This window comes from Brassica napus, chromosome C9, assembly GCF_020379485.1.
Source record: "Brassica napus cultivar Da-Ae chromosome C9, Da-Ae, whole genome shotgun sequence".
Classification (NCBI taxonomy): Eukaryota; Viridiplantae; Streptophyta; class Magnoliopsida; order Brassicales; family Brassicaceae; genus Brassica; species Brassica napus.
The window spans coordinates 63,961,310-64,029,310 of record NC_063452.1 but is presented as its reverse complement, the minus strand read 5'-3'; the positions used below and the strand labels follow the sequence as shown (position 1 = coordinate 64,029,310).

The following is a 68,001-nucleotide window of genomic DNA, read 5'->3' as shown; positions in this document are numbered from 1 at the left end:
ATCACCCATTACACAACAAACAAAAAAACCTAGACAAAAATAAAATTAATTTTTATAATTTGTGTTTTGTTTCTTCCTAGCTCCTACCTACAAGCTCCTACCCTTTGCCTCGATCTTCTTAACCATCTGCATTTTTTGAATCACCATCACAATCTCTCTATCTCTAGCAGAGTTCAAACACAACACTTTCTCTTTAGTTACAAACTGAAAGACTTGAAACATTTGTCTTGTCTTCTTCTTACTTTGTTGTTGTCTGAATACTTGATAGAATGGCGTCTCAGAGACACTTAAAAGATCTTCTTGAAGAAGACCAAGAACCGTTTCAACTTCAGAGTTACATCTCCGACCGACGTTGCCAAATCAATCCTCCAGCAACGCATTTACAGGTCAAGAAACGAAGAGCCATCTCTCAAAACGCTGGACTTCCTTCGCGTTTCTGTCGCAATGCCTGTTTCTTCTCCCTGCGTGAATCGCCTGACCAAAAGAAATCTCCACTCTTCGAACCTAAGTCGCCGAACCGGAGCAAAAACGCAGTTTTCGTCAACATACCGGCGAGAACCGCGTCGATGCTGCTAGAAGCTGCGGTTAGGATACAGAAACAGTCGTCGTCAGAGGGGTCAAAAACAAGAACACGTAACGCAGGAAACGCGTTTGGAATATTTGGTTCGGTGTTAAAGAAGCTAACGCACCGTAAGAAACGCGAGATCAGCGGTGGTAATGACGGTGACCGAGTTTCTTCGGTGAAAGATATGTTGAGATGGGAATCTCCTGTTGTACGTAAAATAGTCACAAGAAAATCCAAACGCGAAACGCAGAACCACGCGTCTGAGTCGCAGTTCTCACGGAGGTCTAGTAGTAGTGGTGTTTGGTCAGAGAGTGTTATCAACGAACAGAGATCTTATGACTGCGATTTTGAAACGTCTATTAGCTCGAGAAGCGGATCAGACGGTTTAGATGAGTTTGCGAGTGAGATAATGGACGGTGCAGATTTCTCGGAGGATAAACGCTTTTGTGAAAGCCCGTTTCATTTTGTTCTTGAAACAATGCCTTCCAACAGCGGTTTCAGAACGCCGAATTTCTCGTCGCCTGCGGCTTCTCCACGCCTCGATTGTCAAGAGGTTTGTCTCTTTCTCTATCAAACAATTAAATATGATTAAATTATTAAATATTCGCTAGTTAGAAAAATGACTGAAAATAATTGATGTACATACATAAATAATTTACTAATCATTAATGGAAAATGTGTTTTTATTTGAACCTGAAATAATAATAAAAGCTTATAAAGGTTTAATTAATGAGTAGTTTGACTCGTTTTTGACCCATTTGAATTAGCGGCAAAGTAAGAATAATTACATTAAATGACAAAACTACCCCGAAAACTCATCAGTTTGGTCTTTTCGAAGATGTAACAACAGTTGAAGCCAAAAGCAAGTTTCGTCTTTTCGAAAATCAACTCAGCCTTTTGTGATGTTGAAAACAAAGACGATCTTTGTCTCTGACATGCAAATCTCTCTCTCGTGTTTTTGTCTCCAAAACTAATCAGTCAAATTAGCATCTTCTAATCTGATTTGATTATAAATTAAACAGATGAAGAAAGAGAGTTATGAAGTAGAGGAGGAAGAGGAAGAAGATAAGGAACAGAGCAGTCCAGTTTCAGTTTTGGACCCTCCATTTCAGGACGATGACGAAGACATTCACATGGATGACAATAACATCACTTCAAGCTTCAGATCTATACAAAGTACGTTTTTTCTCTAACCAATCTTTTGTCTTAAATTTTCATGTTTCTTATCATTTAATTCGATATTTTCGTATCTTATAGTTTACCCTACTCATTTATTGTTTCTTATTACATGGTTTCTAAAACTGTTGGATATGTTGTCCTGAGGTTATGTTTTCGAAACAGAACAGTTGCATGTTCGTGAACGAATAGTTGTTTGTTGCACTGAACACTTATAGTGTACGAATAGTGTTTGTTAATACTGTATCTTTAAGTTACTTTTACATGTTAGCGCATGCATAGTGTTTGTTTGGAGTGTCTCATTGACATTTTTTGGTTATAAAGTCGTGTGACCTTTTCTTTTAAATTTTGGAAAATCAACATTTGTGTATATATTTCCGTATTGTTAAATAGGTAGATTTCTTTTTACATCTGGGAAAGTTAATATTTGTGTATATATTCCATATCGTTAAATAGGTAGATTTCTTAGTATATTTTGGACAGTCGATATTTGTGTAGGGATATATACTCATATTTTGCAAAGAATTTGTAGGTTAAGTTAGCATTTTGCATGTATAAAACAATTATAAGACCGATCATTTAGACTGATGGTTTTAGTGTCTGAATCTCGATTTGCAGAAGCAAAGCATCTACTCTTACAGAAGCTTTGTAGATTTGAGCAACTCGCGGGTTTGGATCCCTTGGAACTCGAGAAAAGAATGTCAGACCAAGAGAACGAGGAAGAAGAAGAGGTGAAAAATCATTATCAGTGTGAGATTATAACGCAGAGAGTTGTTAAAACGTACTTTGAAGATATGAAAGAAGTTCCCGAAGGCATAGAAGCGTTGATCTCAGACCTTGTAGCAGAGGAATTACATAAGGACAGCTTTATGCAAGGCGGTGAAGCCCAAGTAGCCAAAAGGGTGTGCGAGAGATTGAGATCTTGGAGAGATGTGGAGTCAAACACTATCGATATGATGGTCGAACATGATTTCAGAATAGAGAGTTTGGGGACATGGAGATCAAAGAACGACTCTGAAGTCGCAGAGGTTGTTTTGGATATCGAGTTTGAGATTTTTGAGGATTTGGTTGAAGAACTAGAACTATCACAAGACATTGGCGGGGGTCGGTGATAGGTTATTTATATTCGGGTAGCTTCCGTCACAAGTAGTGACAACTAACCATGTGTATTATTAAATGATGTATGTAAAAGTTTTGGTAAGAGTATTAAGGTTTGTTTAATTCCTTATCAGAACTGAGAAATTCATAGGGCCGGTGAAGTTATCAAATCTCTCGGGTCGGGTTTTGACCCTGATGGGTACCCGAGTTGGGTCGAGTTCTGAACTTGGTAGCTGTAAATGTAAAACTCAAACAGATGTAAAATGCAAGTCAAAGTCAACATCTAATGCAACTTCCCCTGCTGCGTTTCAAAGCGCCATCCATACCGCATCTCATGGCTCATCTCCTGCTTTGGTAACTTCCTCTTCTACTTCTTCAGATTTAGTGACTGAGAATGTTGAAGGAGGTGTCTTTGGTAGCCATTTTGCTGCATTACAGTCGGAGTTTTCAGGGTTTGAAATGGAAGATCCTTCTCAAAAACTCGAGCAATTAAACCAACACAAAAAGTTCAAGAAATGCAGTGGATTTTAGTAGGAGGAATTCTTATCTTAATCAACTACTAAGTTACTTTGTAACTTCCGCGCAACTGCGCAGATTTTTGTTTTCATTTATTTTTATATAATTTTTTTTCTCAATTCTAAATTGGTATATATTATAATATATATGTGTATATTAATTTTTAAAACATAATAATTTTACTGTATATTTTTTTCATTGAATAGATTGTTTCGAACTTTCACATGTATTTGTATCTTCTTCTATATATATATTTTTGGATTATTATTTCATTATAAAGATTAGTAAAATATTGTTTTATTGTCATATTCAAAGATATTGTAAGTTTTAAAAAATTAAACTTTTCGCTTCATAGATTTATATTATCGAGTAAATAATTAAACATTTAGTTTTTGTTTAATTTTTAAAATAAACTATATAGTTTAGAATTTGTTTTCATTGGTTTAAGGTAATAAAGATTAATCATTGTTAGATAATATGATTTTTTTATTTAAAAAAATCTTTATAATTTTAAAGTTAACGATCGACAAATATTTAAATATTTAGTATATAGAGGTATAGTATTATAACATTAAATTATACTTATTTAATTTATACTATGTATAAATCCAATGGATCATCTATTGTTTAAATTCAATTATTAATAGCCCAATAAAAATTTCTGGTAGGCCCAAAATTTAAATGATAAGATTAAATATTAAATGTAACATGATTTTTTACGAATAGGTCCATTAGATCTATTTTTTTTTAAATCACACATGAATCAAGGTTGTGGCTTTTGTTTTAATATATAAAATATCTGTTTCAGATATATGTTTTCTCAATTATAAGATTTTATTATCCAACAATTGTAAATTTTGGTTACTTTTATTTTAATGCATCAAATTTAGTCAAAAAAAAAAATCGTCAGTGTTCGAGAGTAATATATACTTGTGGGCCAAGAAATTATATTGTTTTGTACAGTTCACAAGGCCCAATAAAACGAAAAGAACAAACACTTAATTTGTAGATTGCCGTATTGTGTGCACAAAAAACAAAGATTGCCGTATATGCTGCTTCTTTTTTCTATCATTATTTTTATCACTAATCATCAAATGTTATAATAGAGAAAGTTGGAATTATAAAAAAGCTGGTTAAAAATCCTCAACGAGTAGTGCTTTTATAATAATATTTGATACAGTACGTGTATATTCTATTGACAAATCTTGGCAAGATCTATAAAAGAAAAATGTTTCGAAAAAGAGAGGTATGCTTTTATAAATAATCAAATACATACTATTAACGTTTTACCTTTTGAAAATAGCACAATCTTTTTCCTGTGGGATCGGTTTTCTTGTCACATAGATCTTCACCTAATAATTGAGGTCGATGTTAATGGCATACCACGCTTAGTTTGTTTGTTTCTTATACATTAGAAGATTATTTGAAAGAAGGAGAACTTTACGCTCAAATCACTTGTACGATTTTTTTTGTCATCCACATGTACGTTTAAAAACAAATACAATGGTGAAACAGACTGTAAATCAACATATCAAAATGTTCCAAAATACGAAAATCCGATTTACAATCGAAACTGAAAGAGAACCAAAAATTTAGATTGAACTCTCTTTGTTGAAGAATTAAGTCGTTGTTTCTAAACATTATTTTATTTGTTAACTTCTCTTCTTTTAGCAAATTATCAGTTGTGTCGCTTTTGATGCAATCAAGATTTTCATTACGTTTTTTTTACCATTTAGAAAGAATTGTAACCAAACAAAGTCATAAAATATTTTTTTTGCTAAGAATATACAAATTCGAAATTTTACAAATGCAGATAAACAGAATGTAAAACCTCTTAGCATATAAATCATCATTTCCAGCATATATATATTTGTAGACTACATCGGTTGGTATAACAATAGCATTCCAGAAATTATGTACTCGCTCAATGCGAAAATATCACTTAAGTTGGGTACCAGTCTAAGTTTTGTGTGAATGATATATACTTTCAGGGTTCCTTAATGCATGCATCCGTCGTTTCAAACCCACCATCAACATGGGCCTTCGCACTATATTACCTTTTCTTTGTTAGAAAAAGAGTTATATATAAAAGGAAAAGGTAAAGCCAAATCAAGAGAAAGCCTAATAAATCAAATTCCAGCTGGTGGGTGTAACCCCACATTCTTATCGACATCCATCAATGTTCTCCTCTTATCAAACATCAACTATATAAGCCAGTAGAGTTTTTTTTTTTGATCAAAAGCCAGTAGAGTTTTATTTCCATTTTTTTTAACCAAAAACTACGTTCTCATCGGTTTGTTAGATGATTGTGTGTTGTATATAAAGAATAAGTAGATTTCCAACAGGCCTTTAATTTCTTAAATTTTGAGGTTTTTAACTTTCTAAAAAGTTTTAAAACCATCAAATTTTGAGTGCATGAATAATAAAATTTCACTATTCATAGACTCAAAACACTATTTTTTTTTTTTTTTTTTTTTGATATTCGTGGGGGATCCCATGCGGTAAGCCCAGACTAATCCCCATAAGACCTTCCATCCGGGCACGCACGGTTATAGGCGGGAAGGTGGCCAAGGCGACTCGAACCCAAGGCGGGCACTCCAGCTGGAGTTCCATTACCACTAGACCAAGAGCTCTTGGTTAACACTATTTATTTTTCATTTTTGTCATTCTAGTTTTGTAATTTACATATAACTATACTAATATTATTGTTTATCATTTTAATCTTATAAATATATTTTGACCAATATTGAAATATATTTTTCATATATGTTATTATTGATACATAAATATGTTAAAATTAAATTAAATTATCTAAAAGAAATGTTATGCATATGTATAGCCTACATATGTAGCTAACCATTTTGTAACTTTTTTTCTCTCTAATTGATGCAGTTTTAAGAAATCTTTTTAAAAAGAAAATTGGTGAAACCAAAGTATCTATATATCATGAGTTATAAATATTATGTTTTGCATTTTTATTGTGTATTTATTATTTATTTATAAAATTTTAATGCTTATAATTAATTATCATGAAGACTGAGGATTAAAATGTAATATAGTGAAAAGTTTAAAGATATATTTGAGGTTCTTTGCTGGAGCAACTCATCCTCAAACCCTCATTTTGAAGATCGCCTTCAAATATAATATAATGCCAACATAAAGTGATAAAACTATTATTTGGTTATTGTTGTGCAATTTTAAAAATGATGTATGATTTTAAAAGTTATATTTAATAATTTTATAACTTAATCCATTAGGCCAGTAGATTGTTGCAACATCTTATATAATCTTTATATAATCTGATATGCAATTTTTATGGCGTCACTTCTGAAATATATGTTTTGCAAATTGTTTATTGGTTACATGGAAAAGGAAAATGAAATTATTTAACTTCATATACCTAAATTATTTTTTCTGTACTAGAAAACAATCTAAATAAATAGAAAAACTGTTAGAGAGCAATAATGGTGGATTTTACGAAACACTTTGTCTGCACATATGAATATACGTATATATATGTACATTGCATGGATCGAACGTCTACCTACGTGAAAAGTAAGTCATCAGGTCTGATCACTCTGAGATTCAGACTTTCATTAATATTTTCCTTTTTACCATAAATCTATAATATAATAGTATAATTTCATTGGTTCTTAGGAATTATAATACATTGAATTATATTTCTTCTACGGTGAACAAAAAAAAATTCTTCTATTAATTGATCTTAAAAAATGTTTTATTTGTCGGGCTTAAACCAAAGACTGAGTGGGTAAAACTGAGATTCTTCTGTTCAGCATGTTTCCCTCATTAGGAACTCTCTTCTAGCATCTTCTCTTACAGTTACTATACACTGTCCATGATTGCATCACTGTCTATACGTTCCCTGCTTTATTTCTCGTTTTTTTTTAATGTATCTCTGCAATATTAAGAATTGATTGCGCATCTCTCTTTCCACACCAGTAAACACCTCGTTATATATAATCTTTCGGCATTAAAACAAAAAGATATTAGGGCCCAAGATATTATAACTGTATATATATGCTGCTTTTTGGTTGTCCTTACTCCTTCACTCCTTTCTAAGAAATAGTTACATCTTCACCTATTATTTCTTTAATAATAAATCCAAAGTGATCATTAAGAATTTGTCGGCATCAAGCTCTCTCATGTCATATACTTTTTTTTTTTTTTGAACAACCGCTCTCATGTCATATCTATGTTATTAAAAGAAAAGTACCCATTTAAAAATGTTCTTACTTCATTAATTAAATTCCCTATTTTTTTGCTTGTTTTTTTCAGTTGCATTTATGAAATATCTTAAAACGAATAAAACTACCTAATTTATTACTTATACTTTCAGTTAAATTAATGAAATATGCTTAAATGAATTTAAACTTCCTATTTTATTGTTTGTCTTTTTCAGTTACCTTAATGAAATATCCTTAAATAAATTTGGACATAATGTCATTTAATCAACCAAGAAAACTCATGAGTTATCTTTACGTGTATAATTTTAATAATAGAGATTTTTAAAAACGTGCATCATTAAAATGTTACCTAAAACATGCAGCACTAATATATAACGTGCATCAATAAAAGTAGAATTTGACTCATACAATTGTACGTATATTATTTTCAGTTAATTAAATTTAAAAATAATTATTTATTCAAAAAATATTTAAGAATGGCTATGCTTTTAAAAATTATATGTATTATTTTCTCATAACTCATTTGTCATTTGCTAAATTGTTAGAAAGAAAATTTTAGCATAATATAACTCAATTGTTATTTGCTAAATTTATGGTTTTTATTTATATTTTTTATTAATTAATTATAATATTTTCATTTTATATTTGAAAGATAAATGATTTTTTTTCAAACAATATTTTTGTAAATGTATTTTCTTAAAAATAATAAATTTAAATTATTATTATCATTGAATATAATTATTTTTGACATAATTTGAGTTTTCGTTTACATCAAAACTTAACATATTTTAGGATAACTTTAATTTAAAATGTAATTTTCGTATTTTTCAAACAAATTCTAAAAATATTTTTTAAATATTTTGTTATAATTTTTAAAAAAATATTGAGTTTCATTTCAAATAAAAAGGTAAAGATATTAAAAATATTCTAATTAAAATATGTAAAATTTAATATAGTTTTAAGGAAATGGTCAAAATAAAAAAAAATTACACATAAAAAAATCATGATTTTTGTTAACTGGGCGGATTATTATTTATATGATATCGCATATGAAATTTTTTTTCTGTTTTTACAATTATCTAATTAACTCTATATACTCATTTTTTATATTTTTATATGATATCACGCATTCGTAAAAAAATAGATTGTTTAAGATGCAAAAAAAAATATTTACTTAATGAATATAATATTAACGAATATTACAAATATATCATTTAATAAAATAAATAATTAAAAACTGAAAATTCATAATCGCGCTGGCGCGCGGATCAGGGTCTAGTACTAATTAAGTAAACTTAACTATTAGATTATTTGGAAATAAAACCCCCTGTATATTCATGATGTTGGGTACCCTGGTCCACAACTTTGTGAGGAAGAATGTCTTTCAGTTTTAATATTTAAACGATATGATTGCTAAGGAATATTATATATTGATTCATACACAACAATGGAAAGATAGATCTTGTTAACAAACTAAAGGGATGGATGATAGATCTTTGATGATAGAACAATATATTACTAGGTACTAACCCGCGTCTTGCGCGAAATGTGATTATTAGTTTTGTTATTTTTTAATAAGGAGACATTAATCTGTTTAATTTGGATATCGGTTCGGTTTTAGGTTGTTTTTTGGTTTTTAATCTCATAAAATATAACTATCATTTTAAATCAATGTTTATTTGGTTTGTTCGGTTAAAATGTTTGATTTTTTTTTCCTGTGATAATCAAAAATTACTATTATTTGTTTGTTTTCATGTTATGTTATGAATCTTAGATAGTCGTGATGTCGAACCAATGATTTCATATTATAGTTTCTAACAGATAATAGTTAAAAAAGAAAAGAAAATTATTAACACAAATCATTTTACTACAATTTGGTCGATAGTGAAAGAAGCATTAAGAAAAATAATATTTTAACTTCCAAAAAAATTTAGATATTTCAGTTGTGGTAAATACTTAGTTATAAGGTGTTCACATCAATGTGCACATGTATGTGTATGTAAAAGTATATAAAGATGGTTGATAAATATGTAAAGATATTGTTAATTAATATTAAATGACATTTTTTCAAAATAATATATGAAAAATAAAATTCTTAAAATGAAATTATTTAAAAACAAAAAATATTATAAAATTTATATAAACTATAATATATAACTTATATATAATTTTTTTAATAAATGTGTATATATATATGCATATAACAGATCAAATTGGATATCCGTTTCTATAAATATTGATATTTGTGATTTGTTTTTTTTTACGGATATTGCACTTTAGTATTTGATTTGCTTCGTAGAGTAACGGATATCCGGATTTTTCGGTTCGAATCAAAACGGATAACGAATCGAATCAAAATTTATGAATAATTTGTCCAACTTTATTCGTAAACAGTAAAAATAACGTAAAGAAGAACCATGCATGTGAGTTTTATATTAAAAAATAAAGTACATAGTGTGAACATATTTATGTAGAGTTTGGCTGAGAAGCTCTCTACATGTGACATGTGTCTATTTTAGTGTGAACGCATTTATTACAATGATTCTACCCGTTACATGTGTCCAGTTTAGTGATAACGTATTTATTACGATGTTTATCATTTAATATATAAGGTATATAAACAAATCATGGTTGAGGCAACTTTCCGTTTTTAAATAAAACAAAGTTTGCTTTAACGAGAATCATAACATTTTTTAAAAGGATCATAGAATACAATAATAAACCCCCGATGCTAATGTTGTCAATCTGGGAAATGGTATCTCAGTATATAAGTGAATTAAAGTTGATCGTAAGTAACCCACATTTTGGTTATGTAATTTATCAATGAAACTTGTATTCAGTAGTTTTTAAGTGAAAAGTTGTACCTATGAATTCTATACATTTTGTTCATCATAAAGTACGAATTTATAATCAATGTAGGAATACTATGGTGGTGTACGAATGAATAAAGGCCCTACCGCATATTATTGAAAATACTATTGTCACATATTTGAAAATTATGGCATGTGTACATAACATCGACCCATCTTAGTAGCAGTAGTAGATCTCAGATTTTAAATTCACTTTCGCGCAAAAGTATATGCTACTTCGACTCTAGCCGTTGTGGAAACTATAGGCCACCTATTAGCAATGGTTAATTACATCTCTTCAATTTTTCATGGCCAATAGAAGTTTTTTTTTTTTTTAACCATTTATTTATTTAACTTTGTGTTACAACTCAGGACCTAACACAAGTTTATCCCCTCCTAACAAAGGTCCAAAACAAAGCAAAAAACTCCTAAGGCAGTTAAAAAATCGAGAGCCAAACCGCAAGAACTGAACTCTCTCCTAGTCCCAGAACTTGTGCACGAGCTAAGGGATCCAACCTCAACCGAATCGTTTGCTTTATCTCTGAAATGATGGCCAACAGAATTTTATTTGAGTCCATACTACGTATTAGCAATATGTTGAAAAACTATTAGCAAATATATATATATATTATGGACGACAATAATTAATTCGAGTAATGCCATAATGTGAGTTTTTTTCTTGTTATATTATTATAAAAATATTATTTTTATTTTGTCAATGATCTGATTATATACCAATAGAACCTAACTAACTATAATATAGGCAACATACGTACGATAAATGATTTCATAGATATTCCATAATAACTTATATATATTTAGCCAACATAAGGATTCAAGAGGGGAGGGATGATTTTAATTACACCTTATCTACAACATATATATCTATATTTTTTGAGCAAACATATCTATATTTATCAACGTTTCAAAAAAAAAAAAACATATCTATATTTTAAAAAAAAAAAAAAAAAACATATCTATATTTAATATATAATTTTATCATCACTGAAAAATATCTGTGTAGTTAGAAAAAAAAAAAAAAAATATCTGTGTTTATCGAATCACATATACCTGATGTGAAAGCATCAAGCCATTGATCGATCACTAGACATGTCCTTTGATTAATCAATATACAAAGACTTACACATGTCCTAGTGTTTAGTAACTGGCTTTCCATATTAATACAGAAACAAAATTTATAATATTTAAAAAATCAAATATGTTATTATAACCTTGACAGAAATAACTCTTGTTATGTCAAATTTATACATATACAGTAATAAAAATATTTTTACACCAGATTTAACAGTATTGTAAACATATTTGTGAAATTATAATCACAACCCGAACATATACTGAGTTTTTTAATGTGATAATTTTATAGTATTGTCTTGGGACAATAATATAAATCCAATACAGCTTAAATTTTATTAATGATATTGAGTTGTTGGTAACTAAGAAAATAGAAGAAATACCTAAGAACATTTTATACTTATTTGATTTTTGTTGTATAGTGTATACTGATTTTAGGTACATTATTCCATATAGATAAACTTATTTTGTTATTAAAAGAATAGGTTAATGAATTCTAACTCGAAGATTTAGATTCTTAAAGTAAAATCAAAATCGTAAGAAGAAGATAAGGGATCAATCGATTGGGGGTGGTGAAACAATAAAGAGGTATGTGACAAATGCAAACCCTAGCTACTTGTTTATTTGCCATCAAGCCATGGAAGAAGGAAGCAATTATTTGCATATTTCCTATCTGAATAATATAAAAGCAGTAGAATAAGAAACGGCATCGTTTTAACGTAAGGTTCTGAGGAACTGTTGAAGTCTCCCAATCAAGTCAAAAGGAAAATTTTCTAGGGGTCCTATAATAATAGACGGCTTCAAATCTGACACGTGTTTTCAGCTCATCATTAAATATAATAAAGTTTTTGTTCCTTTTCCAACTATTTTTGTTTTCCTCATAATCTTGTTTCTTTCTTCATGTGTCCACTAATGTTTTTTAATTATGAAAATATATAAGGGAGAATTTGTGAAATAGCCATTTGACATAATAATTACAGTGAAATTTAGCAAAGAAATTCAATAGCAGGATTTGACATAAAATCAATAATTATTTTATAATGAAACTCAAATTAATAATTGAATGTAATAACTACTGAACAACAAACTCATATGATGAGCAAAATTTTAAGCAAAAAAAGAAGAAGAAAAAACTCATATGATGAGCAACAATAGCTAAAGCGAGTTGAATTTGATTACAATAAACCAAGCCAACCAAACCATGCCCGAATTGTTTTCTTCACCTATAAAACTTTATGGCTTCGGTTCCTGGTTAAGTATTTTATTTTTATTTTTTGAAAAAGTTAACTATATATACAGCATGGATCAAAAAATTAGAGAAGATGTTAAAAACATATTATAGTACTTAAATCATATATATTTAGGAATCATATATTTACTATATATATATATATATGAATTTGAATGTTCTAGTTTCATGAAATGAATTAAGGAACTAAAAACTCGGTGAACATTAGGATTGAAGCAATAAAAGTGTCAGCAAAGGAACAACAAAGCCAAATGGTTAGGGATTAGACAGGTTGAAATGTTGGGGAGCATAAAAGCCAATAATTTGGTAATTTTTCAGAGGACCCCCTCTTATTGCGGCCAATTGGTTTTGTTTAATATCTAATAAACTCACACGCACATGTCTAGCGAATTTTATCTTAAAGAGTTACATGCACTATGCTATGCAGAATACTTCTATTTTTAATGAAATACGAAGCTTTAAAAGCTGAATCACGGATCTAAAGTAAAACAAAGGTACAAGAATTTATCAGCAACAAAAAAAGAAGGTACAAGAATTTATTAACATGCAATGGAATCGTCGTAAATCTAATGTTAAGAAGAAAACTATATTATTTTTAGGATATAACATATAGATTTTATTTACATATATTTTTGTTTAAAAGTAGGAATATAGAAACACAAAAAGTATAGAAACACAAAAAGTATATCATACTTTGATATATTAAAAAAAAATCCTAGAAAAACAAGAGATGAAACCAAATAATGATGCTACCTAACAAATCAAGGGAATGATTTAATAGGGAACCCTTTATTTTCAAATAAGAAATTGTGCCAAATATGAAGCCACATGTGCAAATTGCAGTAAAATTATCATCATACAAAATCCAAATAACTAGTGGATCCAAAATATCAAGTTTGTTCAGGTAATAATTTAAAACCAAAACTAGAGCCAAGATCTAAAGAAGAATGCCTCGATATATTATTGTCTCTAAGTGAGACAAAACCTTACATTGTTATGAGTAGATACACATCAATGCACACATGTATTCAAATTATTTGATAGAAATAATGGAAACTGAGACACGCATATGGTATATTTTTTTTTTATTAGAAAAAAACAGATACATACAAAAATCTGTATGTGTATCTGTATCCATACCATCTCTCTCTCGCCCACACACATTCAAGAAGAAAAATAATAAGGTTATCAAGTCATGGGACCATATCGTCTCTATAGCTTACATTCGACCTTTTTCGTGGACTACACGATCTGTCTCTCTCTGTCAAAAAAAACTTTCAATCTTTTCTCTCCTTTTAATTAAAGGATTTAACCTTTACTCTTTTCTTCTTCCCTCACTGTCGATCGATCTTCTCTTTCAGCTGAATATATACTAAAAATGGAAGATCATCCTTCTCAGTACGGTATACCAGAGCTCCGGCAGCTCATGAAAGGTGGAGGGAGGACGACATCACCGTCGACTTCTTCTCATTTCCCCTCTGATTTCTTTGGCTTCAACCTCACTGCGCCGCCGCAGCAACACCGTGTACAGCAGTTCACTACTGATCATCAGGAGATGGGTTTCTTGCCACATGGCATACATGGATTGGGTGGGAGTTCTTCGACGACCGCTGGAAACAACAGTAACTTAAACGCGAGTACTTGTGGGGGAGGAGTTGGGTTTGGTGGGTTTCTCGACGGTGGAGGTTTCAGCGGCGGAGATGGCGGAGCAACGGGGAGATGGCCGAGACAAGAAACCCTAACTCTGCTGGAGATTAGATCTCGTCTTGATCATAAGTTCAAAGAAGCTAATCAAAAGGGACCTCTCTGGGATGAAGTTTCTAGGTTTGCTTCACATACCCTAATCTCTCTCTCTCCTCATTTTTAGTTTTTTTTTGTTATAAATAAATTTTATGCATATTTCTCAAACATATTCATACCACAAGAACTTTTTATTCATAGACAATGTCTCATATTTTAATGTTATAGTCAATTTGAAGAAAACTAGTTTCCAACTGAGGAAATTAATAACATTTGTTGACAAACAGCACTCAACTTCTTCAGGTTCTCTTTTTCTGCAAAAAAAAAACTTCTTCAGTTTTTTTTTTCTCAAAAAAAAAATCAGGCTTTTTTAAATGGAGTATTTTAAATCTTGAGTATTTTGTTTTATGGGTTTTCTTTCAGATTTGATAAGATTTGACCTTTCATACGCTTTCTTGTTAAAATTTATATCTTCCATCAAGTGAAAATCCCGAAGACAAGTTAAATCTTAATTTATTTATTTATGCATTAATAACTAGAAAGAATGTGACCTCAACATTTTCCTTTCTCCTCAATTTCGAAATACTTATTCAGCTGATCAGTATTACATTCCCACGTATATAAACACATATTGATGATGTGTATAGACAGAGTAGTCAGTTCCAAAACAATTTCTTTAGTATAGATCGTTTTGTTTCGGTCAAGAGAATGACCAGACCTTGGCAGTTTCAGTTAAGACGTTATCAGGTGCTTTAAAAACCCAAAAGGGTAAAACATAAACAAGAGTAAAACAAAAAGATTTATTATATCTTCTTTGACTTCGATTTTAGTTTTCTCCCCTTCTACTGATAACTTCTGATTCAGCTTTCTTAGCTTCTGAAGACATGTACCCTCTTTTTTTGTGTAACTATGCATAGAAACATGTTCTTGTGTTAAACTATTAGTCTCGAAAACAGTCTTGGCCCGAAAGTTATAACCAGTGTTTGTTAGGAAAAAGAAAACAAACTTTTATGTGGGTCACTATCTAATCTTAAGCATATACACCATGCAATATTATTATACATGCCTATATATATTTTCTACGCATGAAACTAATGTAAATATGAATATCTTGTGAACATTCAATAATTCAGAAGCTAGTTGCAAGATTAGGGCACTGTTTTAAATTTCAATCAACCATTGTAGTCTTCCTCATTCATTTTCTTTTATTATTTAGGATTATGTCTGAGGAACATGGATACCAAAGGAGTGGGAAGAAATGCAGAGAGAAGTTTGAGAATCTTTACAAATACTATAAAAAGACTAAAGAAGGCAAAGCCGGAAGACAAGACGGTAAACACTACAGATTTTTCCGGCAGCTAGAGGCGCTCTACGGAGATTCCAACAACTTGGTTTCTATTCCCAACCATAATACACAGTTCATGAGCAATGCTCTTCATGGTTTCCACTCTCAAAACGTTACTACAACAACGCCTAACATTCATAGCGTTGATGGTCTTCATGGTTTTCATCATCAGCAAAGCCTAAGTCTCTCTAACAACTACAACTCCTCAGAGATGGAGCTGATGACTTCGTCTTCTGAAGGGAATGATTCTAGTAGTAGAAGGAAGAAGAGGAGTAGTTGGAAAGCTAAGATCAAGGAGTTCATTGATGTGAGCATGAAAAGGTTGATAGAGAGGCAAGATGCTTGGCTTGAGAAGTTGACAAAGGTTATCGAAGACAAAGAGGAACAAAGGATGATGAAAGAAGAGGAATGGAGAAAGAGGGAAGCTGCAAGGGTTGATAAAGAGCATTTTTTTTGGGCAAAGGAGAGGGAAAGGATGGAAGCCAGGGATGTAGCTGTGATTGAGGCATTGCAGTATTTGACCGGAAAGCAGTTGATAAAGCCATTATGCTCGTCCCCAGAAGAAAGAAATAATGAGAATGGAAGCGATCAAACAATGACTACTAATAATGTTTCTGTTAAAGGAAGTGGTAGATGCTGGGATGAGCAAGAGATCATAAAGCTTCGGGAGATAAGAAGTAGCATGGACTCAGCGTTTCAAGAGGTATTGGAGGGATCCTCGGATGAGTTTCTATGGGAGGAAGTCGCTGCGAAGTTGACTCAATTAGGGTTTGATCAGAGAAGCGCCTTGATATGCAAGGAAAAGTGGGAACAGATAAGCAATGGAAAGATGAATGAAAAGAAGCAAATCAACAAGAAAAGGAAGGAGAATTCGTCAAGCTGCGGCGTGTACTATCCAAGAACCGAAGAAAATCAGATCTACAACAATCAAGAAAGTGGATATAATGATAATGATCAGCATCATCAGAAGATGAATATTGAACAAGGCAATAATATTGGTTCTTCAACTTCAAACGCAAACGCTAGGAATCCAAGCGGCACAATGGAAGCTAGTACAAACTGCTTCCCGTTCTTCATGGGAGATGGAGATCAGAACTTGTGGGAGAGTTATGGTTTGAGGCTAAGTAAAGGAGAGAATCAGTGACTATAATTTCTCCCAACGAAGCAGCAGCAGCAGCAGAAGGAGGTGATCATGAGGTTAACTAATTCTTTTGAGTTAGCTATATATATGAGATAAACCTTGACTTAACTATTATATGTCACATGATTCTTAGAGTGATGTTGGGGCTTACCGAATGTTATCAGCATATATAAGATGAAACTCAAATTAAAGTAGGCTTTAACCAATGATTATTATGTTTTCATGTATTTATGTTGTAAGACATTTTTATATCAAACTTTTTTCCTAGTGTTTAACCTTGACTCTAGTAGCATACGCATCTATACATATACCTGACTTATGCTTAATACAAATATCGCATCTCATAATAACATAATTAAAGAGAGTATATCTTTCAAGTCGAAAGGCATAAACGCGCAAAAGCAGACAAGACATATCATAGGAATAGGTAACTAAAAAGAAAACAAATCATGCATGTCTTTAAACCACTCCACATTTTACCGTTAATGTGGTATAATAAATACTCATAGTTTCTAAATACTCATAGTTTCTATGTCAACAAGACATTTCCCCCAAATTAAACCTAAATTTTGATGACTCGTAAAAGAGCATGCTATTGAAGACGTGAAGGAATTGACTGGTCCCATACTTCAATGTTTTCTAGTTTTCTTAGGACGATTATGAGCACATTCGAGAGCAATAACACATACCAAACGGTTCTTGACCATTGATTTCACAATATAACATGTTAATTTTGATTGAATGAGACCAATAATTGTTGACAAAAAAAAAAAAGAATGAGACCAATAATTGTTTTCTATTGACAGAATTTCCGATACTTATTAGGAAGATGGAATTTATGATGCATTTTTCAATCTTGTTTGGTGTACGGTATCTTCAATACTATGTAGAAAACAGAAAAAGACAATCAAACCTGTTTTCCCCTTTTCTATTTCCAATTTACCAAGCTTTCTACCATGGTCCGTTTCATATAACCACTTTTTAAATGGATCAAACACTTATACTGAGTTTTTATTTGATTGTTGTAAATCGTAAAATTTAGTAAAACTTTGGTCTAGAAAAGTCAAACTAATTAATGTATGTACATAAATGGAGATACAAAGAAAACATACATAGAAGGCTAGAGAAGTAAATTTGGGGTAATCCTAGAGAGAGAGAGACAAAGAGTTATGAAGATGGGGACAGGGAAGAAGAGTGGTGAAGTAAGCTCTGGTCGATTCAGTGTGTTGATGGTCAGAGAGAAAGTAACCATTTGCCTTTATCTATCTCCATGATCTCACTCTTCTCCTTTTGTCCCTATTCCCTATAGATACAGTGAGACACGAGCACGAGTCAATACAATCTTTTGTGCGTACACATTATTGACAATGTTGATTAATTCTGAATTGTCTCTATTCTCATTTAAATGCTTGTTTTATTTTATGGGTTCCACGCAAGACCAGTCCTACGTCTAGAGTTTGATGATTCTTCTTGTCAAACTTTATATTTACTGTTCAAATTAATTTAGATATTGATGCTGATATTTGCACATGTCGACATATATCTTGTGGAAATATAGAGAACACGTCACACAATAATTTTCAGAAGCTCAATGTTTACTTACTCATCAAAACATACCATTACAGACCACTGATAAATCTAGCTAAAGATAGATCCTAAAAGTTCTATAATTCTTCTTAAAAAAATTATAGGTTATAGCATAAAATGGAAAAAAAGAAGTTTGAATGTTTGTATTCTTTTAAGAGTTTCGGTCTAAAATACGAAAAAGTAAGAAAAAAAGATTGTTGACTTGTTGTAGTAGCTAGTGAATAAGGACTGAAGTTAGAGTGGTAGACTCTCGTCCATCACTAAACAATTAAAACTGTTTTTACGACGCTATTTTATGTTCAGTCACTGCCATTGTCCCTCTATACTGTCCGCCCTGAGACTAGACATATCATCACCTCATTATATGAGTTTCTTATTTTGATATCCCTCTCATAAATTTAACAACAACAAAAATTAATATATTCTTCTCAATAAAATAATATTTTTCTCTTTAATCTGTATTATGCAGACATTTACGTCTATATAACTAGGATCTATGGGAAGATATATTAGCTAGAGGTAAACAATGTAGAGAAACAATGCGAGGGTAAAGGACGCAAAAACAGAACAGTAAAAGGATTAAAACGAATACAATACAACCAAACAGCATAATCATAGTTATGGAACAACCCCAAAGGCAGCGCAAATATGAAGCAGTGAGAGGGAAAAACAAAAATTATCGATCAATCACAGGGCAAAACAATATTTAGGAATAGGATGAGGACAAGTACTTAAATAAGAGCATGCGCAAAGGTGAGATTCATTGGAGTTCTTAGCGACAAGAACATTTCGGATTAATTCTGGATATTTTGGATTAAAAAAATAAAAAATAAATGATCATTCACGAGCCGCCAGGTAGTCATGGGGACCCGCAAATAGTGCAAGGATTCACTAAGAAAGAATTCTTATTTAGAAATTTTAAAGATTGAATCCTTAGTTTTTAGTGGGATCCACTGATTATTTAATTATTTTTTTTCTAAGGACTCGCACTTAAGGATTCTCATCGCGGATGTCCTGAAAATTTTACTGATGAAAAGAAACGGTGGCCGACGAATTAACAACGATGATATTTCGTTGACTTTCCAACGTGGCAGTTAAAATAATCTTCAATCATGTAAATATAATTGGTTTTTGTTATTGACATATCTCTTTTATTTTCGTTACAAGTTTGATAACTAGGAAAAAAACAAGTAGCAGAACATAACCAGACATGTTATTTTATTAAGATGTTAATATGTAAGTTACATATTTTCAATAAATTAAGTTTACAAAGCATATATACAACAAAATTTCCCCTGGATAAGGATTTCATCAATCATAAATAGTGATAAGGCAAAAAAAAAAAATTATGTACACCAGGATAATATATATACCCACCCACCCCCCCCCCCCCCCCCTCCCCTCCCAAAAAAACAAATAATTACATACGGTTAGGTTATGATTATATAATATTACATAATTGCCAAAATTTTCAACAAATTAATTAAATCCCCAAAAGACTTTTTTTAGTATTTGTAGTCTTTAACATGAAGGCTCTCAGAAGCACCTTCACCGAGCTGAGCATCACCTTTGTAGGCACCAGTGGTTGCCTCCGAGTTAGCCTTGGCTCGAGCCAAGAACGCCTTTTGAGCGTTCTCAACATTCTCCTCTTTACCTCCCCAAGCCTTGAGTGTACTCTGCTGAAGCGCACGTCCATACGAAAACGTCAAGCTCCATGGTTTCTTACCTTTGAGCTGATTAATGGCGTTTAAATTCACAGTTGCTTGTTCCTCACTCTGTCCTCCAGACAAGAACACAACGGCTGGAATCGCTGCGGGGACAGTACGCTGTAATGCACGGACCGTGTGCTCTGCGATCACTTTAGGTTCCGCCCTAGACTTACTGTCGGAGCCTGGAGTAACCATGTTTGGTTTCAAGAGCGTTCCTTCTAAGATCGCATGGTGATCATTAAGAGCCTTATAACAAGCTGCGAGGACACGCTCCGTGACGTAAGCACATTTCTCAATATCGTGGGATCCGTCCACGAGGATCTCTGGTTCCACGATGGGGACGAGACCGTTCTCCTGGCAGATGACGGCATATCTCGCTAGACCGTAAGCGTTCTCGTGGATGGCTAACTCGGAAGGCTCGTTGGCCCCGATTTTGAGAACGGCACGCCATTTGGCAAAACGTGCACCGGCTTCATAGTATTTCTTGCAACGGTCTCCGAGCCCGTCGAGGCCAATGGTTGTGGTTTCTCCGTTTGTACCAGCGAGCTCAACAGTTCCTTTATCGACTTTGATACCAGGAAGGACTTTAGCTTCCTTCATTACATCAACAAATGGTTTACCTGTAGCACACGTCAAGTTATTTCAATGTAATAAAGATATTTTAATTTTTTTTGTTTTTAAAACATAATAAAGTCAGGGCGTCTCCATGCATGTGCAGATGTGCTAGAGGTGCATTTGCACATGGTCCAAGTTTAATCTTGCGTTTTTCTTTATATTTTTAGTTGAGGTCCAAAATATTTTTATACTCTTGTGAGGGTTTGAGTCTTTACCTGAAGCTGTTTTCTGGTAGAGAGTTTCCTCAAATAGGATAATACCACTGATGTATTGGAGAGCTCCAGGAGTGGTGAACAAGAGCTCACGTAAAGCACGTCTGTTTAATTCAACATTCTCGACGTTAATGCTTGCGAAACGTTTCCCGATGGTCCCTGTGGATTCATCAGCGGCGAGAATACCTTTCCCTGGAGAACCGATGTAAGCAGCATTGGCGATGAGCTCATCTGTCGAGATAAAAAAATCATTATACCGGTGGTAATTAACATTTTCAAACTACAAGAAGCTGATGGAACTAGATAAATCAAATGATGAACAATGAGATGGTGGTGAGATTTACCGGCGTATTTGGATTTGAAGCACGACATTGTTTAAAAAAGAGGGCACGACGTAGAGGATATAAAGATCGATTTTAAAATGGGCCTTTTGGGGATTTTTATAGTAAAAGGGCCGCGTTAGAGACGGATACAACTACAAAAATAGACATTTACGAGAGGCCCGAAGAAGTTGACGCTTTGCCTTTAATATTGTCAGAAAGTTTTATTTATTTCCGAAAGATCATTCTTTGTTCCATTTTACTGGTGGTTGCGGCCATGAAGCACGTGAACTCTCAAACTATCCTATTTTTTATATAATTTTTTTCAAATTTGATAGATATATAATTCAATATCATCATCATCACTGGATGATCCGAAATAAAAGTGATGATGATATTGAATTATATATCTATCAAATTTGAAAAAAATTATATAAAAAATAGGATAGTGGAAGTGTCAACTCTCAAACATGTGGGCCTAAAGAAGAGTCCACCCATCCATACTTGTTAGCGTCATCCATGACGCCATTACACATTTTTATAATATTTCCCGCCTACAGCATCAAAGATTTATCCAAACACCTTTTCCGTAATAGTTTTGATAGGTAAAAAGTTCATCAGCAAGAAGACAATATTCAAGTTGCATAAAGCAGAAAAAAAAAAAAGTTAACTAATTTTATATATGTGTAACTAAAAAACTATCACCTACGACTCATTTCAACGGAACTAAAACTATCCGACCCGAGATTTTTATACGGGCCGGGTGATAACCCACCATCTTCTCCCTCTAGTGCATGTTTCTCTCTACTCCATATCCTAAACGCAACATAAACAATCGCCACCGTTAAAGCCAACGCTATCACAGCGAGCAGAGACATCCCAACCGTTAATCCCACTCTGCTTTTCTTCTTCCCTACACCTTCACGTACCTTAAAATAACCCATTTTACTCGGATCCGCAACGCCCAGCATCGTCCGGATCGGGTAGTTAACCAAATAACAAAACCCGGAACCGTTATTATAAACCGACCCGAAACACTTACAATCCTCCACACACATCTCCTCACACTCTCCCAGAGACGACGTCGTTTTATGATCCATCAGTTCCTTAAACGGCACTTCAACTCCTCCACGTCTCACCGTTTTAAACTTCTCCGTCTTCCCGCCGCAAAAGTCCGCCGCTCCCGAACCCCCGTGACTACACTCTCCGATCACGGTGCTGTTATCTATACACGAGCATCCCGATCCAGGAGTGCAGAGACTGTACGGACCACACGGATTCGGGAGATCGCAAGTCTCTCGAATAGCTTCGTAGTTCAACGCCCATCGAGCTCCGTCCCAGAGATATCCTCTGAGATTCCCGTCGGATTCCAATCGAAGAATCATAAGACCGTTAACCGGCCGTTGAAAGCTGTTGAACGCTTCCACGTCGACCGGAACGGTCCCGGTTTGGTACATACCGAGATAACCGTTCCGGTTGATCCGAGCGTGAATCGGACCCGATCCGTCTCTGATCTTGGCCTTCGCCTGGAGAGCGCTGTGTTTCCAGTAGAACTGCTGAGAGTGAGAGTCGTCGCTGACTTTAGCGTATAGTCCGATGAAGTCGCGTCCTAACCGCATCGAATATAAACCGTTGGATGAAACAAGAGCCATCGTGGATGTGAAGTTCTGGTTCTCGATGAGTGTGTTCGCGGGAAAATCGAAACTCTCCCACTCAATTGAGGAAGATGACGTGGACACCACTTGGAGATTGGAGTCGTTACGGAGGACGAGACGGTCTCCGTTAGTGTGAGTTGACCATTCTACCCTCGAGGAAGGGTCGGAGACCACGAGGCTGCCGTTGAAGAATAGTTTCGTTTTGTGTGACCAGCTCGCTGTCCGGGTCGGGTCGAAAACCCAGAGGGGGTCCGTTAAGTTCGGGTGGGTTACAGCGAGTGTGAGGCGTGACCCGTTTAAACGTAGGAACCCGAACGAAAAGTTTCCGCTCGGGTCAGTGAGGAGTGGCTGGAAGGAGTTGATGGACGAGTCCGGTTTAGCTTCGAAGCCTTTGGTTAACTCTAGAACCTGTTCGGTCGCGTTGACTTGATGCCGTGTATGAGAACAAAGTACGAAAACGAATAACATCAGGAAACGAAAACACAAACCTTCCATTTTTGGAAATTTTTAATCAAAGAGGAAGAAAGAGATGTTGTACTAGCTGAACAGAAATGGAAAGAGATTGTGATGTTTTTGATTCGTTCATGCAGAGAGAGAGAGAGAGAGAGTCCATTGCTTCAGTTTACTTCAATATATATTTATAGAGAGACGAAGCTAGGTATATAAAAGTATAAATGATTTGATATGTTTACCAGTCGTATAATATATGAAGAAATTGGTATTCTAGGGCGTCGATGTCGTGGGACTAGTATTAAATATTTGAAATCTGATTTGAGAAAGATATGGTTTTCTGGTGGAAATATTGGGATGAAATGTTTATCATATCAACCATTAATCATTAGTCGCTAATCGCAAATGGACCAGTTGTCTATTGCACTAAAACCACAATATATTACATACAATATTGAGTAGAGACAAATTATTGCACGCACTAAGCATGTGTCAGTGTCAGTATATGTGTATACAATATATAGCTAAATACACATGTATCATGTATGAGTCTAAAATTAACAACGAGTTTGTGAAATGTTTATATTGTATTTCTATGTTTATTTTAGATTGTTTATTACAAACGGGAGCTTGTGCAAGAGTAAAACAAATGAGACATTTATATATTGGAATCGTTTAAGACTCACAGGACCTACTGTGATCGAGCCACGCGCGCTTCTGAATCCAGAAACATATCTGCATGCACAATTTCATGTAAATCCTTGCAAATTTAAAGGGGAAGTCTAGAAGATTATAGGTGTTACAATTTGACAAGTAGTTGTTATTATATGTGAAATAGAGTTAGGACAAAAGTCGCACCAGATCTAAGGGTCAAAAGACTCAAGCTCTTCATTAGTTCCTGTCGATTTACCTGTCAGGTCGTTGAATGTCTCTATAGTTGCAACTTGCAATCTTCTTTACACCTCCAAAAACTTAAGGGACCATGTATAATACATGCATGCATGGTGTAGTTGTATCAACATGCATGAGAGTTACTTAGACCTGAGGCTCATGCTACAGGCTTGTATTTGATCTGAAAGGAACAAAAATAAACTACCCAACAACATTTCCTCAACTCCAAGGAAAAATTGCAGAAAACCGAGCGCTTATATATACAATATTTATTTCAAAAATTTGAACCAATAAATTCGAGACTTATCATAGCAATGCAGAAATGTAAACTTTTCAGAGATGTTTTACACCAAAAAAAAAAGTTTTCAGAAATCCGATGCAAGACTGGGGCTCGTTAAAGCATGTTTAATGGAAGTTCTTAGGGGAATATAAGAACCCGTCTCTTAACTTTTAACTAAAAAAGCTAAGAACCGGTTTTTAAATAAGGTTTTTAAGACTATGATTAACCCGGGTTCTTAGGGTGGGGTTCTTAATTAGCTTCGGTTAAAAACCGTTTCTTAGCTTTTAACTAAGAAAAGCTTAAAACTGGCTCTTAAATAAGAGATATAAAAACCGGTTCTTAGCCAAAAAAATATAAAAAAAAACAAAAAATAAAAAAAATGTCAAATCATGAGTTAAGAACCCTGAATTAAAAGTCCGAGTTAATCATGCTCTAAGAACCGATTCTTACCTTTTTTAGTTAAAAGTTAAGAGACGGGTTTTTATATTCCGCTAAAAACATCGCCCTAAGAATTTTCCATTAAACATGTTCTTAGCCTAGACATGGTTATAGTTACACCAGTCCAATTAGGTTACCTCCTAGTTTTCACAACGATGTGGTGGTTATTATCAAGCACATGGATTGACTTTATAAAAGGCTCATTAAATGTAAGGAGTGGACTTATTGGCGAAAGGAGGATATGTATGAATGGTATCGTAACAAAAACATCGAAAGTCTCACCATCTCGTCCAGATTTTGACTTACTTTATATTTTTTATTTATTTGTTTGTGTTGACATCATTTAAGTTCAACCATACAACAACTCTTTTGTTCCTTTTCGTTGTCCCTCTCAGCAGAATACAAACCTACATTTACTTATTTTCTTACCAAAAACTAATCGTTTTGTCTAGATTGCATGTTTTTATGACTAATGCTTACAAATCAGATAACTGAAGCTAATCTGAGACAAATTAGATAAAGACAATTGAAGATGAAGACCTATGTAAACGATGAGATTTATGTCATGTTTTCGGTAAATTAAGGTATTAGAAGTATGTGATATTGTTGGAACAGGAATACCTAATCTATCTTACTTTAAAGCAAGATTAGTTTGGCATGGCTAATGTATCATCAATGATGATTATCTTCACGTGATTCTGGTGCTGGAAGAACCATTAGTTTTTCATAATTGTTTTGATGTATTTTTTCTATAATATAATACTAGATTTTTATTCGTGCACCCACACAGATGTTTACTTAATAGTATTTTATATGTACCATCATATAAGTAATTATATAATTAGTAGTATTTTATATCTACCATCATATAAATAATCATATATATTATATTTTTAAAACTTAATGTGAAATATAAAAACTATAACTTAGGTTGGTGTTTGAAATTGGGCTTTGTATTGTATTTATCATACATATATTTAAAATATTTAAACCATTTTTTAATAATGGTTATTGGAAAATATTTTAGTAAAAATCAATTTTTGAATATATGTATATTTTTGAATCAATTTTGATATAAATTAGTTTTAAAATAATATTTTAATTTGAACTATGTATATAAAGTTTAAATTTTGTTTTATGATTATTTTAGACAAAATATGTTTTTTGATAATTAGATTGGATTATTTTCGTATATTTTAAGGCTGGCCCATAGATATAATTTCTCATAATATAATGGACTTTCAATTTTTCTTAATAATATAAGCTCATTACTTTTATTTTAATATACTGCTATCTATGTTTCCTAACAATATTATATTCTTTTTTTACTGTTATATATGTTTTCAAACACTTCTTAAAGGTACTTCTATTTTAATAAGATAGACTAGATTTTGATCCGCGCGGGTGTATTTTTAAAAAAATATGATGTTATTTGTTTTTTATGTCACTATTTAGGGTTAGGCAAAAAACTCGAATTCGAAGAATCGAACTGATCCCAATCTGAATAAGTAGTACCAAATTTGAACCAAAATTGATTAAATATCCGAATTATTCAAAATTTAGGTATTCAAAGAACTGAAACCTAATCCGATACGAACCAAAGTATTTTGGGTATCCAAAATAAATTTATATACTTATATATATTAATTATTTTTAGATTTAATATATATAAAAACATCCAGAATATATATGATACTTTTAAGTTCGTGTAAATACTTAAAAATATATACAAATAATCAAACGTAAATATTTAAAATATACTCAAAACTCCAAAAATACTTAACTAATTATTAATTCTCTATCCAAATATTTAAACCAAACCAATTTATATGTTAAGTTAGGTACTCTGACATATGTTATTCAAATTTATATTTAATATATTCTATTGTTTATAGATTTTTAAAAAATTAAAGCATATAATAAATTTTAATTTTTTAAAATAATTTAAATTGGTTATCCAAATCCGAACCGAATCCTCAAAGATCTGAACCAAACACGAAATCCCAAACAGACCCGAAAACGAACCCGAATGTCCACCCCTAATCACTATTATATATCATATATGTGTCATCATAGGTTACAAAAATATGACGTCAAAAAAAAAGTTACAAAAATATGTGTTATCATATAATTAATCGTATTTTATACGTACCATCAAATAAGTTTTTTATAATTAATAATATTTTATACGTACAATCATATAAATAATCACATATATTATATTTTTAAATTTCAATGTGAAATATAAAAACCATAATTTATGTTGGTGTTTGAAATTAAACTTTGTATTGTGTTTTTCTTATATATATTGAAAACATTTTTATAATGGATATTGGAAAATATGTTAGTAAAAAATCAAATTTTGAATATATATGTATATTTTTGAATGAATTTTTGATATAAATCAATTTTAAATTATTTTTTTATTTGAATATGTATATCAAGTAACATAAACCCATTACTTTTTAATATAATGTAATGGACTTCCAATTTTTTTAATAGCATAAGCCCATTATTATTTTTCCTAACTTAATGCTATCCATATTTCCAAACAACACTATTTTTTTTAACTTCTATCTATGTTGTCAAACAAAAGCTTAAAGTATTTCTAATTTAATAAGATAGACGTTCTGAATCAGTTTCAGTAAAACAAAGTGTTTAAAAAAAAAAGAGACTAATGCTAACATGTATTGGAAAATATGTAAATGACTAATACCTACATGTATTGGAAAATATGTAATGACTAACTAATGCCTATATTTTCGTAAAGAACTCACTTTATACAACTTTCTTAGAGAAAAACAATCTGAAATAGATTGATGGTAGACTAATCTATACCAAACATATCAGACGATTCACATCTAATTAGTTTCTTTTAGATTCACATGTCTTAATTAGCCTAATAAGTCTTCCCATCTAATTATTTTATGTGTTAAGCTATGTCATGTGGTAAACGGAAGATCCACCGAATATGGTCATATGTTATATGTCAAAGTTGGCGGGCTTAACTTTTAGGGCCATTGTTAATTTTAATTCATTATAATATGGCCCCTTGAATCAACTTTTTACAATAAAATGTAACCGATGGGCCAAAACAGAAGCCCAAAGATGATCAAGCATTGAAAAAGAATAATGTTGAAAGTGGGCTTTGAACCCACGCCCTTTCGGACCAGAACCTTAATCTGGCGCCTTAGACCAACTCGCCCATATCAACTTTTTGTTTATTGTATTTATATAATATAAAAGTAACTTTAGAACTCAGAAAGAGTGATGGGGAAGAAAACCTGACTACATTACTTCAATTTAGTTCTTTTTCGATCTGAATGATAAAAATCTAGCACTGTCGACACGTAAACATTGTTTGCAATTTTTTCACACTACATTTTTACATTTCTGAAGACCAAATTAAATTAACTAATTCATAATACTCTACGAACGATAAGAAATGAAGCCAAATCTAAAACACACAGGTTTACAATAATTGCATGTAAATTATTAAAGCAAAAATTAGATGAAAAGGACTACCACCAAAATCGAAATAAAGTCGTGAGGCTCTCTTTTCTTTGTCTCAGTTGATGTAATGAATGGACAACGCCTAGTTTTATCGAATTGTCGGCTTACTGAAAAATAGTATACGATAATGACTCCCATCAAGTACTCAAATTAGGCTCGTGATCATTCCTTGTCGTTCTCTGTCACAAAGAAATTGGTTTAGTCAAGATAGATCCGAATACCTAAATGATGTGACTCTTTGTTAAGTTTTAACTTAGACCCATATCATTAACCATGTGGAGTAAAGTTTTTTCTTCTTTGTTCACATGATTTATAGGTTCTTAATTTTAAAATTAATTATTTTTGCCTAAATTTAATTTCAAAATATACGGAAATGGTTTGGACTGAGCAAAGAATCACACTTGAAACTGATGATATATGTGAACTAGTCTTTGAAAATTTTCATTTTTATAGTAAATAATAGGAAAGGAAGTCGAGACATGAAAACATAGAGAGAGTAGTAATGTTGTGTAATGTAACGTCGAAAGAGAGTGCGTCCGTTTTGCTTTTGTCATTTAGGTTACACAATCAACGAGGAAGAATCTTTCTCTCGTGGGTGGGATGTCGACCATGAGATGTGTCGACTAGAAAAATGTGTATAATAAATTAATTGTGTTAAAAAAAGTGTATACTAAATTAATAATTAGTACTTTTTTTTAATAATTAGTAATATTGACGCTCAGAACATTTTTCTTTGGCAAGAGAGAACTCAAAACTTAGATAATTGTAAGAGCATGATTAACCCCGGTCTTTTAATCAGGGTTCTTAACTCATGATTTGATATTTTTTTATTTTTTTTGTTTTTCCTATACACTTTTCGGCTAAGAGATGACTCTTATATTTCTTATTTAAGAGACGGTTCTTAGCTTTTCTTAAACCACTAACAATGGACCCGTTGAATCATTTATTCAACTGTTTAAACCAATGTAAGATGGGTGTTGAATAAAAAAAATACACGCTCGGATTCACAAGTGTTGGAATATTAAAAGTGAAGAAATTGGGGTCCGGTCCACTCTAACACATGTCCTATTATTATTGGTTATCTAGTTTTTTATTTTTTTTATTTTCATCAAATACTTTAAACTTAATTATATTATGGTAAAATACTTTTCTAAAAAATAAAAAGTATATCAAAATTCATCATTTGTAATGATTTATAAATAGAGACTAGTTTCATTTAATTTGGATATAGAATAAAAATACTTGCTTTTTATAGTCTTATTTTTTATTAATATTAATTTTATGAACTCAGTTAAAACTATGTCATTTTTAATTAAAATATGTTGTTTTTAATTATTGAGTTTAATTACAATTATTTTTTAAATTAATATATTCCTATTTGGCATAGAATAAAAATATAAATTAGAGTGTTTAATTTGATTAAACAAAAACCATTGTAGACATAAAATGTGTGTATGTGTTGAATTAGTAGGTGAAAGAAAGAGAAGATGATGTGGATTGTGAAAAAGTGTAAATTAAGGTGTTGAATCCAAATGACCATCGTACATACTCTTAGTTAAAATCTAAAAAAACTAAAAACCGTTTTTTAATTAAAGGTAAGAACTCCAGTTAAAAGATTGAGAGGTTAATAATGGTCCTAGCTGTCTACTTGTTTCGTCTTAGAGATCAAAGTTAACTGAAACTTATTTTGGTAAAATACAGAAGAGAACTCAAAACTAGATTTGAATTATATGTAAATTTTAATACAAACTCTTAAGTGGCTGTTGACTAGTTGTTTTGTCTGGTTGATGAAGTCACTGACTCATTCAAATGAAGTGCTTTATTAAGTGGGATCCACTGCACAACACATCAGAGACGGACCAAAACGTAAATGTAACGAGCATGTGAGAGATCTACACGTTTATTAAAACTTTTGACTTCTTCTCCTTCGTGTTTTAAAGTTTTGGCTTGTTCTTTTTTTTTCATCTTCTTCTTCATGTTGAAATCCTATTCTCAAGCGCTCTGAAACAGAAAAAAAATGGAGAAAAAAATCGGCATTATGCTCTTCCTTTTCGTTCTTCTCCTTCTTCAGTTATCTGAGCTTCGTACAGCTCAACGACCTTCCCAAGTGGATAAAGAAGGTATTTACATGCCATATAATACAGACCCACATGCATGCCTTTATAAATTGTATCTCTATGTTGTATATATCCTTATTTACAAATTTGATTATGACTTTCGGTGTATATGTACGTAGATTTCTACTTTTCTAGTGCGGCCGTATGAAAAATGTAGTTAATAAGAGCTAGGTATTATTTTTAAGTCTGAACCACAATTTAATTTCTTGATGATATGTTGTGGTCATCTATAGTTTAGATCTTGAAATCGTTCATAGAAACACTAATTTAATATAAAAATATTTCACTGATCCATAGCATGCAATGACGTTATGTTTCGGTCACATGTATGAACCTTGTTGGGATTAAACGAGTGCATATCATGAGTGATTAGATCCATTTTTCGTACATATTTCGTGGAAAAAGCTTTGATTTCATGTTTTTGTCTTACCAATTTTCCCATCGTAGTAGAAGAAAAAGGAGCCAATAACAATAATTGGGCCTGGACTACACAAGCAGATAAGGCATCTGACATGGCCCAAGAGTTATCACATGTAAATACTCTTTTCCTATTCATACTATTATCTTACTGCATATTCATTGTGTTTATTGATTTATATTTTCCCCTGAAATGTGATTTAAGCTTATGGGAGAAGAGAAATGCGAGGAGAGTGATGAAGAGTGTATGAAGAGAAGGATGATCACTGAATCTCACTTGGACTACATCTACACTCAAAGCCACAACAAACCTTAAATTTACCACCCACCTTTTGTCATTCATCAGGAGGTACTAAGTATGAATAATCCAACACCAAAGTGTTTTAAGAAGTAAATTTTTTTAAAAAAATATTGTATTGTGATATTGTATGATTATGTGGACATTATCTATATTTATATAAACTAATATAGTACATATCAGGATCCCTTTTATTACAATTTTAACTTAATGTGAATAATGATCACCAAATTAGAATAAGGTCTCAAATGTTAAAAATATCACTAAGTTTTTTTCATTCTCTGTCACATTTTGATTATAGATCCATGTCTTACGGTTTATCACTTGTAAATTGTAACCAAACCAAGACAAAACATACCAGAGCAAAGGAGAAAGAGCTAACCTGGAACATAAAGATCTTCTCTTCCATGGAAGAGTGTGATAGTCAGCTTCAAGAAGAGTCCTCAAACCCCTGCAAGATAGAACCCAAACAAAACAAAACAAAAGCATAATTTTGTGTCCTCCAGTAAAACCTTAGTGCAGAGACATTGATTCTAAATAAAAAGTGCAAAATCATTATTTATATATGTATAAAGGTGCATCTCAAAATAAACAATCAATTAATTAATAATTCACCCGATAATAAACGGGTGATTGGTCTAAATAAAATATATAATGAAAGGTCTTAAGGATCATCCATTGGAGTAGTATCATCACCAGGTGGCCAGTTGAATCCAGTCTCTGTCATCCCTGCAGCAAACTGTTCCCAACATACATCAGGCAAACAACCACCACTTGATGTTTCTGGAACAGAACCAAACTCTGCGACATTATAGTCCATTGTGTTTCCCCACACATCCTCGTTGCTGAAACTCGGTATTGTAGTGTCGAAACCCATACTCCACGTCTCTTCTTGTTTGATAAGTCCTTCAGGAGTTGGAAAAGGTAAGAAGTAATCTTGATTCATTGTTTCTTCTCCTGATGGATTCATCAGGTTCTTCCCTTTTGGATCGGTTGAAGTCATCCCCTGGTTTGAGGGTAGAATGTTCTCAGTGTCTTCTTCCTCTGACATTAACAGTCTCTCCCAATCATCAGCTTCATACTTCACAATCTCCCCTCCTGTTGGAGAGTGCTTGATGAACTTCTTTCTCGCCTTTTTGAATCCAAGACCCCCTCCTTCTCCTTTGAGGCTTTTGAGGCGGTCCAAGAAACCTGGGTTCTGAAACAGCTTAGCCAAGAAAGAGAGCATCTGCTTCTGCCGCTGCTCAGCAGCTTTCAGCTTCTGGTTCACAGTGTCCACGTGTCGAGCCGTGCCTCTGTTTTGCTGCTGAAGCTCAACCATTTCTTCCATCAACGCGCGCCGCTCTTTCCTCAGCATCTCGATCTCTTCCCCAACCTCGGTGGGTGACCCTTGGCTTTGATGGCTGGTGATGCTACTGCTGCAAGCTTGGTTGGACTGTGGTGAACGGCGACGGTGAATGTTCTTGAGAAGATGCTTCTGTCCTCTAAGGAAAGCCTCGTTGGCGAATTCCCATTTGTCGGTATCAATCTTCCGGAATCCCTGAACACAATTCAAACCCCACAAAAACAACTCAAAGAAAGAACATTAAAGGTACTATCACAATCACATCAAGAATATCACAACAACATATTGATTGCAAAACTAGATATTTGGTCTGTTGAAAAGATATAAACCTTTGAGTTTGTATAGTGATCAGCAAGTGTATCATGACGTTGTGAGGAAAGAACCAAAATTATCCATTCACAAAAAAAAAAACATAATTACACGAAGATTATCTGATCATTTCAACTAAACAAGATTACAAGCTTATTAGTAATTCACACGACCAGTAACATACAAACACAAGCCCAAATTCATAGTTACATAATCACAAATGTTTACATGATAGAGATTGCAAAAATCCCCCAAAAAACATAATTACAGGTATTTACACTTATAAAAAACAGTTTCAAATGTTGCAAATTACAAAAAAAAAAAAAAACATAATCTAATACAACAAATTTCAAATTACAAAAATACAAAAAGCACAGGGAAAGAGTTTGCAAATGGTAAAGAAACAAAAAAAAAAGAATGATCATCCATTACTCATTAGTCATCAGCATCTTATCCAAATCTACAAAACAAAAGCAGAGATTAATAATTTACAACTAAGGGACATAACAGAGATACCGACATAAGTGTTAAGCTGTCTGACGAAGCTGGAGAAATTGTTGTGTTTGAAATTCCGCGGGAGTATGATTCTGGCGAACTCGACAGGGTCCCAGACGACGAAGCTCGCTCCGGTCGGCCCCCAAGATATAACCGGGTCGAGACTCGGGTCATCCACCAAATCGAAGGTCTTGGACAGAAACGGCGGGATTGGGTTCCCGTGCAAGATGTCTAGCGGCATGGGGAGTGGAGAAGCAACGTCTGTGTCGACGTGGAGAGGTACGGATTCGGGTCGGGTCGAAATGGGTATGGAGAGTGGAGTGGGTATGGAAACACCATCCTTCTCTGGGCTCATTTGAAAATAAAAAAAATATAGAGAAGAGAAGTAATTTATGGGAGTGGGTGTGGTAATCAAAGGAGTTTACTTAAAGAAAATGGATTAAGGGGAAGATGATGGGGTTTATAAAGGTTTAGGGGAGGATGTAACCGACAAACTGTTAGTGAGATATGTAAGAAAATATCTGGGGGGGGGGGAGAGAAGGCGGTGCAGTGGGGCAGTTCCCAGCCACCGTGGATTCATCTTTTGCGTCATCTTCCATCGTTGATTCGTTGTTTTTAGAGTTGAAAACCGACATTGAAGAAGACTGTTGTTTCCTTGCTGCTTCGCTTCTCTCTCTCTCTATCTCTAGTTTTTTTTGCAATCCGAAGGAGAAAGAAAGATGTGAGGTGATGGGTCCCCCACGTAATCTTTAGATTTTTAAAAGGAAGGAGTGATTTTCCGTGTTTGCCAGGTCAGCTTTACAAGTGGACCCTCACTGTCATAGATTGAATTTTACGCAATCCTATTGGTCACCACCCCATCAACACCACAGTGTCTGTTCTGTTCTGTTTTTTTTTTTTTTTTTAATTATATAATTATTAAAAACGATTAATTAAGGTAAAGTCGTTATCAATAGCTGACGCCAAATTTACTTCCTTGCGAAGGCAACACAAAATTCTTGGGAGATATTTTCACAATATTGAGATATTTTTCTTTCTTCACTTGCCACTCTTCGTTTTCCTAAACCATGAGCAGCAACCTTTTAACCTTACGAATTACAATCACGAATCCTCATGATACTCTCGTGTGAATAAATGTTCAATCCAATGAATCATACTGAGTTTGCAAAACCACACTGACGCGCGACTCTTTTCTTGGTTTGGACTCTCTTAGTTACTACAAGCTACTAATTTAGTAGCTTAAATGTACAACAAGGTAACATTAAGGAAACATAATATGTAGGATTAGACAAAAAAAATAGCTTAAAGTGTCACTACTACAAAAGGCTTACAACAATACATTGCTCACCCCTGGAAGGGTCGATACTGTTTCCACTGCTACTTTTGATTTACTTTTTTTGTCTCCCTGTGACAATAATCATGTACACTTTTAACAATCTGCAACATTAAAAAAAAATAACAACAAAAGAGAAGGCAAAAAAAATCGAAATGAAAAGAGTGGCACTAGAGCAGCGAATGTATAGGATAAGACTAATAGCTCACGAGGCATGTACCTTACAGCTATCTTAACTGGTGTCTCCCTCCTGGGCAGCAAAATAATGCTGAGAGTATATGTGCACATCATCAATTATTAATATCGTGTTTCCAAGCGGGCCGGTGTTTCACAGATCCAAGCGGTTGGGTGGAGGAACCGCTGATTTGATCAATGGTCTTAGCAAGTCCATTATAGTTGCAAATGATGGACGCTTCCACGGCTCACTGGCAATCAAAAATGAAGGATGATTCAAGGGAGGAATCATAAATGAAGTTTCAGAAAGTAAATAAATAAAACTTTTGTAGCGTACTTTGTCCAACAACCCTCGATTATTGCTGCAACTTGAGGGTTCAGGTTCCGAGGGATCTCAAGCCGTTTATTCTTGAAACCAACCGCAGCTACAACCTGTGGACCAGTTTTTATTTTAATGACCAATATAGCGTGTTATGAAACATCGTTGCTGATAAAAACATGTGATGAGCAACTTTCTAGTGCAAAATAACTTTCTGGAGTGGAGAGTACCTGAGCAGGATTCAAATTACCCCATGGTTGCTGCAATGTAGCAAGCTCCCACAAGATGACCCCAAAGCTGTACACGTCTGACTTCTCATTAGATTGCTCATCCCGCAGGACCTCTGGTGCCATCCACTCGGGCTGATATATCAAAAGCCAATCAGTTTTGTTTCTTCTACAGAACAAATAGTTAATAGGACCCAAAATTGAGTTGACTTGTTCAGTTGAATTCAGCTTCAAACTAACTGAACTTACAGTTCCAGCTGCCGACTTTGATGAAAGGAAGGTGCTGGCCTTTAACCGCGAGAGACCAAAATCACAAACCTGAAATTTTAAAACCGATCGAAGACTTAAAAGAAATAATGTTTTGCAAGAGAGATGCCTTTTCAGACAATAGCTTGGGGCCAACTTTCATGGGTTACAGCAGACTAATATCTTTTCGCAATGTCCTTAAAATTATTTAACGTAAAAATTCTACACTGGTCCCGCAAGAAGAATGATATATACTGAAACAAATTCAAGACACTAGACAAAACAATTTTGTAATTCAGATTCAAACCTTGACGGTGTATTTTTTGTCGACCAACAAGTTGGGAGATTTTAGATCTCTATGTACTATCGGAGGGTTGCGATTATGGAGATAGTTCATTCCTTTAGCCTGCAACAGAGAAATGGCAAGAAAACTCGATGAGAAATAAACCAAGATCACAAAGTAATCAACTCAATTTGAAACCCGTTCAGGAGTGGTAAAGGAAGGAGGTCAAACATACCACATCATATGCCATACTCAAGCGGCGTCTCTCATCCAGTTGCTCCCTTGCTCCACTTTTATGCAAAAGTCTGAATAAACTACCTCTGTTTTAAAAGAGACGATTGCATTAGCAATATAATAGGATAAAAACTCTACAGCAGAGACAAAACCTTCGAAATCCATGTGAACAGTACCTCGACAAATATTCTGTCACTATTGACAAATTTGGAGGTTGAGTGACAGCTCCCATGAAGAGAACAATATTAGGGTGGCGAAGACGTTTCATTATTGCAACCTAGCGGTGAATCAAGATATCATGAAGGGTACTAGTACACCAAGTTCGTTACCAAGAAAAAACGAGAAAGTTTTAGGTTGTGCACCTCTCTCAAGAACTCATTGACACGCTCAGCATGGAAGTCTTGCTCCATGAGAATTTTCACAGCAACATCCTGAAATTGGTGGTGAACAATTTCACAGCCATCAAAGTTATAATTCCTCTCGTGATAGCAATTGAAGATTCAAACAGGAAGATACATTTATGATAGAAAGACATAAAACAAATTTGCGTATACTTTTTCATTAAAATCTAAGATTTAGAATTTGACCAGACAGATTAAATAATTTGAAATAATTTGCCCCTTTCATCATCCAACAGATCCAAGTATCACTAGTTAAAAATCAGCCATGAAAAATTCAGATATAAAGTTCTTACCGAGCCATGCCACTCAGCACGATGAACAGTGCCAAAGGAACCTGAAAGAGCAGTAGGGTTAATAACAGGTAAGATAATTCCGGACTCTCAGAGAAGAAATTAACTTCCAAATGACAGCATTTTTGTTCGAGAACATATCCAAAGCAAACCCACTTACGTAAGAATTTCATGTTTCTTTTTCATAAACTAAATCACTGCTTGTTTGGGTAAAAACTAATACCTGCTCCAATCTTCTCTTTTATATTAAGATCACACCATGGGATGTCCATATCATCACCATCAAGTCCAAGATCCCTGTTTGCTCTGTTCACAACCGGCTGATTGATTGGTGGGGCATTTATAGGTACTACATCTTGGACTTGATTTGAGGCACGCATTATGTTCTGTGGAGGCATATTAGCACTGGGAGGTACAGATCCACCCCCATTTTCTGCCGAACCATCATTCTCTCCACCCCTATGAAACATTGAGAATCCTATATCATCTACAAGAATTCAAACAAGATATAAGAAATCAGAGTCCAGAAGACAAGTACATCAGAAATTTAAACTAAAATATCAAAAGGAACTTCAATTCCAAAGCAACGCACCCACATCCACAACCATTACACAAAAAAAAAAAAAAAACACTAGAACAATTCTAAGATTAGCAACCTTCAGATAACAAAGACATAATAAAAATATATATACAATGACAGGAGATTCTACTTTCAGGAAAGATATAAAATGAGTTGTAAGAAGCATGCATATAGTTAACATATAATTCATGTTCTTTTCATCGGAATACCTGATGCAGGATCGAAAACAAGATTAAGAGATTCACTGTCGGTGAAGTACTGCTTGGCTAGTTCCCTAAAATCGACTGCAGGTTCAACTGGCCTGGGTCGCGGAAACCGCAAAGGTGATGAAATTGAGATAGTTGAGGGACCATTTAGCAAGGAATCAGGCTCCCACAAGTGGCCTGGTTTTCCAACTAAATCAACAAGATACTCCCTGAAACCAAAACAAAGTATTCCATGTTATCAACCTAATGAGAAATATTTGGTGCCATACTTGTTCCTACAGAAACAAAAAGCATAAACAAAAAGGTAGAGAGGGTACTATCACAATCACTTGGATCCGTACCTATCAAGCCCAAACCTGACAAGGCACGATGCAGCATCGTCTCTATCACAATATTTGCACCCCTTTGCGATTCGACAGGGTAAATCTATTATGTCAGCCAGTACCTGCATGCACCAAATGAGGGGATAAGCAACTTAAAAACAAAAACAAAAACATTACGGGAAAAATAAAAAATCCGGCTAAAAGTACACTGTTCTTTCAAGCCAGTAACACCACTTTCTTTTTAAAAATATTTGTTTGAAGAAAAGTTTCTTCACAAGTATTACTACACAAACGAATCCATGAAGCAGGATAGTTTATATGATCATATAAAAGATACGACGTCTTAAATGTCCTGGCAATAGCATCGAAGTTGGGATCTCACTTTGAAGAGTAAAGCTCGGTGTCTGCAGAGTCCTACAGAGAGGCTACCTATGGGAACCACAACTTTAAAGCACTCTTTTAGACCGTTAATGCACTCCTTCCACATGGGAACCAACTCATCTTCCCCCATGATAACTGAACCTCTGAAGGAGGTGAAAACAATGATTACCAAACAATGTGAGAAGCCAGGGGAAGATAAAAAATTATTACTTCAAAAAAGATTATGAGGATTGTATGAGTACAAACCCCATACGATTGCAGATTAGTTTTGCCAGCTGGTCAACAACCTCTTTTGTGGTTATGCAGCTACAAGATATGTCGTGGACTCTATTGTGAAGTTCCTTGAAGGCTGGATCAACACGCCGATCGACTAAGATGGCTTCCAGCGAAGAGTCAACACCAGAATCAATAGCTCTCAACGATTCAATTGAAGGGATGCGGCCACTTTCATTTAGATCAATGCATAAGGTCCAAATATATGGATCCAGGCCATCAATCATATAAAACCCATCAGGAACTTTATCATAGTACGATAAGCATCCATTTACCTGATACAGTACACAAAACAATCATAATCTGCAATGCATCTAAAACAATGACACAAATGTTAATATATACAGTCAATCACGAAAAAAAACACTTCTAAGAATATAAGAACTGCCAACAAACTAAAACGCACTGCTTAATGAGAGGGCATGGTAATTAGCTACCAGCACAGTATGCATTAGCTTAAACACAACAGCAGGTCTAACTTGAAACCACTGGGGTTTTACAGCTCTTGCATAGAGTCCTTTACGAGTTCTCTACTAAGCTCCAAGTAACAGAGAACAGCAGTTTAGACAATACAATGAGTATTTGACTACACAGTCCATTGCTTGACTTCATAGAGACCTATTATGAGCAGCTCATCTCAAGCAGACATGTTGATAATCTCAACCTCTATACCTTAAACAACTCCGGAAGCATCCAATAGAACTAACACCCAATATTAAGACATCTGCAATAATAAAACTCCAATATTCCCCGATCTCTATCAAAGGTTGGCTAAGATATCTAACTGAAACTTGGAAACAAGAGAACCTTGTATCTATAAAAATTTCAAAGCATTCAATAAACAAAGATTCAAGAACGTTAAACAAAGCTAAACAAGAACAAACAAAAGGCATCAAAACCAGTACCCAGAAGCGATGTGAAACGGTTTCAGCTGAACTCGGCGAAGTACGCAAAGCAGACTCGTCCGGTACAGGATCCAGAAAGTTCGGATCGTCAGCGCAAGTAGCCTCCGAGGAAAGCCTCAACGCCAACGCAAGCTGCAGCTGATAACTCTCCTCCGTCTGCTGCGCCCAGCTCTTCCCAGACGACGAACCCCCAGCCGAATCCGTCGCCATCTGCATCCTCGAATCACCTAACCCGAGCCTAAACCCGCCGTCATCTTGAGGAAACCCAACCATTTCGATCTCGTTACCCGCCGCAGAGAGCGTAGGCACATAGTAATCCCCGGACAACGAGCTCTCGCCGAAGCTGCTCCCGCTCGATTGCCTCTGCAAACCAAGCGACGAAGAATACATATTCCCAGCCCGATTCGAAGGCCTGTGATCACCACCGCCGCCGCTAGGATGATGATCCCAATCGAATCCGCCTTTGGATTTTCCGTTGTTCCCGCTGTTGTTGTTGCTCGCGCTGGAAAAGGAGGAGTCATAGTGAGGCGGAGGAGCTCCGGTGACGGAGACGGAGACCTGGTCGTCGGGAAATTGACTAAGCAGAGTGTAATTGGATCTTCTAGCGCCGGGCATTTCCATGGGAAGATTCGCGATCTAGACGAGAGACTTTTCTTCCGATCAAATATGAGCTGGAACCCTAAGAAACCGCCATTGTTGAACAAAGTTCGGCGAGCTAGCTAGCCACTTGTTTTCCTCTCTCTCTCTCTCTCTCTCGTTTTCCGTTTTTCACCTTTTTAAAATTCTCTCTCTTAATGAATTTGGAAATTTTTTTTTTCTTTTTTGCGTTATCTGAGGAAACTGTGAGCTCGGTGCGTTTCTGTTGATATAATCTCGTTATATTCCTTTTTGACCCTCTTTTTTAAGAAACTTTGACATTCTGAACCCAACAAAAAAATCTATTTATCAATTTGTTTTGCCTTTTTTTTTTATAGTATAATCTTTATAAATTAATACTCGATAAATTAATAATATCTATAAATTAATAAATTTCGTCACTACCAACTTGTGTCTGTTCAAAATTTGACACAAATCGATAAAATAATAAGATAATATTTTTTTGGAAAATTCTATGTAAATATATAGTCTCATTAAAATTATGAATTAATAATTTATATTTATATATATTTTATATAAGTAATAACCTATTATTATATTATTTATTTTACATTCACAATGAAGTTATCTTTATATTTTCTTAACACTTAATATATTTTTTAAGAGATTTAGTAATATTATATCTAAAAACCACATTTAAGTTCTATGCAATATATATTATATACATAAAATTAATATAAATGTCAAATTTTAAAAAATAACAATTAATGTCTATACACTAAAATCAAATATTTTTCTTATCTTAAGATAAATATATCTTAAAATAAAAAAATATATAAATAAGGAACCTTTTGTAAATTAATATCTCTATAAATTAATGAAATTTTAAAGTTTCAACATTATTAATTTATAGAGGTTTTACTGTATATAGCATCTTGTAAATAGTTTATCCGTAAATAATTACTACTTAAAAGTTTAATACATTTTTTTAGGAATTGGTAGAATTAATATAAATAGAATGTTAGGAATGGAATACAACAATAGATGGAATATAATTCATTTCATGCATTCATAACCAAATTTGTTATAAATTTGTTTTTGTATATTTTATCTATTAAGTTGTGGAATTGATTAAATGAGTATTTTATTTTATTCATGTCAAATCGTGAACTTTTTTTTAATTAATGGAATAAGTTATTCCACACCATTTCATTTCAAAAATCAACAATCCAGTTAGAGTCTTTTTGTTGCAAACAACAAATAAGAAGTAAAAATATTCTATCTAAACAACTAACTTGGTATTAATTTTCTTGGTGGACTGCAACTGCAGTTTTAAAAATAAACTGTGGTTTCGAGATAAAAAAAATGAAGTAAATCTAAATAGTAGGAATGGTATTCAAAGAGGAAACAAGTTAGAAAATAAAAAACCATGCTGTAATAAATAAATCTCTAGACCAATCCGAGTTGAGGACATTGAAACCAAGCTTGTGCTAATGTCATTGTCGTATCACCACTCATCAAACATGTTTATAAAACAAATCAAATATGCTTTTTAAAGTCCAAAATCTGACATTAAACGTCCAAAGTGTATGAATCTGCAGATATATGAAGTGTTTTGTAAAGGAGAACAAACTTTGAAAAATAAATGAAGGAATGGGTTAAGTATCGGGTTAGAAGGGGATGTATTCGTGTATGCGAAAGTGATGGGCTCTTATGTATCTATATTCCTTTGTCTATTTCAAACACTCGTATCTCTGCGTGTGACTTCACCATGCATGCATCTTCTCTCATGAAAACATTTTTTTTGTTCGTTTATGTTGACAATTGACAAGCAAAGAAACAAGAATATATTTTCCTCTTCCTGAATTCAGAAATAGTACCATTAACTTTACGGATTCTATGAGCAAGTTTTTCAACCAGTATTATCTATAACTTTTCAAACTAATCGTATTTAGATTTTTCTTTCCATTGCATCTTTTCTTTGTTCATTTACTTTTTTTTTTGTCATCCATCAGTTTTTTATCCGTTGTATGTAACCAACACTCTTGTATGTAACCAACACTCGTTAGAGCACCCTCAACGCGGGATGCAAGGAGGGTTTTAGGGGAAAAAGTAGTGTGGAGCCCACTAAAAAGGAGAGATGGTTGTCTCCTGCCGCGAAATAAACAATGTATTTTGCACTGTTTCGCGGGTTCCACTGACACGTAGCGGTCCGCGATTGGTTCATTTTTAATTTTTTTTTTAAAATCAGACAAAAAAAAGAAAAAAAATAGGAAATTCAAGTTGGGTAGTTGAGGGTGCTCTTAGTCGTTATACGTGTTTTATAGAGACTGCCGTCTTGTCTTACAATCATGTTGTTTTGTTGACTGCCATAGAGGCTTCCCGCAAGCATTACGCTATTAGTTTTACCCTTAAAAAAAAGCTAATTAGTTTTCTTGAAAGCTTTAGACCTAATTGGTTATGAATTTCTTTCATTACAACTTTCAGGTATAATAAATAAGATTATATATAAGCATGAATAAATAGCTGGCGTGGAAATTTTAAGCGGTACTATTTGCATAAAGAAAGTAAAATTCATATTCGCTATGTTCCTAAATATAAGATGTTTAGGTAGAAACACACATATTAAAAAAAACTATTTTTTGTCTAGAAAATATCAATAAAATTATAAATTAACGATATTCAACCAATTACAAAATAAACTATTCAAATATGATTGGGTACACAGTTTTTAATAAAGTAAAAGTTATCTAGGAAAATGAAAACATCTTATATATTAAAACATCAAAATTCTGTAGAACATCGTAAACACATGGAGTATTATATATTTGATCTAGAAGATAGCATTTTAAACATAATAAAAGTAACTTTAACACAACGACAACAACAGATAACACTAACTAGTAGTGAACATCAATGTGGAAAATACATTAACTGCACTGATTAATTTTAAAATTTTTACAAAATTTAAATAGTGACTTTTAGAAAAATTAGTGAGTTGTTGCTAACAACTAAATAAACTACTCCCAACTTTAATTTAGTTACATGATATGATAACTGATATGGGTTACGTTTAAGATCAAACTACTGTATAATCTAATATATGAAATTATCATGTTATATAAAAAAATCTTTCCCTTAGAGGATTTTCAGATTCTTTCAGATGGTCAATGAGCTGTCATTAATTTATGTACGAAGTTATCAACGCAAGTTGGACGATAAATAAATAAATTTTAAAATATTGCACTACGTATATCATTAATCAATGGCACTAAGGTTCATCGAATATTGCCAGGTTCATGCACTCGCATTTTTTGTCATTAAGTAATTTCTCAGCCATCGCCTTGTAAGATATTTTCATCACGTTGCTTCTTTTATTTTAACGCTTTGCCATCTTTATAATTTTATTTACGCCTGCTTGGTATAAAGTAGGTAGTCCAATATATGGAAGAAAATTATGGGACACTACATATTTAGAACTAGAAGTCCTCAAAATCTTTTATTTTATTTTTGAGTTTGCGTATAGAAAATAATATAAAACTATACCTTTGGAGTTTGGAATATGTTTTTTGAACACTTTTGTAAGAATATACTCATTTGACTCATGTCTATATGTAGTTTGATTAGAACTCTTTTATAAGTAAAACTATACACACAAGAGGCCTCGGATAGATGTAACAGTCTAGATGTAGTTTGATTAATAAAATTGTGTAACTTAATCATTAATTAGTTGGCATAAGCAGGATTTGGTTGTCCATTGCTCAATCCCCACTCGTGCAAATGACCCATTTAATTATTCGTAGACTGTACTTAATGTTATCACATATTCTTCATAGATTTTGTTTAGTTTTCTAATGATGGATGATGATGGTAGAGAAATTAGACAGCTTTTACACAAATAATAAATTAAACAAATTGAGGGCAATAACGTAATACTGTTCCATTTGTCCGTGGGACTTACTTAAAAGAATGAGTGGATCCCACATTTTGACCAAAACGAGAAAAAAAAACGGAAATTTCCAGCACGTCAAATAAAGCGTCACAAGCCCGTTACGATCCGTCTTGACACCGTTTGATGGTAAAAGATCCGGGCTCAAAACGTTAATTTCTTTGGGCTCACTTCAAGATACAGGCCCACTAAATCATATAGTGGTCCGCGTAACAGAGGATCACTGAAAAACCCCCCTTATATTGAGGTTTTCGCCGTGGTCACCTTACTCGTCGCCCTAAAAGCTCTAACCGCTCTCGTCTTCTTCTAGAACCTTTCTCTCCCGTCGCATCCGTCGCCGTCAGCTCGTTACCGATCGTGTCAATGGAGTTCTGGGGTAAACGATCGTCTTCTTCTTCGTTTTCTGCTCTCTGTCTAGTTAGGGTTTTGTTCGTTCCGTTTTCAATTTAGGTTAGTAATCTCCGTCTGGTATGTTGCGTTTGTTTGCAGGTGTTGAGGTTAAGAGTGGCTCACCACTTAGGGTGGATGCTGAGGAGGAGATGATTGTGCACATCTCACTGGTACGTCCACTCGCGATAATTGATTTTTTTTTCTATTTCAGCGATGGATGTTTATAGAAGCTTTGTTCGGTTTGTTAGGCTGCTCTAGGCGAGAAGAAGAACGGTGGAAACGAGCCGGTCAGGCTCTACATGAAAGTCGGAGACCAGAAGCTTGTGATTGGGACGCTGTCACACGATAAGTGCCCTCAGCTCTGCACGGAGATTGTGCTGGAGAGGAGTTTTGAGCTGTCTCATAGTTGGAAGGATGGGAGCGTTTTCTTCTCTGGCTACAGAGTTGATGCTCATGAATCTGATTCATATCCTTATCGCTGCTTAACCTTTGATAATTTATTGATGAATATGCTTTTGGGACTTGCTTTGCTTGTTTGATATCCTTAACTCTCTTGTTCTGTCTTACTGAGTCTGATGATGATGAGCCTGCTGAGCCAGCTGTTACGAAATCAGGTGTGAAGCAGGTGAACTTTCAGTTGCCTAATGACGATGCCAAGGCCGAGGAAGATGATGAGGAGGACGATAGTGATGATGATGAGGATGATGACGACTCTGAGGATGAGGAGGTACACTTTTGTTTATGTAATAATGTGATCACTTTGTAGAATTTAACTTGCGCTTGAAGATGACACATGAACGCTTAGCTCTTGTGTTTAGTATCCTAGTTAGAGAAAAGGGGATGCTTTTATTGTTTGGTGAATAAATATGCTGCCTGTAGTGTGTCACCTATATCATTTACACCCTTCATTGTTACGATCTCTACTTTGTTTCAGGAAGAAAAGAAGGTTACTGCTGAAGTTGAAGAGGACGATGATGACGAAGACTCATCTGACGATGAGGAAGATGACTCATCAGATGAGGAGACCCCTGAGAAGAAGGTACATTATATTCTCTTTATATGTGATTGTTGATGCTAAACTTGTATATATTTGTTCTCTTGCCTTTTTTGCAGCAATTTCACTTATGTGTCAAACGCAAATCTGACTATAATTTTCTTGTTTTATAAAAAGGTTGAAGAAGCCAAGAAGAGGCCTGCGGAAGCCACCACCTCGAAGACTGCTTCAAACAAGAAGGCTAAGTTCGTAACTCCTCAGAAATCAGGTGACTCTATCTGATCCTCGTTCTTTCTTTACTGTGAGTTATAAAGATGTCTTGATATAATAATCTTAAACGTTGTGAAAACAGAATCGAAGAAGCCACACGTCCACGTTGCGACTCCGCATCCGTCAAAGGGAGGAAAGAGCTCTGGAAGCAATGGAGAGTCGTCGAAGCAGCAGCAGCAGCAGACACCAAAGTCCGCAAATGCATTTGGGTGCAGCTCCTGCAACAGAACGTTTACTTCGGAGATGGGCTTGCAGTCGCACACCAAGGCCAAACACAGTGGAGTTGCTTGAAATCTGATGAAGAAGAAAAGAGAGTATCCATAAGCTTTTTTAGACTTTTGATGTAATTCGGTTTTCAAAACTTTGAGTTTGCGAGTTAACCAGTTTAGTTATCTTTTTCCTAATCGTCGGGTAGACGAAACTTTGCTAGACCCTTTGTGTTTAGTGCTAATATGGTGGATATGATATTTATGTTGGCTTTTGTCGGAAAAACCAAAATTTTCTTGGATTCGTACAATTGGAGATCTTCAGATAGCGCAACGTCGATAAAACATAGTAAGCCAAACCCAATGGGCCCTGAAAGGGTTAAATAATATAAACGTAGCTAACATATGGGCTCCGAAGGGAAATGCCATTGGCATAAAATGAGGATGTAGATGATAAAAGTTAGTGTATAGCAACTAGCAGGTTTGCCCGAGTGGTTAAGGGGGAAGACTTAAGTTCTTCTGCACATAAGTGCGCGTGGGTTCGAACCCCACAGCCTGCAGCCTGCAAATTGTTTTTTTCCTTTTCTGAACCTTGTTACATGTCCAATCTAGATTAAAAAGACTTACACTAATATCATTTTTGATATGATTGCAAATTTGCAATTTTTTTGTAGATCCAGTTTTATTCTGTGTATGGTGGTTTAGTAATTTTTTTTTAGTCCAAACCCATAAAAATTTGGTCATCTAGAAACTATGTTTCAACTGAACTGAAGAAACCAAACAATATAAACGTTCAGTTACCACTATATGGCCCACTATATGCAATAAAGAAAACAATTTATCATTCTTTCTCATTCGAAAGAAAACCTTCAAACATTATAGAAGTAGCGACCACAAAGGCAACGTTTGTTTGAATAAAAGATGCAAAAGATGACAATTCTTTCAAATCCTGCATGTTGCAAGCTATTTCATAGAATGTGATTATCGTGTACTGATACAGGAGAAGTAAGAGACACGTGTTGAGTAACTAGTGGAGGAAGGGAGAAGTTAAGAGTTTGTTACAACGGCTTCGCGCCAGCTGATCGGAGGAGTTCATCTTTTGGAGTAGATAAAACAGAGTCTGCGTACTCTATTCAGTTCATTCAGAAATCATTTGTAAAACTTTCTTAAAAACCTCTGGAATTCTAATATCGATTCATGGATTGTTATTTGAGGATTTAGATCTTTCTCTCTTATAGATCTATTACTCGAGAGCTACGATTTGGTGTTTCAAGAACATTAGATCGATCATAAAGGAGTGACTTCTTTTATCAGTGGTATCAGAGACATTCTTTCCTCGGAAACGGTGGCGAAGCGATCGGAAACTATGGCGGAAACCAGATCTCAGGCATTATTGAAAGGCGGCGGAGCATCGGAAACTATGACTTCCTTTATCATGTACCTCCATATTTGTACAATACAATAATTTGATACAAAGAAATTGGAATCAAAAGCTTTTGTCTTGCAAGAAATGATCTATTGTCTTTGAGGAATATGAAAACCCCCCTTGAAAATATATATATTCTTCTTTACTATAGGTATCCATATCTTCCACAACTACACACACCATCTTCTGTAACAATCGTATCATCAATTCTCTCTATTCACACCAGGAAGAAATTAAAGAGTAGCCAAGAAAAAAATATAAAATCATCATCTTATTCTCGAGCAGTTTGTAGCTCGATCAATCCATTTTCCATTCAATAGTTAGGCACCACTGTCCCAATCTGCCCACATCCAGCGATGAAGAAGGCGAATGCTTGCGCGAAAAGGTATAGATAATAATGATTCTTCCCAAATAACGCGTCATAGCATCCGATAGAAAACAGATACATTCCTACACCGAGTTCCAACACATGGATTCTGCCAAAGAAAAGTTATTAGAATGAAACAAAAGTGCAAATAAGATTCAGTGACCTATAAGACACGTGGAGAAGCTTACCTATCTCCAAATCTAAAACGAAGCTTCTTTGGAGCCTTGGTTGCTGACTTAGCCTTAAGATCACCGAGCTTCTCAGTGACAATCCACTCGTTAACTCTTCCTCCTTCGAGTAAACCGATGAAGGTAGCTTTTGTTCTGTGAAGAGACATCACATTCTCGAACAGAATCCAAAATACCATGAGATGTAGTGACCTATAAGATACGTGTAACAAACAACGAGAGGCTAAACGAGACGTCACTTGAGCCGTAAGAAAATCTTTGGAATATTTTTTTTACCTAGGTGTACCGACAGCGTTGAGCAGAGTAATGATGGACGGAATGTAAACCGCTCCCCATTTAGGTACAGTAACTTCAGGTACAAGAACCGTAGCCGGTAAGACCACACAATAGAAGATGAATGTAACAATGTGTGCCACAATCTTTCTCACTACGAAGAAGCTATATATCACATGAACTTTCTTCCATAAAGTCACGTTCTGGCAAAAAGAAAGAAAAACCAATTTAAAGCAGAACTTAAATAAATGTGGAGACCAACCAAAACTAGAGAAACTTTCCGGTTTAGGTTTGATATGTTGAATGTAAGTACTGGTTAATTAACCGGTTCATTCAGTGTGGAGGGAGAAAGAAGGAGTTACAAACCTTGTTGGTCATGATTTCGAATGCCATTTTCCTGAAAAGATTTGCTGGACCACATGACCACCTGTGCTGTTGATACCTATACGCCTTGAATGTACTTGGCAACTCGTTTTTAACCTATATTATTTTAAAATCATATATCAACCACTAATTGACGCATACGCATTGTTAAATAATGGAGAGACAAGGTATACCTTCAACGAACCAAGGTACAAAAATTTCCAACCCTTGAGACTAGCTCGAACGGCCAGGTCCATATCTTCTACGGTTGTTCTATCTTTCCAACCACCAGCTTCGTTTAATGCCGATATTCTCCATATTCCCGCAGTCCCTAAAATGATAGTAAGCAAGCAAATGTTATGAAACTGAAATAAGACGAGAAAGTATAATGAAGAGGAAAAAAGTAAGTACCGTTGAAACCGAAGAAGGCGTAAGTAGAAGAACCAACTTCTTGTTCGACCGTAAAATGATAATCCAGAGACATTTCTTGCATTCTTGTCATCAAACATTCATCCGAATTTACTGCAAAATTAGAAGGAACAAATTTGAATAATGGAATTCAATTAATATATGCATAGCAAAACAATCATAGCAAAACAATCAATGAATGTGACATTGATGAAGACATTAAAAACTAGTTGGTGACATTGAAATAAATATTTTCAATTATCAAACTATAGACAGCTCAAAAACAAACTATAGACAGCTCAGACTCTTCCGGTCTTCCCCAATTAGATTTCAACAACTCGTTAGATTTTGTCAATCTACTTCACAAGTTCACATGATTTCTTTTTATTATTACTATTTTTATTGTCTAAAATAAAATAGCTCGTGAGACTAAAAGCATCGTTAATAAAATAAAAGCGAGTTTCAATAATTGGTTGTATTAGTACTGGAAGTAAAAAAAACAAACAAATTTTACTTGAAAAAGAAAAGTGAGTGATGAGAGTGACAGAGACTAGTAGAGAAGAGACCAGTGTGGGACCCAGATATTGCACATGGAAGATAGAGGGCGCTGGCAAGTACACGTGGCGTATCTACTAACAAAAATGACTGATCTACCTAATACTATATTTACTAAATGACAAAACAAGCCCCTTCCCTATATGTTCTCTGCACTCATTATGGGACACGACCACGTGCCAGTGAAGCAACGCCACTAAACACTAAGCTCTGTTCTAATCTGATTATTTATTATTTATTTTTTATTTTTTGATAACCGAGTGTCCAGACCCCACCGTAGTGGTCCAGACTAGAGACTGAACTTTTATCGGCGCGGACGCACACCCGAAAGTGGGTCATGGCCAGGCAATGGTCTTCGGTCTCGGACGCCAGAACAAGTCCGCATGTAAATTCCCTGGTGACCAGTGCGAGTCGAATCCGAGACCGTACTTGCAGCCGCAAGCCGTATACCACCAGACCAGACTAACTCGTGCTGGTTGATTATTTATATTTTGGTTTTCTAAATTTTAATATGTCGATGAATGTTTGCATGCAAAATTTATTTTTTATTCGAAGAAATTACTTCAAAATTCGGGTGTTCTTTTTATGAAGGCTAGATCGTTCAAAGCTAAATACGCTGCAGCTTTTGAATGCCAGAAGTTATAGATTCACTGGTGGACAATCTATTGACTAATGTGGAAAAAAATCACTCTGTTGAAAAATGTGTGGACAATGCATATTTTTCATCAAAAATCAACAAAAAGCCAGACACACAAACCAAATATTTACCAACTCCTACTGCAGACATACCTACCACAAAGGACAACAAAATATTAAACTTTATATTCCTTGATGTTTTCTTATATTTCCCGAAATGTTTTCTTCTATTTAATATGGGATTTGTTAGAAGGGATATTGCCTATATTATATGGAATATGCCTCTAGATCATTCAAAAATAATTTGTTAGTACTAATAAAAACTATTTGCAAAAGAAAGTGGTTCCACATTTAAAATTTTAAAGCTAGAGCACGAAAATCACGAACAAAATCGATACGTCGACATCAAGATCCGCTAGGTTAGGTTATATTGGGACCTATCAATAAAAGTATAAAACACCCACCGACACTTCTGTTAATGTAACAAAAACTTTCTTTATGTAAACATAATTTTCTTATTAAATTATTAAACCCCATGCTTTTAAATTACTATAAAATAAGATTCTCTTAGAACAGTGATCAACTCATGTGCTATTAGCTTATGATGTCTTATAATACGTTCATAGGTTCTAATTTTTTTCCACTTACAATTAAATCTACTTATATGTATTAATTTAATATGAGCCATCTCTGCCGTCTCCAATTAGTCCTCCATTCGAAAAGTCATAATTTAATACTAGTATTAAACAAAAAAAAAGAAGAACATTATTAACACACAAAGTATATGTAATTAGTTAATGTTCACTGATCAAATGATTCTGTAATTATCATTACTTAGCCTAAAAAGCGAGTAGTAATTCAGATAAAAAAAAACGAATCTCAAAACCGTGTGTAAACTTTCTAGCTAAGCACTGAATACTGATTATTAGCACTTACCAATCACGTGACAACAACAATAAAAGTGGGTCAACCAGGTAAAACAGTCAAAAATATAAAAAAATTACCGAATTTCCAGCGAGCTTGAACGAGAGCAAGCTTAGGGTTATGGAGGAGGAACGGTACGGTTCTCCAGAGATAATCCGGTTCAGGCTGAAAATCAGCGTCGAAGATCGCAACGTAATCGCAGCTTTTGACATAACTCTTCTTCATACCTTCTTTCAGAGCTCCAGCTTTGTAGCCGTTTCTGTTGTCTCTGATCTCATACTTTATGTTCACTCCTTTACTCGCCCATCTACTACACTCCATCTCCACTAGATCCTGCTCAAACAAAAAAACAAGAAGCTCGTAAATTGGATCTTTTTCAAGAATCAAAAGACCAGTTCTTGAGCTTACTTTGATCGTTGGGTCAGTGGAATCATCAAGAACTTGAATGACGATTCGATCAGACGGCCACGAGAGCCCACAAGCAGCTCCAATAGATAGCTGATAAACCTGCATTAACAACATAACAAGATTAATAAACAAAGCTGTTAATTCTAGAAGTGTCTTAAATTTTTGTACACCGGTAGAATACCAGCATTCTTTGGCCGGAAGTAGTTATTGAAATTGTAAAATTGTTTATTCACATAATAATAATATACTAAACTTTTTTTTTGTTCAAAATAATATACTAAACTTAAATGGGTATTTGCCTCGATCATTTTGGTTCTTTTGCTTTCTTCAAATTTAATTCGTGTTAATTCATAACAAAGCAAAGTAAAAAAGAAAAAGAGACAAGAGTTTCGATTTAATTTGGTACCTCTCGTTCATTGTACATTGGGATTTGAACAAGAACCATAGGATAAACAGAGTTTCCGAGCTCGATGTCGTCTTTCATCGGTTCCCATTTGAAACGTTTCTCTGGCTTCCGACCAAAGAGTTTCACGAGTGAGATTACTATTCCCATGTAAACCCTTTCCACAAATAGCATCACCGACATCGTTAAGCAGATATAAACCGCGAGCCTAAGGACTGGGACGATCAACGGAGCTCGAATCTGGTCCAAGATCATTGACATCTGCATTGTGATGTCGTCTCTGTATCCCATGAACGAGTCTGGAATCACCGCCGCTGAATCTCCAAGCTCCATTTCTTCTTACTCCGAAAAGAGATAGAGAAAGTCAGAGGAGGAAGCAAGAACCCTAGATCCGTATTGTGGAATATGTTTGGCTGGTTTTCTTGTGAGACAAGCGATAGGGTACAATGTGATAATTTAAAGAAGTTTCTTTTGAAGTAAGTAATCAGAGAGACAGAGTTTTACTTGATAGAAATTCAGATTGTCGGAAAAAAAAGGAGAATTAAGTTTTTGTTTTTTAGGTTTGTTTTCTTGTTTTATGGTTTGGTAAGAGAGGAAAGATTATAATGAAAGGTGGTGAAGGAGGAGATCGTTTTGGAAAGGAAGAGGAGAGGAGAGAGATCTGTGAACATAAACAGAGAGAGAGAGAAGAGACAGTGTGTCTGTATCAGTGTATGTGTGAAAAATGAAACAGAGATGAATGTCTTTATATAAAGCCTTTGCCCTTGTATTGTATGGTTCCACTTTTAATTTTTGGCTTATTTTATACTGTAGTTTGTATTTATAATTTATTGTACACAAATAAATGTTTGCTTCATCAACCATCCATTTGCTCTTTCTATATAACTACCAAACATTATTGAACGTCACAAACATTAATGATGTCCAGGTCTGAGTTAAGCAAAATGTTATTTTAATTTAACCTGTTTCTCCAGAAAAAAATGTAGAATATGTTCCAAATTTTAGCCGTCTAGGCGTTCGTAAATATACGACCATCTCAGTCAAAACAAATTGGTAGACAACGCTGATTAAATTAATCTGGGCTATAGTTAATATTTGTTTCTCTGACTAATGTTTAATTTCTTTTTTTTTTAAGAAATCAACGAATAAATAATTTTAGATTAGTTTCATAGACAGTTGACTAACTTCTAGCAATATTTAACCCCAAAAAAGTCTAGCAATATTTTGAATGTTGTATATATCATATACATTAGTCGTAAGAGTTCGGCCTAGTATATCATATTTGGTAATTTAATACAGAGCTAACACTTGAAGGCCAAATGCTATTTACTGTATGTGATTCAAAACTAAACGAAAATCATGCATTGTAAACGCATGATGTATATCAGTTTTATACCCCAATAACTTGTATAACCAGTTGATTCCAATAGTAAAGTGATTATATCGGTTCGTTTCTCGATGAAATAATATGTCTCGTATCGTTGTCCTCATCTCGTTACAGGATAATGAAAATCTCTCAAGATTATCGAATGATCGATTCTATAGAACAAGATATTGAAATCATGCAGTGGTCCATATGTAGAGAAACAGATATAGAACTCCCAATTTTGTCTGCGAAATCCAGTAAAGTATATGTAACAATATTTTATATATGCATTTTGATCGCATTTGTAACAATGTAACATTATTATATATATTCACTTATTTCTATAAAAAACAAATATAAACCACGAAGGAGCTCTCCAACTTTGATCTGGATTATGAAGGTAAGTTAGTCATATCGATATAAAAGTACTAGTGTTAGTTTTGTAATCGTATAAAATGACACCATACTCTAGAATATTACAATTGTTTAAAACCAAAGAACAATTCAAGACTTGAGGCAGAACAGATATGGTCACCCCTCTTGGAAATGATATGGAATGTTGCTAACCAGTCGAAATTGACCAAAAGCTCCCGTGTAGAAAATGAATAAGACATTTTGCACAGAAAAACACTCAAAGATATCTAACAAAGCACATTTGTTTTATGGCTAATTTGCGATGCTGATTTATAGCGCACCGACGGTCCGTTTGTAAATGTTTATATGAAAATTTTAAGCTTAGTATATTTAATGATTATCATAAATATTAAGCTTATTATATTTAATATCATAAATATTAACAAATTCAAAACATTGCTTAAAGTCAATTCTTTAAAGTAAAAGTAGGAAAAGTCAATTATTTCATAAACTTCCGAGTCTTCGACCCACGTTTCCACTTCGTCCATCAATCATTCTATTTCATATACTTCGCAAACTACTATATAGTAGTAATTAAGAACTTAACGAGATAATGTTATTTTAAAAGTAAAATGGATCTCGATTAATTTTAAGCGGTGATAAGTAGTAAGATGAAACACACAGCTGGATAAAAAGGACTGCCCAACGGCTGAGGTTGACTGTTAGAACCTAGACGGTCGTTCAGTGCTAGTAATCACCTTGCATTAGCATTAGACAATTCTATGTAATTATAAAACACTGTGGTTTTAGTAATCATCTTTTCACACTTGTTAAATTAGTCATATTTTATTCGGATACTTTAGCCAACACTGACATTACAACACTAAAACGAACATTTCAGTTTATGAAGATACTTCATACGGAATGATTCATTTTCTGTCGGTCCAGTACCAAAACACCTATTTATAATTTAAATAGTTAGGAATTTTGATTTTATGATTTTTTTTTGCCTGTACTTCTTATAGCGTATTTCGTGTTGTAATCAGTTATCAAGTCAGTAAGTTGACAAATTAAAGTCTGTATTTGGTTGGCATGTCATGTGGAGAACACATGCCGAGACCATTATCTAACATATATTCATAGATATAGTGATATCATAAACAAACTTGAGTTAACTAATATACATAATAACTATAATCATATAATTTGTCGAGATCTCAATCATCTTTGTTAATAATGAATATGTTACTTGCCATTCTTTAACACACGAAACTAATATTCGCCTTTGATCAAAAAAAAAAAATTTGATCAAAAAAAAAAAAACTAATATTCGCCATTGGCTTTTGATTTCTTTGAATGCGAAACAAGTATGTATGATTATATCTCTATATTATCATGGTAACTTAAACAACAATAAAATTGTGTGCAGAGTTATAATAATGAAAAATGGAATATGAATAAAAACAAAAGTTGGAGAAGTAAAATAGCACTACATATGTTGCATGCAGCCAGGAAGTAACATGCAGTGCCTTGCAAGTAAACATAATGTAAAAGGACCAAATAACACATGTGTTCTTACTTCTTACAGATGGACTTTGCTTCTTTCACTCACATTTGTCACCATTCCTTTCATTTTTCATCATTTTCAATAATTCTGAGACATGTTACTAAAATTAATGATAATTTACGGGGTTTTTACAGAGAACTGATTATCTAGTAAGTGTGATATAACATCTAATTTTTTTTTTATCATGACACACACGTATAAAATAGATTTGGAAAAAAATAATGACCGATAATTAGATAAAATGGAATAACCAAACAAAAAATGGTAGACTAAATACAAGATTACCCCACGAACAACTTCGAACCCTTCACTGAGGAGCTGTTTGGCTTTGGCATATAATAACCAGAATTATAAGAAAAAAAGACTTGGAGCAACAGATTCGTAAATATATATTATTGGTCACCCTACGTATTACATTATTGCTCAGGAATATACCCATATACACAGTGCTCACAACTGGTCCCATATAAAAGTTAGAAAACTTAAGCCAATAGATTTTGAATTTAATGGTTTAATTTCGCTTATATACCCGTCGTAAGCTGTTTACGTGAAAACTGTAAAAGCGAAATAAATTAAAAAGAGGTTGATATATCATCTGTATAAAACTGTAAATTGATTTTGGTTAGCAAAGACTTCTTAAGCATTCTTTTCTTATTGTCCAAAAAAAAAGCATTCTTTTCTTCACAGTCGAGTATATTTTCATCAACTAAACCGTATACCTCAAAACAAAACTAAAAGAAACTACTATCAGTGTATCTCTTTATGAAGGTTCCTACTCACTAACGTGTACTCGACCTTTCATCTCTACTCCAGGAACAAAACATTAACAAATAGACTATATATTAATTTTCGAAAGAAAAAAGTATGTATATGTATTTCTATTGTTAGTTATTCAAAATAAAATGGGCATGTTACTTTTGTTATGATAAATATGTTTGCAAAAAGCTATAATAAATATGAAAATATTCAAAGAATCAATCAAGTTTTGTAGAAAACACAATTCAGAACAATTGGTGGGATCCAATGTCCATACTTCATATAGAATTGATATCCTATCTACTTTGGAACTGAAACTCCCCCTCTCTCCATTTATTTTAGGGTCTTATTTCGACTTTTAATTGTCGGCACATATATTTTGTGTATATATATATTACATCACGTATACAATTTTTTTACAATGATTACATGAAGTTCATGAAACCTCTTAGTTGAATTTTTAATGGCCTATACTTAATACGCATGAAGCTCGATATGATATCATGTATTTTCTTATATACTATAGATGTAAATAATGTAAAATTTTGGGAATATAATCGTTCATCATGATGTTGCATGTTGTGTGTATCGCAGATAGTAACATACGCTTGTTACAAACTTATAATAAATCATAAAACCAAATCTTACGTAATAAATCTGATCCTCATCAAAACATAAGTTTATGATTGAATACTTAACTTTGAATACAAGTAATAAAGTAATGTTGTGAATTGTGAATTGTGATGTATTTTGATTAGGTAAAATAGTAAATTTGATTTGCTACATAATGTGCAAAGAATTAGAGATATTTTTCATTCTTATCGAAAGAACCTCTAAATATCTTAATACGTATTCAACCTCAAAAACTCAAATCACCGTAAGTAAATTAAAAAAAAAAACATAAAAGGAATCTTAATACGTCTTTTTATAATTTAATTTTGTTTGCTTGCATTACATAATACGACTCGAAAATGCTATCATTGGAAATGGTTAAGGTCTATGAACTACTTAGTTGATGTGTGCAATTTGGCTCCGATATGGGAAGGAGACACCGCACCTTAGTCTTCAAGACCAAGTCTTCATCACTCTTTTTCTCACCTGCTTCAATTTCATTACTAATTCTGATTATATATATGTAATGGGATAGATCCGAGGTCCAGAATTTTTTGTATGTTTAACTTTTAGGTGGATGATCATATACTATTACTTTCTTTTGCCGCTTTAAACGAAATTATAGCCATCTTTGACATTCTATTCATTAATTGTTTGCTCTTACGTCCATCAATCAAACAATCGTATAAGACTAAGATGCTGGTTATATAGTATAAGAGAACTACAACTTTGGTCATAATTTTTACAGCGACGATAAAGTAAGACATTTCAGAGAATTTCTCTAGCTAAATATTTAACTTTTAAATGGACTAGATAGACGAATGTAAATTCCAGATTCATCTGAAACCATAGACAAAGGCTCAAACAGCAGGCAACAACATGGCACGTGGGAAGCTAAACTTGCTATCAAAGTTATTCCGCTAACATTTTTCCCAACCTTCTTTGAGAAAAGGCAAAAGGATAGTTTCATTTAATTTTTTACTGTTATAACTTTTTTTTACTCTTTAAACAAAATTCTAGGTGTCCAGAATATTATGCTGGCTACCATTTCGAAGAATCTGAAGATCATTCGGACAAGTAATGAATAACATGTACTTTATTCTCTCACATGACACAGTCGTGATTATGCGTTTGACCATTGAAGCGTTTATCCTTGTTGGGCCAAAGTTGAAGGCTAGAAAATAATTTACTAATATTATGGGCTTTAAACGGCCCGATTACAATACGGCGTCGTACTAGAAGCAGTCTTCAATGAATAGAGCAGAGCAGACGTCGTCGCTGAGTGGCGGATGCGCGATGGAGCTCGGAGTGCTCGTATACAGATTATACAGAGCCTTAACCTACAGCGCTTCACCATTTCTTCACCTCCATACGCGGTGGCGCAGGCTCCGAGGCCTAGAACACTCCCGCCGGTGGCACGAACGGTTCGGTCATCCCTCCGCCGTACGCCCGCCGGGATCGCTCGTCTGGTTTCACGCCGTCTCGTTAGGTTAGAAACCTCAATTGATCGATCATCTCGATTAGTCTCCAAATCGAGAAATCAAGCTCTTCTTATTGTGGTGACTCTCTCTCTTCAGGTGAAGGAATGGCTGCGATTCCCGTGATCAGACGATGCAGTGAGATGAAGCCAGAGATGACTATCTTGATGACGACGACGACAGTCTCTGCATTGTATTGTTTCTCTTCGTACGCTTAAACTTTTAAAAACGGGATTTAAAGTTTTAATCTTTTTTTTTTTTTTAAAACGTTTGCAGTGAAGTGATAAAGAAGCAGCTTCCTGTTGGTGTATTACATCAGGTATTAGTAAACCGATTATATGGTTTAGAATGGTTAAATGTCTGTTACATGTAAACCCGACTCAGCTCATACTATAAGAGCTGAAAGTTAGTTACACAAATTCATTTTCTTTGTTTCTGTGTGTTCACTAACAGTTATTCTTTAACCGTTGCTTGGTGATATAATAATATCTCTGAGCTCTTGTTGATGTGCTTTAGTTTATAAAATTTGAGCAGTTTGCACCGCTGGATACACCGGTGGCTATTGACAGATTCCTTGGTTATTGGAAACCAAATGCGATTGTCATTATGGAGAACGAGCTGTGGCCTAATCTCATCATGTCTGCTGCACAACTTCGAGTAATTTTTTTTGTTCCCTCTCGTTTGCTTATTACTTCTGTTAAGGATAATGAACTTAATTTCCAAATGTTTTCCTTTGAACACGTGGATAATCCTCAGGTCATGATGTAGTTTACTCTTTTTTTTTTTTGTTTTCTCTTGAGAGGTTTGATGATTTAATACATGTGGTTGTGGGGAAACATAACCTTTTGTTTCTCCTCCTAAGACATTTACTTAGGGCGAGCAAAGCCGAATGAAACATCGCCTTTGGAACTTCAAATTTTTGAAGAAAATTACATAGACATAAGTCCGAAAAACATTTTTGTTAGATCCCCAAATTTGTAAAAAAAAACAGTTAGAAATCTTTAATAAATCGTCTATAGGCGCCCTGGATACGCATAGTAACATGTTCCTGACTCTTTGCATTGGTTAATATAGTGTTTTCTGTTAATCCAATTTTTTTCAGATTCCGCTGGCATTGTTGAACGCTCGGATGTCTACAAAATCCTTTAAACGGTGGTCTAGTCCTCTCTTACTACCTCTGGCATCATTACTGCTATCCAAATTCTCACTAATTGCTCCACTCGTATGTATGCTATAACTTCATCAAATCCAAGGATTATCTGATCTTGGCTTATATTAATTTTTTTTTTTTTTTTGCCTCAAATGGGATAGAGCACCTTGCAGGGTATACATTTCCAGCTGCTGCAGGCACCACCCTTCGTCATTAATTTTTCTGGAGACTTGAAATACGGTATTGCACTCCCACCTATGCTTTCAAGATTATTTTCATTGAGATCTAGAGTTGTTGATGTTTGATTAATGATCTGCTACTTAGTTTCATTTGCTGAATTTCTCATACTCTTCTTGTTTAAGACGATAATAAGATCTATCTCCTGTATGCTCTTTCTTCCAGTGGTAAACAAATTTTATGTATCCAGTGGAACATCTGAAAGTATAAGAGATCTAAAAGCAGAACTCTCAGATATGAAGGTATGGATTGCATCGTCATTACATAGAGGCGAGGAAGAAGGTACAAATTATCTTCTGTTTTTTTTTTTTATGTATTTATCAAAATTGATGATCAAAGTTGTATGCACAGTCATTTTAGGAGTTCACAACTTGCTTCTCCAGTCACATCCTGACTCCGTTGTGATAATTGTGCCTCGACATCCACATCATGGCCACCAGATCGCTCAAGTATGTTCCAAAACCAACTTCTGCTTATTTTGATTATTGGCCTGGCTTAGGTTATAACTTTTGGCAAATTTCAATATGTCAAAGCTACTTTTTGTAGAAATTGCGGAACGATGGCCAAAGTGTAGCTCTAAGGTCTCGAAATGAAAAGATCACATCAAAGAAGACAAATATATATGTGGTTGATACACTAGGTTGGGTTCTTTCCTTTACATTAATGTTCCTAGTGGCTACCCCTCTCTGTACTTTCTCCATTGACATGATCTGGTTCTGCTTGTTTTCTTCAGGTGAACTAAGAGAATTCTACGGAGTAGCTCCAATAGCCGTCATTGGAGGTTCTTTCTTCCCGGAGTTAACTGGTCATAACGTGTCTGAAGCAGCTGCCGCTGGCTGTGCCGTTATTACAGGTGCTCAATGATGATAATAAGATTGGCATGCTCGTATTACTATAGTTCACTTTTTCTCTCTTTTATCTGAACATTTGTGTTACGTTTTGTTAGGTTGTCATGTTGGGCACTTCTCTCACATGGTGAAGGCAATGCAGCAGGCGAATCCCTTATCGATTACACAGGTATCGAGTAAGCTAGAGCTCAGAGAAGCGGTTGAGTTGCTCATGAGCAACCCTGAGATCTTGGAAGCACGTCAGAGAGCTTCTAAAGAGGTATATGAATCTCTATCGAGCTGCATTATCTCGAATGTTTGGAATCTTCTCAATCTCCATATCTTTAGAGGGAAATGATTTGTTAGCGTGGCTAATTAACAGCTGAATAATAGATGTAGACATCTGTAGTAGTTGAAGCTCTAAACATGTATGTATCTGCAGAATTTATGCTTTTTTTTTGTAGAAAACTTTCTTCTTTGAATATTGTGTAGCTTCAGGCTTGTTTTGAACGTTGTGAAACTTCAGGTTCAGGACTATTTTATTGAAAATCCTTTTGCACTATAACCAATGTAATGTGGGTAAAGAAACTGTATAACAGTAGGCTTTGTCCAGATATACTATTTATTTCTCTTTTTCAGTTAGCAAACAAGGCGCCCGTGGCCTAATGGATAAGGCGTTTGACTTCTAATCAAACGATTGTGGGTTCGAGTCCCACCGGGCGTGTTAATTTTCATTTTCATTTTTATTTTTTTTCTGTATTTCATTGGATATGTCACTTTACCAGTCTTCCTGACTCGTGGATATTATAGTTTTGATTTAGCAATTTAAGTAAATAATTTAATATTTACTATTCTGCTTCTTCAATTGCATTTTAAATATTAATTTCGTAATTTTATAACTATTCTACAAGTTATTTTAAATTCTTACATATATGTTGTTATCCTACAAGATACTTTTCTGTTTTCTTCGAGTCAAACAATTTCAAAAAAAAAAAAAATTATAAGCAGTTATTCATCAAAATCTGCCAGCGTGTTAAATGCTTTACTATAATGCTCGTTACTATTTCGATCCACAATATTTTTTTTTGGTAAAATGTTAAATATGATCTACAGTATTCCATCAATTAATTGAAACAAATTTGTTTTCCGTGATTAAGTTTAAAATATTTTTGTTGACAAAAAGAAAAAAGTTTAAAATATTTTTGTTGACAAAAAAAAAAAAGTTTAAAATATTTTTGACTTTGTTAATAAATGTTCAAAGTATAAATGGGTAGTCTTATGGGACTTGTTACCCCCTTTTAACTATATATGTCTGGTAAAATTACTACACACAATAAATTTGCCTGTTTATATATACATATGGTCTTCTTAAATTAATGTCTGACTTTAACGGCGGATTTAATTGTTACGTATTACGAATTGAAACTAATAGTAAAGGCGTGTACTGTACCAACATTTAACCTTCACGGTTATTTGCTCCCTCGTTCCCCCGAAATTAATATTTTTTAAATTTTTTTCTTGTTTCACAAAAATAGATTTTCTATATTGTTAAGATACTTTTTATACTTTTGAAAAACATTAATTGAAAATATTTGAATTGATTAAATTTCATTGGTAGAAAGTTATTGGAAATTGTATGACAAAGTAAAAAATAAATTAAATTATAAATGTTTATTAAATTCTTAATAAGCTATACTCTAGAAAATTTTAGTTTCAGAAATAGAGGGAATAGATATATCGTTATATGGAAATCTATAGGTTTCTTCATACTAATATTTTACCTTTACAGTTATATCGTTACTTATCGTTATCGGTGCATGATATTGTGTAATAATTAGTTCAATGGTGGGGACTTTTTCTTGATTACCGATCTTACTTCTTAGTAACTGATGGATTAAAGATATATGAAATCGAATAAGTATATATTATATTAGAGCAATAAATATATATATATAAAAGAATAAATAATATTGTTAACAAAAAAAGAAGAGAGTAATGATTTTTTTTACTAAAAGTCCCGAAGAGCAATGACATGTTCTCTATACGGGGTTGGTTTCTAGTCATGCCTCGCCTTATTTCTTCCTCTGTCTAATGCATGAGACTGTTAAAAAAGTTTGTATGCGGATATTATTTAATTTCATTGACCATATTCACATCAAAATGATTTATTATTATTATTATTCAAAGGCTGTAATTTTTCTGAAAATCGTTTATCATGAACCCAATTGATAATTTTAAGAAAGGAGCCCAATTGATTACCTTCTGGGTTCTTAACATCAATTGTTAGCTATAGTCTGTTCAAATAAAAATACACTCACTATATGTTTTCAATTTTCATAGGTGAATATTTAATAATATACAAAAGTTTTTTTTTTGTAACTTAATAATATACAAAAGTTTGAAGGAGAGGTGATCATCTTATAACATAAACGAGTCGTTAGGTCCAAAATGGATAGGAAAACTTTGAAGTCTCATGCTTAATGATTAATATCGATGTTTTTCCTTTATGAAAAAAATATTTTAAATTTATTTTATTTTGAGAAGAATGTGGATCTTGTTCCTCCTAACACATACGTAATCGTATTATCTTGGGTTGTATATAAAACACGTGTTTGTTGGTCCATATCGAAGACTTTTATGATATGTCTTTAGCTGAAATAGTAGAATTTCACCAAGAAAAAGAGAGAGTATGATGAGTTGTTATCAAACGAGTCCTTCGCAATGAATGCAATCATCGAAGTCCATTCAAATTTCTCAGAAAAAGTTTTTAAAAACAGCGAAAATTGTAATGTCTCATGCATCTCTTTCAAAAGCTTCCCTTTTTCCTTATGCACTGTCGTTAGTTTTAAAACTCATTGCTTACCATCAATCGGCTCAAACCCTATCTACTTGCTTTTAACATACAAAAAGATTAATTTCTTCTCTCCCCTCAAACACTCTTTCTCTCTAACACTGTTACACATCAAGCATTTGTTAAGAAGCAATTGAATATGGAGTGAGAGAGTGATTGTTCAACTGCAAGTTAATAAAAGAATGTGGGGGGTAAAGAGAGAAAAAAAAGTACACAGTAGATGAGGACAATGAGACTTTTTTTGGGTCGAGCTTTCAAACTTAGTTTTTGGACAGTGAGACTTAGTTTTCAAACTTGTTCTTTGTTTTGGCTTTTATTGGTCATATTATACTCTTCATATATAGATGATCTACATAGCTCTCTGTGTTGATTCTTAGCTTTCAAAGGTAGCTTTTGGCCTCACCCTATTCTCTATACAGGTTATACTGCACATATAACTGGTTGTGGAGTTGCCACAAGTGAAGTGACAACTTTTTGTATATTAATTTACACACACACAAATATATATAAGGTATATATAGATGGTGTGTAAATAAGACAAAGCTATAACTGAAAATCTTAGGACCAAAAAAAAATCTTAGGACCAAGAATGGAGGCATAACCAATGGAAAGGGGAACCACATTGTCAGCTTTGTGGAGTTTTGGGGGACCACTAAATTACGTTTCACTCTTTCTCTTTCACATTTTAAGCTTCACTTTGACAAAAATAAGTACCCCACCGTATAAATTATTAATACATGACATTGCAAATATTATATAAAAATCTCATAAATCTTCTTTTTCTTTTCAGCTACATCTATTTTCCACCTCTAGAAAATCAGTCAATTAAGACGGTGGTATCAATGTTAATGCCACAAGTAGACTTATGTAAATGTTAAAACGTTCCAAGTTTAGAAGATCCTGTTAAAATAGTTAGTCCAAATAGAATGTGATTATCATTTATTGGTTTTATACATCTTTAATTACTTAAGAAAAAAAATATTTATTCTTATCATCTTATGACTAGATTTATATTGAAACCTCTATCTCTTTAGTAAATAAATTTCTTTTTAATCTAAAATAGGCACATGGTCTGAAAATTTTCCAAGTGTCCTGGTATGTTCTTAATTCAAAGAAAAATAGTTATCCGAAAATATTTGTTAAAATTCCAAGCTTGACCCCTTGGATACAACAAAATATGTTAACCTATACAAATGAGATAAATAATATGGATGATGTTGATGATGTGCATGTAAGACAAAATTATATCACACTTTCCTTTACAATCTTTGCATTCCAAAACAAAAGGTACAGTTGGGCTGCTCCCTTGTTAGGTGAAAAAATCTCACACAACACACACACACACATCTCACTCTCTCTCCACGCTATGTCTATATCTCCCCTAAATGCATCCAACAATATATATTGCTTTGGAGTACACTGCATGCTCTCATAGTCTCACAGTTTGTTGCTCCTCCAAAAAAGGTTATTATGCCCTAGTTTTCTTTTCAATTTCTCCGTCATATTAGATCATATATAACTTTCATGCTTTTTAGCCACCTCTCATATCATCTTATACATATTAAGATTCACAAGAACTGAGAGAAAATGGAATGGACAACGACAAGAAACTTAGAAAACGTGAGAGTTGCTTTTATGCCACCGCCATGGCCGGAGTCAAGCTCATTTAACTCGCTCCATAGCTCCAACTATGATCCTTATTCAGGTATATATGCACACATTTATATATCATTTGACTACATAGATGCTCTTGTTTCTTTAATTTAATTAGATGCATACATTGTTCTATCTCTTTTGGCTTAAGGCTTCAATTCATATATATATATATTCACCAAAATGTTCGTTTATATTGTAAGTTCCAAATTGATCTCACGTTTGACAAGTCCGTGAACCTTTTTTTTTTGTCCCAACAAATCCATAAAGTAGAAAAAAACGTACTTTCCCACTTTCACTTGTCTTTTTTTCTTTCTTGGAAGTGTTCTTAAGTTCTAAGTTCTTTTCTTTTGTTGTGAACTATTTTTTTGAGAAAGTATTCATAGGCTTTATTCCAAAGACCTTGGGGGTATATATGTTACCTAAAATCGTTACTCTTTCTGAGATGAGAATTTAAGATGTTCTTATCTTCAGTCTAGAAAATTTAATATTTAAATTTCTTCTTTTTCTTGGGATCCAGAGTACTTTTTTCTTGGATCCAAATTCTAAAGTTAAAAACGTCACTTTTGATAAGTTGTGATTCGCTTATACTATTTGCTGTTGTTGTTTTTGTGTTACACTAGGAAATTCATGCACACCGACAGATGCGCAAATCGGACCGGTTATCTCTGTACCGGAATCAGAAAAGATAATCAATGCGTACCAATTTCCGAGCAACGACAACGAGATGATAAAGAAGAAGAGACTAACGAGTGGACAATTAGCTTCACTTGAACGGAGTTTTCAAGAAGATATCAAACTAGATTCAGACAGGAAGCTGAAGCTGTCGAGAGAGCTTGGTTTGCAGCCACGTCAGATCGCGGTTTGGTTCCAGAACCGCCGTGCACGGTGGAAGGCGAAGCAGCTTGAGCAGCTATACGATTCGCTCAGGCAAGAGTACGAAGTTGTTTCTAGAGAGAAGCAGATGCTGCACGAGGAGGTCTAGTCTACCATTTACCATATTGCAATATTTTTAATCATAAATATTTTCATTATCTTGTTTTGTCCCTTAGTTCTTGATTCTATCAGAGAGACCCCATCCCACAACTTGATTTGTACCACAGGTGAAGAAGCTAAGAGCTCTACTAAGAGACCAGGGATTGATCAAGAAACAGATCTCCGGTGGTGAAGACATGACGGAGATTCCATCTGTGGTGATAGCTCATCCAAGAGCAGAAAATTTAAACAACAATCAAATCAATGGAGAAAATCAAATTTACGGTATTGATCAATACAACAACCCGATGCTCATCGCTTCCTCTTGCTGGCCCCCTTTCCCGTAATAACTTTTGCTTATCTTAGAGGGAGAAAGTCTTAGACAGAGCTTTAGATTGGTAGGGACATTAAAGTCGTGTTAGATTAAGACAAGCTTTATTTTTATATCACTGCACTTTCTAATTAAAACATAAATGGAACGTTCTTGTGTCCCAAGCCAAATAATATATTCATTCCACAGTAGTTATTATCTTATTGCTATTTGAAAGTTGCCTTTTCCTTATGTGTTAGTTGTGTTTCTTGCCTGCAACTTCTGGCTTCTTAGGCCATCCACATTGATTGAAAGACTCCTTAGATTTCTTAACACAGGTTTTTATATCTATTAATAATAGCAGTCTCCTATAATTGTAACACTTGTTAAAAAAAATCCCAAGAAATATTTGAGTCTCTCATACAGAGACTCCTTTTTTCACTTATTTTTCTATTTTTTACTTTTTATTATTTATTCTCAATAGACTCTTTGATTTTCATGCCCTAGTTTTCTCATTGTCCTTTGATTTTTGCAATAGTATTACATTTATTTTCATTCACGGTGTTCATTATTCGTTACTAGATTCTTTGTCCGCGCTACGTGCGGATTATGCATTATAATTTTATTTCAATATTTAAAAAAAAAAAAATATATTTTCAATATATTTTTTTATGAATATAGTTTTGCAGTAATGAACCAAAATTGTCACTACAGAGTTGAAGATGGTTTTTGTTGATATTTTTGTCTTGTTAAATTTTAAGTAATTATTTTATGTTTTTTTATATATTACTTCTAAGCGGTTTAATTTGATTCATTGTGTTTTTTTTGAAGCAACTAATAACATATATAATGGGATTGAAGTAAAAAAAACTTTTGGTGTTGAGGTGAGTAGTAAATTTTAGCATTATTTAGAAAGTTAATTTAAAAAATCAGATATGGTTATGAATGTCCCTTTCCCTTCACCTTTTATATATGTTTGTTTCAAAATTTGATATTTTTTTGTCATCTACTTTGATACAAAAATTATAAATACAATTATTTATAGTTTTCTACAGAAGTTTTGGAATTCTTAATTACAACAAAAATTAGAATCTTTAAGTTTATATCCTTCAAGTAATTTTATTAAAAACATAAGTAGTATATATTTACTACTTTTTTTATGCTAAATGTGAATAATTTTGTTATTTTAATTTAGTTTGGTTGTTCATCCTAAATGTGTAAGTATTTTGTAAACTTATATAATTTTAATATGTTGTCTAATACTAACATTATAAGAAAAATACAATAAAATTGGTCTCCCAATTTTTAAAATTAAATATTTAATAGCTTTATTTTGAAAAGGGTAAAACAAAATGATCCATATATATTTTATAAATAAAAATATCATAATATTAAAGATATAATATATAAAATAAATAATATTTTTGTCTATGTATTACTGAATATATATTTTTTGTTCTTAGAATCGGAAATATTTTAAAACGTAATTAATTCTTAAGCTAATTCTTATTAATTCAGTACACAAATACTACCGAGATTTGAAAAAAATAATGTAAGAATTGTTCATAAGTTTTTTTCCATATAGCTTTAGAAAAATATATATATATAGATATTTTCCATTTTTGTTTTTTAGAAAAATAAAAAAGTATAAAATAAGAAAAAAGATAGAAATTTTGATGATGGCAATTACATAATAAGTTTATGCT

At 33.6% G+C, this 68,001-nt stretch overlaps 11 protein-coding genes, 1 long non-coding RNA gene and 2 other non-coding genes across 17 annotated transcripts in view; 8 read left to right on the top strand and 6 right to left on the bottom strand.

Annotated features, from left to right (window-relative positions):
• Positions 1 to 825, bottom strand: part of LOC125592857 — a 1,724-nt gene extending 899 nt beyond the window's left edge. The window contains exons 1-2 of the long non-coding RNA XR_007328544.1: positions 690 to 825; positions 1 to 579 (exon numbers count right to left, since the gene is read on the bottom strand). The exon at positions 1 to 579 is cut by the window's left edge and continues 899 nt beyond it. This is a non-coding gene — a long non-coding RNA (uncharacterized LOC125592857). The remainder of the gene's footprint in view (positions 580 to 689) is intronic.
• On the top strand, positions 270 to 2,983 carry LOC106430024. The gene is made up of 3 exons (XM_013870798.3): positions 270 to 1,118; positions 1,588 to 1,741; positions 2,360 to 2,983. The coding sequence occupies exons 1-3, from the start codon at positions 270 to 272 to the stop codon at positions 2,851 to 2,853; spliced, it is 1,497 nt and encodes a 498-aa protein (XP_013726252.1). The 3' UTR covers positions 2,854 to 2,983.
• Positions 2,984 to 13,916: 10,933 nt separating this feature from the next.
• On the top strand, positions 13,917 to 17,251 carry LOC106430023 (trihelix transcription factor PTL). The gene is made up of 2 exons (XM_013870795.3): positions 13,917 to 14,574; positions 15,707 to 17,251. Exons 1-2 carry the CDS (start codon positions 14,129 to 14,131, stop codon positions 16,977 to 16,979), a joined length of 1,719 nt encoding a protein of 572 aa, XP_013726249.1. The 5' UTR covers positions 13,917 to 14,128; the 3' UTR covers positions 16,980 to 17,251.
• A 2,720-nt stretch (positions 17,252 to 19,971) lies between these two features.
• LOC106370013 (fructose-bisphosphate aldolase 4, cytosolic-like) lies at positions 19,972 to 21,574 on the bottom strand. The gene is made up of 3 exons (XM_048768367.1): positions 21,444 to 21,574; positions 21,103 to 21,330; positions 19,972 to 20,892 (listed from the first exon to the last, which is right to left on the bottom strand). Exons 1-3 carry the CDS (start codon positions 21,469 to 21,471, stop codon positions 20,069 to 20,071), a joined length of 1,080 nt encoding a protein of 359 aa, XP_048624324.1. The 5' UTR covers positions 21,472 to 21,574; the 3' UTR covers positions 19,972 to 20,068.
• Positions 21,575 to 22,012: 438 nt separating this feature from the next.
• Positions 22,013 to 23,846, bottom strand: LOC106430006 (PAN domain-containing protein At5g03700-like). The gene has a single exon (XM_013870781.3). It carries the CDS (start codon positions 23,567 to 23,569, stop codon positions 22,121 to 22,123), a length of 1,449 nt encoding a protein of 482 aa, XP_013726235.2. The 5' UTR covers positions 23,570 to 23,846; the 3' UTR covers positions 22,013 to 22,120.
• Positions 23,847 to 30,486: 6,640 nt separating this feature from the next.
• On the top strand, positions 30,487 to 31,655 carry LOC106430034 (putative phytosulfokines 6). 2 transcript variants are annotated; one of them, XM_013870807.3, is made up of 3 exons: positions 30,487 to 30,766; positions 31,211 to 31,296; positions 31,386 to 31,655. In XM_013870807.3, exons 1-3 carry the CDS (start codon positions 30,664 to 30,666, stop codon positions 31,494 to 31,496), a joined length of 300 nt encoding a protein of 99 aa, XP_013726261.2. In that variant the 5' UTR covers positions 30,487 to 30,663; the 3' UTR covers positions 31,497 to 31,655. The 2 variants fall into 2 exon arrangements, with proteins under 2 accessions (XP_013726261.2, XP_013726263.2); XM_013870809.3 differs by having other exon boundaries at positions 30,544 to 30,766; positions 31,214 to 31,296.
• A 366-nt stretch (positions 31,656 to 32,021) lies between these two features.
• LOC106430033 (heat stress transcription factor A-3) lies at positions 32,022 to 34,323 on the bottom strand. The gene is made up of 2 exons (XM_013870806.3): positions 33,653 to 34,323; positions 32,022 to 33,018 (listed from the first exon to the last, which is right to left on the bottom strand). The coding sequence occupies exons 1-2, from the start codon at positions 33,980 to 33,982 to the stop codon at positions 32,143 to 32,145; spliced, it is 1,206 nt and encodes a 401-aa protein (XP_013726260.1). The 5' UTR covers positions 33,983 to 34,323; the 3' UTR covers positions 32,022 to 32,142.
• A 498-nt stretch (positions 34,324 to 34,821) lies between these two features.
• On the bottom strand, positions 34,822 to 40,709 carry LOC106430032 (serine/threonine-protein kinase CTR1-like). Of its 2 annotated transcripts, none has more exons than XM_013870805.3 (16): positions 39,803 to 40,709; positions 38,871 to 39,172; positions 38,626 to 38,767; positions 38,262 to 38,365; positions 37,924 to 38,129; positions 37,358 to 37,621; positions 37,138 to 37,178; positions 36,806 to 36,874; positions 36,620 to 36,720; positions 36,445 to 36,529; positions 36,234 to 36,332; positions 35,930 to 35,998; positions 35,684 to 35,815; positions 35,472 to 35,566; positions 35,181 to 35,385; positions 34,822 to 35,032 (listed from the first exon to the last, which is right to left on the bottom strand). In XM_013870805.3, exons 1-15 carry the CDS (start codon positions 40,421 to 40,423, stop codon positions 35,289 to 35,291), a joined length of 2,427 nt encoding a protein of 808 aa, XP_013726259.1. In that variant the 5' UTR covers positions 40,424 to 40,709; the 3' UTR covers positions 34,822 to 35,032; positions 35,181 to 35,288. The 2 variants fall into 2 exon arrangements, with proteins under 2 accessions (XP_013726259.1, XP_022567309.1); XM_022711588.2 differs by having other exon boundaries at positions 34,822 to 35,064; positions 39,803 to 40,642.
• Positions 40,710 to 44,574: 3,865 nt separating this feature from the next.
• Positions 44,575 to 46,483, top strand: LOC106433856 (histone deacetylase HDT3-like). Its single transcript, XM_013874686.2, has 7 exons — positions 44,575 to 44,724; positions 44,838 to 44,908; positions 44,987 to 45,204; positions 45,306 to 45,465; positions 45,673 to 45,777; positions 45,910 to 46,000; positions 46,085 to 46,483. The coding sequence occupies exons 1-7, from the start codon at positions 44,712 to 44,714 to the stop codon at positions 46,291 to 46,293; spliced, it is 867 nt and encodes a 288-aa protein (XP_013730140.1). The 5' UTR covers positions 44,575 to 44,711; the 3' UTR covers positions 46,294 to 46,483.
• A 202-nt stretch (positions 46,484 to 46,685) lies between these two features.
• TRNAL-UAA lies at positions 46,686 to 46,768 on the top strand. Its single transcript has one exon. It is a non-coding gene; the product is annotated as a tRNA-Leu (tRNA).
• Positions 46,769 to 47,617: 849 nt separating this feature from the next.
• On the bottom strand, positions 47,618 to 52,929 carry LOC106433854 (glucomannan 4-beta-mannosyltransferase 9). Its single transcript, XM_013874682.3, has 9 exons — positions 52,163 to 52,929; positions 51,757 to 51,855; positions 51,429 to 51,681; positions 49,237 to 49,347; positions 49,020 to 49,156; positions 48,829 to 48,942; positions 48,466 to 48,665; positions 48,190 to 48,381; positions 47,618 to 48,110 (listed from the first exon to the last, which is right to left on the bottom strand). Exons 1-9 carry the CDS (start codon positions 52,490 to 52,492, stop codon positions 47,948 to 47,950), a joined length of 1,599 nt encoding a protein of 532 aa, XP_013730136.1. The 5' UTR covers positions 52,493 to 52,929; the 3' UTR covers positions 47,618 to 47,947.
• Positions 52,930 to 58,055: 5,126 nt separating this feature from the next.
• On the top strand, positions 58,056 to 61,068 carry LOC106433837 (probable 3-deoxy-D-manno-octulosonic acid transferase, mitochondrial). The gene is made up of 11 exons (XM_013874668.3): positions 58,056 to 58,303; positions 58,392 to 58,485; positions 58,569 to 58,611; positions 58,827 to 58,949; positions 59,395 to 59,514; positions 59,604 to 59,682; positions 59,845 to 59,961; positions 60,031 to 60,128; positions 60,226 to 60,319; positions 60,413 to 60,532; positions 60,626 to 61,068. The coding sequence occupies exons 1-11, from the start codon at positions 58,066 to 58,068 to the stop codon at positions 60,862 to 60,864; spliced, it is 1,365 nt and encodes a 454-aa protein (XP_013730122.2). The 5' UTR covers positions 58,056 to 58,065; the 3' UTR covers positions 60,865 to 61,068.
• Positions 61,069 to 61,157: 89 nt separating this feature from the next.
• On the top strand, positions 61,158 to 61,230 carry TRNAR-UCU. The gene has a single exon. It is a non-coding gene; the product is annotated as a tRNA-Arg (tRNA).
• Positions 61,231 to 64,320: 3,090 nt separating this feature from the next.
• LOC106433852 (putative homeobox-leucine zipper protein ATHB-51) lies at positions 64,321 to 66,856 on the top strand. 2 transcript variants are annotated; one of them, XM_013874679.3, is made up of 4 exons: positions 64,321 to 64,821; positions 64,924 to 65,062; positions 65,634 to 65,989; positions 66,114 to 66,856. In XM_013874679.3, exons 2-4 carry the CDS (start codon positions 64,945 to 64,947, stop codon positions 66,330 to 66,332), a joined length of 693 nt encoding a protein of 230 aa, XP_013730133.2. In that variant the 5' UTR covers positions 64,321 to 64,821; positions 64,924 to 64,944; the 3' UTR covers positions 66,333 to 66,856. The 2 variants fall into 2 exon arrangements, with proteins under 2 accessions (XP_013730133.2, XP_022567763.2); XM_022712042.2 differs by having other exon boundaries at positions 64,322 to 65,062.
• Positions 66,857 to 68,001: the final 1,145 nt, after the last annotated feature.

Excerpts from the sequence above, each read along its gene's own strand:
- LOC106430024 (XM_013870798.3), top strand. The coding sequence starts at position 270 with ATGGCGTCTCAGAGACACTTAAAAGATCTTCTTGAAGAAGACCAAGAA. Across the intron at positions 1,119-1,587 it reads CACGCCTCGATTGTCAAGAG|ATGAAGAAAGAGAGTTATGA; the intron begins GTTTGTCTCTTT and ends TAAATTAAACAG. Across the intron at positions 1,742-2,359 it reads AAGCTTCAGATCTATACAAA|AAGCAAAGCATCTACTCTTA; the intron begins GTACGTTTTTTC and ends CTCGATTTGCAG.
- LOC106430023 (XM_013870795.3), top strand. The coding sequence starts at position 14,129 with ATGGAAGATCATCCTTCTCAGTACGGTATACCAGAGCTCCGGCAGCTC. Across the intron at positions 14,575-15,706 it reads CTCTGGGATGAAGTTTCTAG|GATTATGTCTGAGGAACATG; the intron begins GTTTGCTTCACA and ends TTTATTATTTAG.
- LOC106370013 (XM_048768367.1), bottom strand. The coding sequence starts at position 21,471 with ATGTCGTGCTTCAAATCCAAATACGCCG. Across the intron at positions 21,331-21,443 it reads CTTCAAATCCAAATACGCCG|ATGAGCTCATCGCCAATGCT; the intron begins GTAAATCTCACC and ends TTATCTCGACAG. Across the intron at positions 20,893-21,102 it reads CTACCAGAAAACAGCTTCAG|GTAAACCATTTGTTGATGTA; the intron begins GTAAAGACTCAA and ends CGTGTGCTACAG.
- LOC106430006 (XM_013870781.3), bottom strand. The coding sequence starts at position 23,569 with ATGGAAGGTTTGTGTTTTCGTTTCCTGATGTTATTCGTTTTCGTACTT.
- LOC106430034 (XM_013870807.3), top strand. The coding sequence starts at position 30,664 with ATGGAGAAAAAAATCGGCATTATGCTCTTCCTTTTCGTTCTTCTCCTT. Across the intron at positions 30,767-31,210 it reads TTCCCAAGTGGATAAAGAAG|TAGAAGAAAAAGGAGCCAAT; the intron begins GTATTTACATGC and ends TTCCCATCGTAG. Across the intron at positions 31,297-31,385 it reads TGGCCCAAGAGTTATCACAT|CTTATGGGAGAAGAGAAATG; the intron begins GTAAATACTCTT and ends ATGTGATTTAAG.
- LOC106430033 (XM_013870806.3), bottom strand. The coding sequence starts at position 33,982 with ATGAGCCCAGAGAAGGATGGTGTTTCCATACCCACTCCACTCTCCATA. Across the intron at positions 33,019-33,652 it reads TCAGACAGCTTAACACTTAT|GGATTCCGGAAGATTGATAC; the intron begins GTCGGTATCTCT and ends AATTGTGTTCAG.
- LOC106430032 (XM_013870805.3), bottom strand. The coding sequence starts at position 40,423 with ATGGAAATGCCCGGCGCTAGAAGATCCAATTACACTCTGCTTAGTCAA. Across the intron at positions 36,530-36,619 it reads GTGACAGAATATTTGTCGAG|AGGTAGTTTATTCAGACTTT; the intron begins GTACTGTTCACA and ends CTTTTAAAACAG. Across the intron at positions 35,999-36,233 it reads ACAAAAAATACACCGTCAAG|GTTTGTGATTTTGGTCTCTC; the intron begins GTTTGAATCTGA and ends TTAAAATTTCAG.
- LOC106433856 (XM_013874686.2), top strand. Across the intron at positions 44,909-44,986 it reads TGATTGTGCACATCTCACTG|GCTGCTCTAGGCGAGAAGAA; the intron begins GTACGTCCACTC and ends TCGGTTTGTTAG. Across the intron at positions 45,466-45,672 it reads ACGACTCTGAGGATGAGGAG|GAAGAAAAGAAGGTTACTGC; the intron begins GTACACTTTTGT and ends ACTTTGTTTCAG.
- LOC106433854 (XM_013874682.3), bottom strand. The coding sequence starts at position 52,492 with ATGGAGCTTGGAGATTCAGCGGCGGTGATTCCAGACTCGTTCATGGGA. Across the intron at positions 49,348-51,428 it reads TCAAGCTCGCTGGAAATTCG|TAAATTCGGATGAATGTTTG; the intron begins GTAATTTTTTTA and ends CTAATTTTGCAG. Across the intron at positions 48,666-48,828 it reads TCGAAATCATGACCAACAAG|AACGTGACTTTATGGAAGAA; the intron begins GTTTGTAACTCC and ends TCTTTTTGCCAG.
- LOC106433837 (XM_013874668.3), top strand. The coding sequence starts at position 58,066 with ATGAATAGAGCAGAGCAGACGTCGTCGCTGAGTGGCGGATGCGCGATG. Across the intron at positions 58,950-59,394 it reads TGTCTGCTGCACAACTTCGA|ATTCCGCTGGCATTGTTGAA; the intron begins GTAATTTTTTTT and ends AATTTTTTTCAG. Across the intron at positions 60,320-60,412 it reads ATATGTGGTTGATACACTAG|GTGAACTAAGAGAATTCTAC; the intron begins GTTGGGTTCTTT and ends TGTTTTCTTCAG.
- LOC106433852 (XM_013874679.3), top strand. The coding sequence starts at position 64,945 with ATGGAATGGACAACGACAAGAAACTTAGAAAACGTGAGAGTTGCTTTT. Across the intron at positions 65,063-65,633 it reads CAACTATGATCCTTATTCAG|GAAATTCATGCACACCGACA; the intron begins GTATATATGCAC and ends GTGTTACACTAG. Across the intron at positions 65,990-66,113 it reads AGCAGATGCTGCACGAGGAG|GTGAAGAAGCTAAGAGCTCT; the intron begins GTCTAGTCTACC and ends TTTGTACCACAG.